The 72,089-nt window shown below is 40.3% G+C and overlaps 1 protein-coding gene and 3 pseudogenes across 1 annotated transcript; all 4 read right to left on the bottom strand.

Annotated features, from left to right (window-relative positions):
• Positions 1-5,908, bottom strand: part of LOC148012393 (CDPK-related kinase 3 pseudogene) — an 8,737-nt pseudogene extending 2,829 nt beyond the window's left edge.
• A 19,287-nt stretch (positions 5,909-25,195) lies between these two features.
• LOC148012392 (CDPK-related kinase 3 pseudogene) lies at positions 25,196-26,169 on the bottom strand (annotated as a pseudogene).
• A 9,293-nt stretch (positions 26,170-35,462) lies between these two features.
• LOC148012391 (uncharacterized) lies at positions 35,463-46,570 on the bottom strand (annotated as a pseudogene).
• A 321-nt stretch (positions 46,571-46,891) lies between these two features.
• On the bottom strand, positions 46,892-47,758 carry LOC148012390 (5-epiaristolochene 1,3-dihydroxylase-like). The gene has a single exon (XM_087669151.1). It carries the CDS (start codon positions 47,756-47,758, stop codon positions 46,892-46,894), a length of 867 nt encoding a protein of 288 aa, XP_087525277.1.
• Between the last annotated feature and the right edge of the window lie 24,331 nt (positions 47,759-72,089).

Genomic DNA, 72,089 nt, shown 5'->3' with positions numbered 1-72,089 from the left:
TGGTTCCGAAATCAATGTTATGGCACACAGCTTGTATGAGAATGGAGGTTGACCGATTGATGTAGATCCGGGATGGCACATGCGAGCAACAAACAATTCATCAGGGGATCTTTATGTAACTTTTCCGAATGTATATGTGACTATTGGAGATGTTAGGGATGAATATCATTTTTTTGTGTAGGATTCATATAGTTATGTGGTGATTTTGGGACAATCCTATATTTTGGAATCAAGGCTAGAAACAAAAGCCTTGGATGATGGTTCTTCATATGCTCGGGTTTGAAGTAAAGATAATATAAAGGTGGTATAGTTTCTCAGTGCAGACGATATCGATGTGGATGTGGAAGGCAAGGAGATGCGATGGTATAGCAAGCTGGTGTGCGTTTTGCAGTAGGGCACAGAGGAGGCCTCACGTTGCACGGGCCAGTCGCGGTTGATGTAATATTTCCGCACACTCCGTACCGTAAATATTAACTGTCCGCACGCGGTGTAAACCCTGTGCAAAGGTATTCCCTACTTCGCAAGTTATTAGTAACTTAAACCATACCATTCACGAGGTCTCCACGTCGATAATTAAAAGCCGGGGTTGAAGACCGTATAACCGCAAGGAAACGACCGCTTGGGAAGGGCAATAGGATAAATTAAGGCAAATTTTTTTACTATTATCCCTTCCCCCAGCCGATGCATGGCTGGAGGAGAGGGAGTGTGGAGGGGGGATGGCCAAGTGAGGGACTGCATGAGGGGAGTCCTCCACATGTGTGGAGGCCCTCTTCCCCACCCCCATGCCTTTATAAACACCCCCATCAAGGGGGTGTGCTAGAGGGAGAGAGAGGGAGAAGCTGTGGGAGGGACAGAGCTAGAGGAGGAAGAAGTCGCCGTGCCGACGTGAAGGGAGGAAGGGCCGCCATCGTTCAGGAGCCGCCGCGCTGCCGCCAGCTGCCATAGCCACCGCCAGTCCAGTCCGCCAGTCGCTGCCTCCCTGTCCGCCGGCCAGCTCAGGCTGCCCCGCCACGTGGATCACGACCCCCCCCCACGTGTTTCTGTTGAAGCTACAGAAGCTTCTTAGAAGCTTCTTTAGAAGCTTCTAAGGAGGGGGTCTCCTTAAGGTCCCTTCCCACCACATTACTAAGAAGACCTCTTTATACCCTTCCGGGGACTTTGAAGAGGGGACGGTGAAGCCATAAAGACCCCCGCAAGACCCATCGAAAAGGCTATCGCAAGAAGATTTTAAAGCCGCAAGCCGTCCGAGATTAAATTCCGTGCCAATTCGAGTTTTCTTGAAAAGACTCCTAAAGCCTTTGCCGCAAGCACCATCCCGAAAAGGAAATCTCCCGCATACAAGGATAAAGGCAGAGGTCGGAAGGCCGCATTCTGAGGGCCGTCACTCCGTAGACCACAAAGGCAAATCGGAAGTCGAATTTGCAACTACGATGGCCCCAAAAAGATCACAAGGTGCGACCGCGGGAGGCTCATCTCCGAATATACAAGTGGACATCTCCCCGAGCCCTCAAGTCCAGGTTCTTTCGATTTGTTTTCGCATAAAGAAATGATTAGGCGCGCTTAGCTCATAAAAGGAATTGCATTTTTACGCTTAATTTTAATGCATACGGAAATTGGAAAGAAATACATGTGATAAAGCATCTCTTGAAACATTAGGCAAGGTTGAATTATGTCATGAATTTGAACGAGTAGAAGGCTAGTTGCATGTAGTTTTGGTACAATATCAAAGTAATGAGTCTAATCCTAGGCAAGGAAATGGGATTTATAAGTGCATTATCTTTCGTCCTACACATGGTAGAAATAAGCGTGTGCCGCATGTTAGGCAACATCCTTCTCGTAATGACTTCATGAGGCAAGGTTAATCCCATAAGGTATTATCCGAAAAGGAATAATAGAGTACGAAGATGGTCTTATAAACTTGCAAATAGCATGTAAGATGGAATAAGTTAACACTAGCTTTGTATAAGTTTCATTAACTACTTCGTAGCTAGGAGAATGTTGCATATTGCATAGTCATCATGCAATAACGTCATTCATTAGAAACCGCATTTAGGAAAGATTGCATGGTTCGTCAAAGCATAGGATTCGAAAGTATAGACTACAAAGTAGTAGGCATGATTAATTGGTAAATCCTAGCAGGACCTAGGAAAGTTAGCATACAGATTGGCAAGCATTTTACCTTACCAAGGAAAGATAAAGTTATCATGAACCATGTGATACGTAGAGGCAATCAATCGCATGTTTACGCGTATTGGTGGAATTGTATCTATTGCTCTCCGTTAGATTTAGTTTATTACCTTTAGAAGGATCATCCTCGTCGCAAGATAGGTATAATTGAAGTGACTAAGTAACCTAAACCACAAGGGACTCATATGGGTATGGCTCCGTCGGTATGATAGGTATTCCAAGTGCTAACTAGGATTTAGTGCAATAATAATTCGACCTAGCTTTAGACAAAAACCGTGAATCTAAAGATCCTACACGCGTTCACAAAATGTCGAAGCAATTGGATGTTCATGTATGAAATGATCTAAGGTTTTATCCTAAGGATCATGATGAAACTCCGACGGAGTTGCATATTTCTAGAACCATGGGTCAACCTAATTAGGAATGATTTGGAGGATACCCTAAACCCTGTTACTCGGCTGGGGTAAATTCCGTGAACGGAAAACACTAAGCAATGGAATGATCCCGTGGAATTAGATGCAATACATGTGCAAAAAGCTGCAACATTGTATAGACTTGAGATTTGTCCACAAGAGAGTTTTGTCATCTCTCGAAATGAGGTTGGCAAGTTAATTTACAAGAGGATGAGTAATCATCCTGTTACTCACTTTTCTTGGGGAATAATTGCCAAGGAAAAGGAAAGTTAGGTATTTGCGAATGACCCGACAATAAACCAAAGCGACATGGTCGCTGGATCCTGCCACAACAGAACCTTAAGCATTGGTAGGGTATGACCCTAACCCAAGAATTATAGGAATCTTTCCAAGTTGCAATTGATTCCGGATCGAATGCGGGTTGCATTCGGAGGAAAGGAGTCACTCCTTAACAGTTTGCCAGCCAAACGACCATTGGAAATTGATTGTGCTTGTAACAGTTTAGAAAGCACTGTTTGCATTGTTTGCTCAATGAACTAAAGGAGGAAAACATATCTAAATACTTCAAGTTGAAGCCTGAAGGGAGAGGCAGCTTCAGTTACCCCCGACTGCCTGCCTAACCCTAACCAAGGGGGTTGTTAACCGCGCCGGGAACGTGGACCGAACCCGCCGTGAGAGGTCTCTCCGTTGAGTTCTGCTTGGAGCAGGAGGACGCTTGGGTGCCAGGGGGGCTCTGGCTGTAAATCCCTCGCCTTCCAGGTCCTGCACAAGAGACTAACGTGACTCGGGATTGGATCTCGAGGCCCGCATACTAGTCTACGGGCGGAAACTTGGATTAGTGATCCCTGGTGGATTACTGGATAGCCTTCGGGCGGATTATGAATACGCCTACGGGCGGGAAACTCCTTGTATTGCAAAGATAAAAGGATAAAATGATAATAAAGAAGTTGTTTGGCATTGTTTTTTTTATGTCCTGTGATAAGATTACGTGAAGGAACCAGTGCTTAACAGGGTTAATCAAGGAAGCTGTTTGTTATATGTCAAACTAATGTGGTAGGTAATTACATAACTAAAACAAGTCGAGGAAAGTGCGGAGGATGGACCATGGGTCCGTCCTACGGAGGGGTGGTCCCGGTTAGCTGGGAACTTTTCTCAAGGCATTCGACGAACAGAAGGACGATCAACATCACCGAAACGAGTAATGAGAACGATGACTCGGAATTACCGATTACCCAATTCAAGCTGTTTTAGGGGAACGGAATGGGACTATGCCTTTTGGCAGAGAGGTCAAGCCTTGCATCCCTCTCGTTTCCCATTCTCCTTGAACCAAGTGCAGCATGAATCCGCTTCAGACCTGGCGTTTCTGCGTAAAGTAGTTCGATCAGGTCTGACGCTAGTCGCTGTTAGTAAAATGACCAAACAATTCCAGTCGATCCTAGTGGGAACGGCCAGGACGCTTCTGTTATGTGGCAGACGCGGAAAGTCCTAGATTGCAAAACCCGCAACATTCCGTGGGAGTGCCGGGTGGAGTTTTCTAGACAACCTTTCCGATGGACTGCTAAGACGTGTCCTAGAGGATTCTAGTGGTCACGTTACAGTTGGTATCAGAGCCGACTTATAATGGAATTGTTTTCATAAGATTTCATTAGAAGTGAAGTAAAGAATTTGTTCCTGTCCAAACATTTTCTCATCTTCAATACTGTCTTGCAGAATTACGAGGCGTGGAATAAGTTTTTGGTGTTCCGGATCATGTTCATGACTGCGATGCATTCTCCGCATTATAGGCAGAGAATTGAAATGATGAACATCTTGGAGCAGATTTATAACCCATCACCTCTATATATAGAGCGAAGATGGACTGGGTCTTCAGGAATCTATTACATAGCTGCCCACCGGTTCGCTTATCTACAGACCAACCTGAAAAGGATCAAGTGGTTGGAAGACTTGAAAGTCGTGAAGCTGTTCATTTTTGTGGAAGCTCACATGAATTCAACTTTGCATATTCGGGGTCGGAGGGTTGAATTAAACTCATATGTTTATGAGGAAGTAACCCGTGTAATTCCAGCTGATAGAATTAAGGTATTGGGCCGCCATGGGAAGTATGGATTCCAGCGGAAAGGATATCCCGAACTTCCGATGAATTATCGATTCCTAAAGATACATGACCCAAAACCCTACTATTACACATTTCCTGTAGACAAATCCAATACTATGTTGTTCTCCCCAAACTAAATGTAATGATTGGACTATCCTCACTCGAGATGTTGTATGGGGCTACGCTATATAAATATAAATAAGGACTTCTTTTATCACTACCCGATTGTGCATCAAGGTTGTTGCAAAAAAGTTAAATAGCTTCATGAGTTACGAAATAGTTGAACTAAGGATAAGCTAATGTCAATTATCATATAATAACGTTAAGAACTTTCTACCCAGGCACAACCCCAGGTACAGGTTCCAACTTCGCCCCCTACAGCAAGTACGACTGTGATCCAGGAGAAGAAGTTCCTCCTCAAACAGATTAAGCCACCCGAGTTTGACGGGAGAGGCAGATTCGTCCAGTCAGACGCTGAGATTTGGATTGAATCTATGGAGGACTACTTCGAATCCGTTGGCATTGCACCTACCAATCAGGCCATGCTCGCCAAATTAAAGCTCACCGGTGAAGCCAGACTATGGTGGAAACAATGGTGCAGGGATCAAGGGATTTCAGAGGGATCCGTTACCTGGGAGAAGTTAAAGCAAGCCGTGCAAGGGAGATATTTGCCACCCGCATATCGTACTCAAAAAATGAATGAGTTCTATGAGCTAAAACAGTTAGGACTCACGCTTGACGCATACTACTCTAAGTTTGTCTCACTCTTGAAGTATGCGCCACAAATGGACACGACACAGCAGGTGTCCAAATTTTGCGCAGGCTTAAATCCACCTGTAAATACCCGTCTCGAATCTATGAGACCATCAGATCTTCAGGATGCACTCATTCGAGCAGCACCTATAATTCAGGAAGTGCAAGCTAAACCAAGGAGTATTAAGAACTGGACTTATAGCAACCCAAGCAGAGGAGCATTCAGACCTCAGGTTAAGAGAGTTCAAGGCCACAATCAGGGACAAAGGAAGAAAGCAAGGACAAATAACGTCAACAACTTTGTTCCTACTCACGGTAATGGCCGAAACATCCGATGTTTCCACTGCAATGAACTCGGTCACTTCAGAAGGGAATGTCCCAAGCTTAGCGAGGGACACCGTCAAGGTGCTGGCCGCGGGCAGGGAGCCGCCACCCGTGGTAGAGGAAGAGCTTCCTGCATTACCACTAGGCAAAGATGTAATGCGGAAGAAGAGGAAGACCCGACTATGGAAGCGGAATTCGAAAGAGCAACAATCCATGCCGCTTTACACAAGGGCCCGAATCGCCAGTTCTCGGTAATTCAAACGCCGTCGGACTATCAAGGTAAAAGTTTCAAAACCTTGATTGATTGTGGCAGTACGCATTCCTTTATCTCACCAGCGTGTGCTAAGAGATTAGGAATAGCCACAGTAGAAGCACCTATCCTACTTGTGGAATTGGCAAACGGTCGTGAGGTAACTTGTGCTAGGCAAACTGCTAAGGAGGAGTTCTATCTGGGAGGGAAGAAAACCTCAGTCAAATTCAGAGTCATGAACTTAGGCATCCATGAGTGTCTACTCGGGATGGATTGGCTTAAGCCCAATGACGCTCACATCCACTGTGAAAAGGGTCAAGTTTCCTTTCGAAACTCTGACAGAGAGTTTGTTACGACTCAAGGTGAGGCAGGAGTGCCGAGAATCCAATTAGCCAAGGTATCGCGGATCATAAAAGGGGTTAGGAGAGGATTACCCGTTTATTTGATCAAACTCAACAAGTTGGATCAAAAGCAAGAGGCTCATGAGGGACCCTCTTGGCTAAAAGAATACGCTGACGTGTTCCTTGAGGAATTAACTGAACTTCCACCTCCAAGAGAAGTTGATCATGAAATAAGGCTAATACCTGGAGCTGCGCCAATTGCAAAGAGACCTTATAGAATGTCTATTCCGGAAGCTATTGAGTTGAAGGAACAACTCAAGCAACTGTTAGATCAGGGCTACATCCGGCCTAGCAATTCACCATGGGGAGCTCCAGTCCTATTCCAGAAAAAGAAAGATGGGACACTTCGACTATGTATTGATTACCGTGGGTTGAATCAATCAACAGTCAAGAACAAGTACCCTATTCCTAGAATAGATGAGCTTCTTGATCGCCTTCAAGGTGCAAAGATCTTCTCCAAAATTGATCTCAGGTCAGGTTACTATCAAATCAGGATCAAGGATGAGGATATTCCAAAAACGGCCTTCAATACAAGATATGGGCACTTTGAATTCTTGGTTATGTCATTCGGACTTACAAATGCACCTGCCACTTTCAATAGATTAATGTAGGATATTTTTAGGCCATATCTTGATAATTTCGTGCTTGTCTTCTTCGACGACATTTTAGTCTATTCTAAACAGGAAGAAGATCATGAACCTCAACTACGGATTGTTTTGGAGACAATGAGGTCTCATAAGCTGTATGCAAAAATGAAGAAGTGTGCATTCTTCAAACGTCAGATTCAATATCTAGGATTCATAGTATCATCAGAAGGAATATCAGTAGATCCAGCCAAAGTCAGAGATGTGCTTGAATGGCCAATACCATTATCTGTCAAAGAGATACGCAGTTTTCTTGGCTTGACAGGATGGTATAGGGTCTTTATCAAAAACTATGCTTTGATTACAGCACCTCTTACCGACTTACTAAAGAAGCAGACTTCTATTACATGGTCAACTCCCGAGCAAAATAGCTTCGATCAATTCAAGCAATGTTTGGTATCAGCACCTATTCTGAGACTTCCTGATCTCAATAAGGAGTTCGAGGTAGTAACTGATGCTAGCATTCTTGCATTGGGGTGTGTTCTTATGCAGGAAGGTCATCCAGTAGCATATTCTTCAAGGAAATTGAAGAGTCACGAAAAGAATTATGCCACTCATGATCTGGAGTTATTAGCTGTCATCCATGCTCTAAAGCTTTGGAGACACTACCTGTTGGGAAATAAGTTCACTCTAGTAACCGATCATAAGAGTCTCAAATGGATTTTTACCCAGAACGAGCTCAACATGAGGCAACGTCGATGGATTGAAGTATTGGAGGAATATGATTTTGAAATCAAGTATCGGCCAGGAAAGGAGAATGTGGTTGCCGATGCACTCAGTCGCAAGGCATTCCTAAACTCCCTAATCTTGCAGAATCCATCAACGGCCAGATCTCTGGCTACAAAGGTATCTATGCCAAGCAACCCTATACTCGAATTAGCTAGAGAGGAAGCATGCCATGACTTAGCTTACCAAGCAATGATAAAAGAAATATCTGCCAAGGACTAGAATCCGAAGTTACAGGCCAAGTATCATGAATTTGCTGTTGACAACGGACTTATTTACTATAGAACAAGGCTATGTATACCAGCAAGCCAGTCACTTAAGCAGAAGATATTGTGGGAAGCTCATGACTCCCCTTTCGCAGGACATCCTGGCTATGCAAAAACTCTTAATGCAGTTAGGAAAAGCTACCATTGGGAGAGGCTCAAAGGTGACGTCCTCAAATATGTCACTGAATGTTTGTCTTGCCAACGCATCAAGGCTGAACATGTCATGATGCCAGGAAAATTACAACCACTTGACATTCCCCAAATGAAATGGGAATTCATCAGTATGGATTTTGTGGTGGGCTTACCCCAAGTCCAAGGAGGATACAACTCCATTATGGTTGTAGTTGACATGCTTACTAAGGTTGCACACCTGATTCCCGTAAAGACAAACTATAAAGCTTTCGATATTGCAAGAGTGTTTATCAAAGAAATATTCAAGCTACATGGGTTACCTAGAAGGATCATTAGCGATCGAGATTCTCTTTTCACTTCTCACTTCTGGAGAGCTATCTTTGAAGCCATTGGAACCCAACTCTGTTTTAGCACTGCCTACCATCCCCAAACAGATGGACAAACAGAGCGAGTAAATCAAATCATTGAGGATATTCTTAGGGCTTACTGCTGTCGAGAGCCAAAGAGATGGATTCAATATTTGCCGTTAGTAGAATTTGCTTACAATGCTTCTTACCAGCAGAGCATTCAAATGAATCCCTTTCAGGCATTGTATGGTCATGATTGCCGAAGTCCTCTAAATTTTTCAGATCCTACCCTAAGAGTGGAAGCTTCAAGACAAATGTTGGAGGACATGGATGACCAAATAAGGTCAATAAGACAAGACATACAAGTAGCCAAAGATAAACAAAAAGCATATGCGGATTTGAAGCGCCAAGAGAGGATCTTCGGAGAAGGAGACATGGTCTTCATTCGTGTACGGCCGAAAAAGAGTTCTTTATCTCTAGGTAAATGCAAGAAGCTAAGTCCAAGGTATTGTGGACCATATAAAATCCTCAAATGCCTAGGACCCAATGCTTATAAATTGCAACTTCCTGATAACCTAAAAGTTCACAATGTATTCCATATTAGTCTCTTGAAAAAGTATGTACCCAACCCAAATCATGTACTTGATGACCAACAAGTTGTAATGCCTAGTCAAGGAATCCTTGAACTACGGCCGGAAAAGATTTTAGATGTCAGGGAGAGACAGTTGAGATCTAGAACCTTGAGAGAATGCCTCGTCCAGTGGAAAGATTATCTCGAAGAGGATGCTACCTGGATGGATGAAAGCTCTCTCAATCTTCAATATCCCCAGTTTATCTCGAGATGAGGACATCTCAATTCTTCTAAGGGGGAGAGAATGTAATATTTCCGCACACTCCGTACCGTAAATATTAACTATCCGCACGCGGTGTAAACCCTGTGCAAAGGTATTCCCTACTTCGCAAGTTATTAGTAACTTAAACCATACCATTCACGAGGTCTCCACGTCGATAATTAAAAGCCGGGGTTGAAGACCGTATAACCGCAAGGGAACGACCGCTTGGGAAGGGCAATAGGATAAATTAAGGCAAATTTTTTTACTATTATCCCTTCCCCCAGCCGATGCATGGCTGGAGGAGAGGGAGTGTGGAGGGGGGATGGCCAAGTGAGGGACTGCATGAGGGGAGTCCTCCACGTGTGTGGAGGCCCTCTTCCCCACCCCCATGCCTATATAAACACCCCCATCAAGGGGGTGTGCTAGAGGGAGAGAGAGGGAGAAGCTGTGGGAGGGAGAGAGCTAGAGGAGGAAGAAGTCGCAGTGCCGACGTGAAGGGAGGAAGGGCCGCCATCGTTCAGGAGCCGCCGCGCTGCCGCCAGCTGCCATAGCCACCGCTAGTCCAGTCCACCAGTCGCTACCGCCCTGTCCGCCGGCCAGCTCAGGCTGCCCCGCCACGTGGATCATGACCCCCCCCCCCCACCTGTTTCTGTTGAAGCTACAGAAGCTTCTTAGAAGCTTCTTTAGAAGCTTCTAAGGAGGGGGTCTCCTTAAGGTCCCTTCCCACCACATTACTAAGAAGACCTCTTTATACCCTTCCCGGGACTTTGAAGAGGGGACGGTGAAGCCATAAAGACCCCCGCAAGACCCATCGAAAAGGCTATCGCAAGAAGATTTTAAAGCCGCAAGCCGTCCGAGATTAAATTCCGTGCCGATTCGAGTTTTCTTGAAAAGACTCCTAAAGCCTTTGCCGCAAGCACCATCCCGAAAAGGAAATCTCCCGCATACAAGGATAAAGGCAGAGGTCGGAAGGCCGCATTCCGAGGGCCGTCACTCCGTAGACCACAAAGGCAAATCGGAAGTCGAATTTACGACTACGATGGCCCCAAAAAGATCACAAGGTGCGACCGCGGGAGGCTCATCTCCGAATATACAAGTGGACATCTCCCCGAGCCCTCAAGTCCAGATTCTTTCGATTTGTTTTCGCATAAAGAAATGATTAGGCGCGCTTAGCTCATAAAAGGAATTGCATTTTTACGCTTAATTTTAATGCATACGGAAATTGGAAAGAAATACATGTGATAAAGCATCTCTTGAAACATTAGGCAAGGTTGAATTATGTCATGAATTTGAACGAGTAGAAGGCTAGTTGCATGTAGTTTTGGTACAATATCAAAGTAATGAGTCTAATCCTAGGCAAGGAAATGGGATTTATAAGTGCATTATCTTTCGTCCTAGACATGGTAGAAATAAGCGTGTGCCGCATGTTAGGCAACATCCTTCTCGTAATGACTTCATGAGGCAAGGTTAACCCCATAAGGTATTATCCGAAAAGGAATAATAGAGTACGAAGATGGTCTTATAAACTTGCAAATAGCATGTAAGATGGAATAAGTTAACACTAGCTTTGTATAAGTTTCATTAACTACTTCGTAGCTAGGAGAATGTTGCATATTGCATAGTCATCATGCGATAACGTCATTCATTAGAAACCGCATTTAGGAAAGATTGCATGGTTCGTCAAAGCATAGGATTCGAAAGTATAGACTACAAAGTAGTAGGCATGATTAATTGGTAAATCCTAGCAGGACCTAGGAAAGTTAGCGTACAGATTGGCAAGCATTTTACCTTACCAAGGAAAGATAAAGTTATCATGAACCATGTGATACGTAGAGGCAATCAATCGCATGTTTACGCGTATTGGTGGAATTTTATCTATTGCTCTCCGTTAGATTTAGTTTATTACCTTTAGAAGGATCATCCTTGTCGCAAGATAGGTATAATTGAAGTGACTAAGTAACCTAAACCACAAGGGACTCATATGGGTATGGCTCCGTCGGTATGATAGGTATTCCAAGTGCTAACTAGGATTTAGTGCAATAATAATTCGACCTAGCTTTAGACAAAAACCGTGAATCTAAAGATCCTACACACGTTCACAAAATGTCGAAGCAATTGGATGTTCATGTATGAAATGATCTAAGGTTTTATCCTAAGGATCATGATGAAACTCCGACGGAGTTGCATATTTCTAGAACCATCGGTCAACCTAATTAGGAATGATTTGGAGGATACCCTAAACCCTGTTACTCGGCTGGGGTAAATTCCGTGAACGGAAAACACTAAGCAATGGAATGATCCCGTGGAATTAGATGCAATACATGTGCAAAAAGCTGCAACATTGTATAGACTTGAGATTTGTCCACAAGAGAGTTTTGTCATCTCTCGAAATGAGGTTGGCAAGTTAATTTACAAGAGGATGAGTAATCATCCTGTTACTCACTTTTCTTGGGGAATAATTGCCAAGGAAAAGGAAAGTTAGGTATTTGCGAATGACCCGACAATAAACCAAAGCGACATGGTCGCTGGATCCTGCCACAACAGAACCTTAAGCATTGGTAGGGTATGACCCTAACCCAAGAATGATAGGAATCTTGCCAAGTTGCAATTGATTCCGGATCGAATGCGGGTTGCATTCGGAGGAAATGAGTCACTCCTTAACAGTTTGCCAGCCAAACGACCATTGGAAATTGATTGTGCTTGTAACAGTTTAGAAAGCACTGTTTGCATTGTTTGCTCAATGAACTAAAGGAGGAAAACATATCTAAATACTTCAGGTTGAAGCCTGAAGGGAGAGGCAGCTTCAGTTACCCCCGACTGCCTGCCTAACCCTAACCAAGGGGGTTGTTAACCGCGCCGGGAACGTGGACCGAACCCGCCGTGAGAGGTCTCTCCGTTGAGTTCTGCTTGGAGCAGGAGGACGCTTGGGTGCCAGGGGGGCTCTGGCTGTAAATCCCTCGCCTTCCGGGTCCTGCACAAGAGACTAACGTGACTCGGGATTGGATCTCGAGGCCCGCATACTAGTCTACGGGCGGAAACTTGGATTAGTGATCCCTGGTGGATTACTGGATAGCCTTCGGGCGGATTATGAATACGCCTACGGGCGGGAAACTCCTTGTATTGCAAAGATAAAAGGATAAAATGATAATAAAGAAGTTGTTTGGCATTGTTTTTTTTATGTCCTGTGATAAGATTACGTGAAGGAACCAGTGCTTAACAGGGTTAATCAAGGAAGCTGTTTGTTATATGTCAAACTAATGTGGTAGGTAATTACATAACTAAAACAAGTCGAGGAAAGTGCGGAGGATGGACCATGGGTCCGTCCTACGGAGGGGTGGTCCCGATTAGCCGGGAACTTTTCTCAAGGCATTCGACGAACAGAAGGACGATCGACATCACCGAAACAAGTAATGAGAACGATGACTCGGAATTACCGATTACCCGATTCAAGCTATTTTAGGGGAACTGAATGGGACTATGCCTTTTGGCAGAGAGGTCGAGCCTTGCATCCCTCTCGTTTCCCATTCTCCTTGAACCAAGTGCAGCATGAATCTGCTTCAGACCTGGCGTTTCTGCGTAAAGTAGTTCGATCAGGTCTGACGCTAGTCGCTGTTAGTAAAATGACCAAACAATTCCAGTCGATCCTAGTGGGAACGGCCAGGACGCTTCCGTTACGTGGCAGACGCGGAAAGTCCTAGATTGCAAAACCCGCAACATTCCGTGGGAGTGCCGGGTGGAGTTTTCTAGACAACCTTTCCGATGGACTGCTAAGACGTGTCCTAGAGGGTTCTAGTGGTCACGTTACAGTTGATGTCGTGCACAGATATGGATGTCGTGCAGGGGCCATACCCTCTCTTGCTCTATTTGCCTATTATATTTAACATCTTATCTCTTTTTCTCTCTCCTCTCATTCTCTCATTTTTTCTCTCTCCTCTCCCTCTCTCATTTCCTTTGTCTCTCTTCCTCTCCTTCTTTCATTTCTTCTCCCTCCCTCTCCCTGTCTCATTTTCCTATTATATTTTCGTCTCTCCCCTCTCTCCCTCTCCCTCTCTCATTTTCTCTCTCTTCCTCCCCCTCCCTCTCCCTCTCTTTAATTTCCCTCTCTTTCTCCCTCTCCCTCTCCCTCATTTCTTCTCCCTCTCTCATCGCATACAAATTATACAAAAAATAAATAAAAGAGAGAGAGAATACACTCTCCCTCTCTCTCTTTCTCTCGTTCTCTCATTTCCTCCCTCTCCCTCTCCCTCTCTTTAATTTCACTCTCTTTCTCCCTCTCCCTCTCCCTCATTTCTTCTCCCTCTCACATTATATACAAATTATACAAAATTTAAATAAATAAGAGAGGGAATACACTCTCCCTCTCTCTCGTTCTCTCATTTCATCCCCGTCCCTCTTCCATTTCCTCCCTCTCACTCTCCCTTCCTCCCCCTCTCCCTCCCTTCCCCATTTCCTCCCTCTCCCTCTCTTTCTCTCTCATTTCCTCTCCCTCTCTCAATATATATACACAAATTATAAAAGCAAAAGGGAGAGGGAGAGAGAGAATGCACTCTCCCTCCCTCTCCCTCTCTCATTTCCTCCCTCTCCCTCTCTTTCTCTTTCTCTCCCTCTCTCGCTTCCTCCCCGCTCCCTCTCCCTCTCTTTCTCTTTCTCTTTCTCTCATTCCCTCTCCCTCTCCCTCTCCCTCTCTCATTTACTCTCTCTTCCTCCCCCTCCCTCTCTCATTTCTTCTCCCCCTCCCTCTCCCTCTCTTTAATTTCCCTCTCTTTCTCCCTCTCCCTCTCCCTCATTTCTTCTCCCTCTCTCATCACATAAAAATTATACAAAAAATAAATAAAAGAGAGAGAGAATACACTCTCCCTCTCTCTCTCTCTCATTTCCTCTCTCTTTTTCTCTCGTTCTCTCTCATTTCCTCCCTCTCCGTTACCCATTTCCTCCCTCTCCCTCTCTTTAATTTCACTCTCTTTCTCCCTCTCCCTCTCCCTCATTTCTTTTCCCTCTCACATTATATACAAATTATACAAAAATTAAATAAATAAGAGAGAGAATACACTCTCCCTCTCTCTCGTTCTCTCATTTCATCCCCCTCCCTCTTCCATTTCCTCCCTCTCACTCTCCCTTCCTCCCCCATTTCCTCCCTCTCCCTCTCTTTCTCTCTCATTTCCTCTCCCTCTCTCAATATATATACACAAATTATAAAAGCAAAAGGGAGAGGGAGAGAGAGAATGCACTCTCCCTCCCTCTCCCTCTCCCTCTCCCTCTCCCTCTCTTTCTCTTTCTCTTTCTCTCCCTCTCTCATTTCCTCCCCCTCCCTCTCCCTCTCTTTCTCTTTCTCTTTCTCTTTCTCTTTCTCTTTGTCTTTCTCTCCCTCTCTCTTTCTCTTTCTCTTTCTCTCCCTCCCTATCCCTCTCCCTCTCTTTCTCTCTCATTTCCTCTCCTAAACAAGCAAAAGAGAAAGAGAATTAAACCCTAAACAAGAAAAACAAGGAGAGAATGGACTCACCGATGAGATATGGCGAGGGTTTGGCGGCTCCTCTTCGCGATGAAGGTTTCTCCTCTCCTTTGCGATTGACAGCGGTGGCGGCGGCAGTGGCGGCAAGCCTTCTTCCTCTCCCTCTCTCACAATGGTCACTCTCTCTCTCGCTCTCCCTCTCAAAATGATCGACAAAAATGCGTGAAATGAACCGCGCTCGGTTTCAGCCTGTTTTTTTTCCCTATGGGGCGTCGCTATTTGCGTTGCTACCTGCCATCGCTATAGGTTTAAATCCTTGTAGTGACGCAAATAGCAACGCTGCTACTTGCGTCGCTACCCACCGTCACTATAGGTTTAAATCCTTGTAGTGAATCTCTAGGTCTTAGATCTCCTGGAGCTTCTTCATAGGACAAAACATGCATCAAAGTTACAGCTCCCTCTTTGCTACTCGAAACCCAAATCTGATGGCTCCGTTGGCTCCGAAAGGGGAGTAAAACCCCAGGATACCTAATCACAAATCTCCCAGATCACTCCTTCTTCTTTCAGTTCAATCTGCAGTTTTCAACCTATTTACAACGATCGCGATTCGCGTGATTTTGTCCATCTATCCCTCTTGTAAAAATCCCATAATTGGCTAAAAAAGCAACTATCTTTTTGCATGCCATCCTAATCTAGAAGCTTTTTCTAAATTTTTCGGATGTTTACAATAAATAATATAAAAAATAGGCTAAAATTATCCAAAAATCTAGTATTTTTAGATAATCCATGCAACTCACACTAGCACTAATGGCTCAGATCACATTGACTCTCTAGATTAATAAAGAAGTCGGATGATGATGCATTCCATACTTTTTTACACTATGTCCTCATAACATCACAACAGCGCTTTGTGAGATGGGAGCAAAGAATGATGAAGAGTACTGAACACAAGATAAATACCCGAAAGAAGAAGTTTAGATACAAGGCCAATCTGAAAACATACTCATTGATTAAAGGTATGGTCAAAATACATGTTCAAAAAAATTATTGGTCAAGGGGAGTTAAAGGATGTGATGAAAAGACATATGAAGAGCTCGAGATGAATTTTGTGATGACAAATTGTTCATTGATATGATGCCACTCACTGGAATGATTTCATCCTCTTCCCTATGATTTCACTCTCAACTTTTTTTGTTAGCAAGAAATGGGTAGCAAAGCTGATGAGGCCGTTGTAGAGAAATTCACCATGTCTCTTTGAAGCAAGCAAAGGATCGTTGGCCAATCAGAAGTCAAGGTCATAATCTCGATCTCGGAGAGAAGAGAAGAAGGTGGAATGTGATTGATGGAGAGATCTTCGAGGAGGGCGAGGAGCTCAAAGCTCGAACTCAAAAGCCACTCTCATAGAATTTGATGACGATTTTCGAGGAGGGCGAGAAGCTCAAAGCTCAAACTCAAGAGCCACTCTCATAGAATTTGATGACGATTTTTTAGGAGAGCCAGGAGCTCAAAGCTCCAACTCTATAGCCTCTCCCATAGGACTTGATGGAGAGGCAAGGCTTCTAGAACCTCCCCTTTATAGATTTTCTCACACATTTGTGCTTTTACTTTCCCAAGAAAAAGCAAGCCTAAGGCTTTTTAAAAGTTTGGCTTTAAAAATGTTAAGTTTAAGCTTTTAAAGCTTAAGCTTTGCTTCATATGCAATCCTTTTTTCTTACATCATCAAAGTGGCCATCTTATTTGTCATCTTTATCATCATCTTTTATGTCAACTCCGCATCATTCACTACATTTCTGTACGTTAACCCCTTCTTTCGATTCCTTTTGCAAAATCCAAACTCTCGTGTCTTTTCTTCAATGCACAAGACACTTTTGCTGCAGCTGCATCCTTCCCTTATCACTGTCTCTAGTGCCAATTGCAACCTCGACAAGGAACTTTCCATCTTTGCACATTGAAGGAGTGCCCAAAGGTGGGTAATCATGCTTCTGTAGCAAATCTATTCTTCACAACAGCTCCACAGCATGGCCATTATCTGAAATAATGGGAAACTTGCTCTTTTTACTTTGTAACAATGCTTGAGATGCCTCTCTGATGCTACATCCTGCCCGTGTGCACTCACAAGATTAGTCGTCATGGCATCTTGAAGCTCTATATGCCTATTGATAACAAAGTCAATATTATTTATATCTCATGTGAACCTTGGATGGTAAAACCTTTAGATTTGTAACTTTTATCTAGATAAGAGAATTAGTGAATAATAACTCACTTTATGATAATTATTTATTACATGGTTGTTCGTGTATTAAATATCATTGAATATTGAATCTCATAACTCATTTGGACAACTTTTAGTAGTAAGTGATGCGATTCTTTTAATAATCTTTAAGCTATATAGCACTTAACATGTAAGTTCTTACTTCTCTTTTAGAAATGATATGAATCATATAAGAGGTAAAATAAATAAACGGTATACATGAGAGTATGTTAAATTCAGTAGAGTTATATTCATTTTTTGGTTCTTAGCAATGAGATATTGTTTATAAATGCTAGATATTACGATCAAATGCTTTGAGTAAGTTGATTGCTTCATGAGCTTTATATTATAATTAGATAGTATCAAATCTATATTATAAGGTGGTGTATTTAGTTATAAATGTTAAAATATTATTATTATTTATTTATTGTTTTTTTAAAAGAAATAATTATTATATATATAGTGGAAATTAGAATCATCTTATTGATAAATAATGGGGTTGTTGAGTATGGACTAAATAAGAGAATATATATGTAACTATGATAGGGAGAGATAGAGGGAGGAAAACTCAGTTTCATTTTGAGTTTTTAGATGATGTATTTTATAAATATTTCTATTTTTACTACAGAATATCAAAGATATTTCATTCTATAGATGCAAACATAATACATATTGTGATGGAGATATGTAAAACATTGGTATTTTGGATATCTTGATTCATATTCTATGATATCCTCTTGTAACATGCATTATGATGGATACTATGGAAACATAGGGATGACAATCTTCATCCTATGATATGGGATATACTTTTAATATTATATTATCGATAATGATTGAATTTTTTTTTTGAGAGATCTTAAGATGATTAAGCCTCTTCTAAGGGGAGATCATATAAGTGTCTTGCAAAATATGCAACTCTAAATGAGAATCTGAAATGAGAAAAACCACGAGATCCCCAGGAAAGAGAATCAAGTTCTTTGTTGCACAATTTTATGGAAATTTGAATTGCGGGTCGTGGGTAATAGATATGTAAAGAAGGCTACTTTTAGCCGGCCCTTGTAAATAGCTTGAACTATCTCTCTTCAACTACTTAAGCACCATGCAACAGAAAGAAGATCCATGGATGGGACCCCATGACCCTATCCCGTAGGAACTATGAGCTCACCCCAAGGGATGCCAGAATCATCCAAGGGTCACAACCATGGTTATTTCTAACAAGATATGCTTAGATACAATCTCCAAGTGAGAGTGAGATTAGCTTAAACCAATTATGATTATTATTTTAAACAAATACTTTTAAATATTTTGATAATCACTTTATGAAGAGTAAATGTGAAGGACCTTGAAGAAGATGTCTAGCTTTTTAGAAGACTCTTTATGAGACTTTATGAAGATGATACAAGTTGTTGAGAAGACTCTTTCTAGATATTTTATGTCCTTACTTCTTTTCTTTTGAGTTATGTATGATTATTCCTCTTGTCATTATTGTGCTTGATTATAAACATCAAGATTAAAAGTAGGATTAAGAGTTATTTATACATATCTAATTTGGTATGACACACATTCAAACATGTTTTTTCTTGAGGAGAATATATTGTTCAAGAAGACTTGTACGGTTGATACTATGGTTCTCAAGCAATTCACAAATTCATATAGAAGATAGCTAAGTGAGGCAATTCTTCTTCTTCTAGAAATTCAAGATTATGATTGCGTTTGAGATTGTGAATGAGATTGAGCGTGAGATTGGGATCCCTTATCATGTACATGACATAAGCTCCGGGGTGGGGAGGTTCAAGATCCATGTTGGAGTGCATGTCGTGATGTTTCATTGCTTCTACTCCATAAACTTGATTTAATATTATGTAGATTTATCTTCTTCTCTATTTTCTCCACATGCATCTTTATTCAGTTTGATTATCTATATGCTTTGCCGTGATTATGAGGGAGACATGATATATATAATCTCTTATCGCATGCTTTTTCTATCGTGAGAATGAACTAGAACCTTTGTAGTTTTCCCTTTAGAGCCTACTCTATCATTACAACATGAGATCAACCTCGCTTGTGGATTTACATAATGAATTAATGCAATTCTTGCAACCTTTTGATAAATCAAAGTTGCAAGTGCTTCATGCACATTATGTTGTGGCTAACGATCTAAAGAATAATCCAAAAAAATAGACTCCTTCCTTGTGCTTGCTTTCTGCACATTGCACATTGCTTACGTTTTACGGTTAACAATTCTTTTGGAAGACTTATGTTTTAGTTATGATAAATTCCACTTAGCAATTGAAAGTAGGGATCCTACTACCATGATGAGACCATTAGGATGACATGGATGCTGAAGATTTATTGTTGATCATGTTACTGATTGTGAAAAGATCTTGGCTAGACTTGAAGAGATGAATCTTACTCTTTTAGGTCCGAAGTAATTCTTTGAAGTGAATGAGGTTTTGATTGTAGAATGCATGTGTGGTCCATACAAAAGAAGGTCATCACCAATAAAAGTGGATGTGATTGATAGGATGAAAGAGACTTCCTCTTCACTATTAGAGGTGAGGAGATTTTTGGAAACTCGTGTACTTTGTCTTATCTAGATACCTCATTTCATGCATATTGTTGATGCTCTCTATCACTTACTTCAAAAGGTACAAAAATTCTAGTGGGATAGGATGCACACAAAGACTAAATAGGAGTTGAAGGAATTATTGAAGAATAGACCTTTAAATTTGGAAAAAGCGGATTATATGAGAAAAGTTGAAGAAATTGTTGTAATCATGGTGGATAGGAGTCCTCTACATATTCGTTGGCCTATTGGTCACAATGATGATGTGAGAAATAGGTATATAGTTAGATTTGGGACAAAACTATTGAATGAGAGATAGAGAAGATATCCATAGATAAAAAGAGAACTGTGGAGAGTTGTTATACCTCTAAAGTTTGACAATGAATACTTTGTTGAAGCACCTGTAATTGCATATACTAATTGTTTACCTCTTCTTGGGATGATTACGAGATGTTCTGCTCTTAAAATTGCCATGTTATGGTGGATTGCATGCAAAAACTATATGAATCCTAAATTTTGACACATTATAGGGAAAGATAACCAAGTGGCAGACATTTGGTCTCGAGCTCGGTATGGACTCGATTCTAGGTTTACATCTTGCGTATCCTCTTTCAATACATTATAGATGGATTATAGATCTAGTGATCATACTAATGGGATTGTGTAGTTTAGGTATATTATTATTGCATATGAGGACCTTAAAGATTTGTTTGAAAGCTAGGATTTGAGGACTAAATCCACAAGTGCTATTTGTAGGTTTTTGTTAGAAGATGTGTTCGGCTATATAGATGTGTGGGCAAAGTCATTGTTATACAAAGAGGAGAGCTTAATGCTGATGAGGCTAGAGCTCACACGGGATGCACTTATAAAAAATCGTCTATAAAATGTGCATTCAAAGGATATTCAAAAATACCCTTTCTTTACATGCTATAAGGCCATAAAATGACCCATTTTACTTTACTAAACTTATAGATCTCTTCACATTGTAATTAAAAAATCACTTTTATAAATATAATCCTGTGAATTCTACTAAATCAAATATCCTTTCTTTTGAACTCATGTGGTAACTTACATATTCTATAAGGTGTGCCCCTAGGGGCTAGAGACTTCTTCTTTACATTGGGAATCAATCTTGTACTTATATCTACATATAATCGAGAGGGGAATGGAAAGAGTAAAAGAGGGAATCCTCCAATTGTCAAGGCATTAGCAAAGGCATGTAGGGGTAAAATTCGAGAGTGGGCACGATTGCTTCCATATGCATTATGGGTTGATTGCACTACTCATAGTCTTGTGAGAGGGTACATACGAGTAGATCTCATGTATGGATAGAAGCTAATCACACCAACAAAAGAAGTGGCTACCCCATGGAATATCTTGCCATGGGAAGAAGTATGAGTAGGGAAGAATTGCTAATTCTTAGGATCCATTAGTTGGGAAGAAAGCTAGTAGATGTAGAGCTTGTAGTAGTGAAGATGTTGAAAGAAGACATATTGTGAAACAAAGACATGTTTGATAAAAGGCATATACTTAGATTAAGTGACTATAAAAGAAGGAGATTAGGTACCTTTTTATGACACCAACTTGGATAATCAACATATTACTATCTGAAAAGTCTCCTAAATATGGTTTGGTCTATATATTGTGTTGCATGCATATTATAATATCTCATACTATCTTTCTAAGTAGAATAGAACAAAGCTAAAAATAGCCATAATAGGAAAATGGATCAATTTATTCAAGAGACGAGAGTTTGGCACTTACAAAGAGAAAGAGCATAGTACTAGAACTACACAAGATAACATAAAAGAAGATGACGAGCATTACATTGTGGATGAAGAAGAAGATCTCAAACATGTTGAAGGGTAAGATATGTGGCACATGCCAAAGGATGTGTAGTTTAAGAGGATGTGGGTGTCACATGGTTCCATGCCTATAGACTGAAAACTTATCAAACCTTTGATAGTGACTCGATTTTATCTATGTGTCTATGGGACCTAAGTGTCATTTTTCATTGTAAATTTTATCTTGTCTCTATCTATTGATTAGTATCATGGAATTAGGATCACACTACACTTATACATCAAGTGACTTAAAAACTTAAGGGGTAGCTCATTGATAAGTATTTGAGCCATGTGACAAAGTTTGGTGGGCATGAGAATAAGTGGAAAAGCAAAGCAAGACAACACTTGCAATTTGTGATGCAAATTTTAGGCTATTTCAAGTACCCTACTACTATGTGTAATGTGGCTGAGATTTGATGCTTTTTGTCTATAACAAACAATAGGAAAACATGGGCATAAATGGAGGATACAAGAAGAAGGGTGTTTATGATGTAAGAATGCATGTGTACATAATAAATTGGGTATTCTAGGATTGTTCTAGATTGATTTGTGTAGATATTATAAGGTGTTCATTACTTTGAAAGGGATTTCTACCTTGATTCAGATTCTCGTGAGGTTTTTTATGTGTTACATTGAGAACACATAGCCAATAGTGACCTCCCCTTTCAAGGGAATAATCTCTTCTCAAAAGGCCGTAAAAAATGAATCAATTGTAGTTATGGTTCTAGCCTCTAGGTTGTGATACCATATTGTAGCTCGTCCTTTCAGAGTCATATTAAAGGACATCATCAAGTGTCCTTCATCTTGGACTCGATAGTTAAACATTAACTTTTGGAATTCATTAATATGAAGTTCTGTATCTTCTTTTGCCAAACCATTAAATATGGGTAGAGAAAATCCTAAGGCTAGTAAGTTTGGCATTCCTATTGGGATTGCAATAGGTTACACCATTACGACTGCATTCACTAGAGTTTGAATGATAGGAGCTATTGCTCCACTCAAGCTGGGCTCATTAGCTGGGAGAGGGGAAGTATAAGAACTTCCTCCTCCTAATGGACTATCCATGGGGCTAGGGCTACTAAGACCCCTCCCTTGTAGGGATATCAAACCACTGATCCTTTGTGGAGAATATATCCTAATAATTTCGGCCCGCCGTCTAGCTCTTTCGGCTCTTTCTTGCTTTTGAAGCTGGGCTTGATGGTCTTTTGGATCTATTTCATTACCTTTTGGCATACACTAATAAACTAGTCCCTATTAACGAAGATTTAGAGACCACCACTTATTAGCAGCTTCCGGCAAATGCACCACTTGACAAGACCTAAAATGGGTATGACATTGACTCTTTGGCACTAGTCGGGCCTCTACTGTGCACCCAAATTACCCCTCAGCCTCGTAGCTATAGGAGCGTCTAAGGGGTATACTACCCTAACCTCTAATGTAGAACTTCACATTTGCATGGATTGTAATCTAATGAATAACCCTTCCCACACTTATGAAAGGGAGTCCCTACACATATTGATGTAATACACCATGTAAGCACAAATCAAGGGAGTTCTCCTCGGGTAAGTTTTTCATAAATATATGTGTGTATCATGTGGGTTCAAAATAAAGTATTTTTAAAATATCATTTTTATAGATTGTTTACATACAAAATAGTATAATATAAAGGGGTTATTTACAGATTGAAAATAATAGGATTACGTTTTATTCAAGAAAAATTCACAGATAAGGATATTTATAAATAGGCCTTTAATGCACATGATGTAGAGGATATACATATAGTAACTTTCTTGAGAGTGCCCCTCTGGTTTTCACAGCCTCACTATGGCTCTCCTACATCTCGGGGATTAGTCCTGAGATGCACCGCTCATAAATAGAACACATTCAATACATGCTTATCTCTTTTAATTAGTTGTTTTAGGAGATATAACATATTCATTACTGAATACTCCCGAAGGAAACGAATTGCTAACCCTACAACATAGGGTACCTTACCTCCCCAATGTAGATTAACGTTTAAGAAAACAATTGTTGTGCATGTAGGATGATACCATGTGTTGTATGCAATGCAATTGTGTATGATGTATGGTGCTCAAACATTTCTTTCATAAAAAACTAGTGTTGTGAAGGTGTAAAAACATTTATTTCATGCCTTTACTCTAAACGTAGTTGTTACATTGCATAGTGCCAACACTGAGCATGCTTGTACTACTAGACCCTCTTAGTTTTCAAAATGACATTATTGGAGGGGTTTTAGTCAAAAGGTCATATCCATCGGAAATGAGAGAGAGAAGGAAGTAGTGAATATGAGATAGAGGAGAAGAAAAATAATACACAAGAGGTACACAAGATAAAGGCAAAGCTTAAAAAATCAAAGCACTACGTATTGATAGAACCTGAGAAGATAAGCCAAATTCTTATTCGGGACTACTTGGATGCAATCTCCAAGCATTAGATCTCATTGTTGCACGAGATTCGCACGGGGTTTGTAGAAGTCGCTTGCCATAGGGATGCTTTGAGATGGCAGAATTCAACATAATTTTTTTAAATGAGCAAGCAACAATATGGGCAATTTACTCATTCAGAAACTTGGATGTAGGCGAGGATATAATGCTCCATCTCAAGCCTAGGTGAGGGGCTTAAAGCTCGACCTCAAGCCTTCTCTCTGAAATTCGATGGCGGTATTCGAAGAAGGCGAGGGATAAAAGCCTCACCACAAGCCTTCACTCTTGGATTTGACGGAAAGCTTGAAAGAAGGCAATATCTTCAATAAGGCGAGTGACACTTATCTAGATACAAGAAACTTTACAAGGAGTAGGGCAAGATAAGTATGGCTTGAGTAGGTCATGGAAGGCAATTCACCAACTATTAATGCATACAACTCCTTAAAGATTCGAGTCCAATTAAGATGTCAACATGTCATGTGGTTAGAAAAACTTTGACAATGGCGCTTTGAAGAGCTACAAAAAGGTTTGAAGAGCTACAAAAAGGTTTGAAGAGTGGAGAACTAGAGATGTGCATGTGGATAGGGGTGCTTTATGTAGAAAAGATTAAATTCATACAATCAGAATTCAAGCTTGAGAAATTCGCATCTTTCCTTGAGGAAAAGAAATCGCTCGGTCCCTATCTTCTATTCTGTCTGTAATACAGAGACACATAACCATTATCGCTTCCTAATTATCAATCTTTTCACACTGAAATCGATGATATGTAGTTTTACCACCTCCAGAGGATGGCAACCTCCTATGCTCCTTCAATATTATTTCTATTTTTGTGCTGCAGAAGAGGCCTCAACATGGCTTGAATGATGCGCTTATTCTCCAGCATGTATCTTCTCATGGTCGAAGAGGAGTAGGCGGTTGAATATTAAAGATTGAGATGTTATAGACTTTGAAGAAGACGGCCATAACACCTCGTCCGCAGGCAGACAGCTAGGAAGAAGGTTTCATCCTCGTCGTCACTCCACCATCCAATTAATGCAGGACATCAGGTCGGAGAAGCCTTCAAGTTCGAGACTCGTTTGATGCTACCCCTCCATCGCAACTCCCCCCACAAATCGTGATCGAAGTCTTTCCTTTATATAGTTTCTTTTGTTATTACGAGCTTGTGACATCAAGGATTACGTCGTCCTTGTGCTGCCATCTTTCAGGATGCACCCTTGAAAGACGTTGCCATTAATATTATCATCTAGGAGTGCTACAGGTAGAGACATCATTGTGATGAAAAAGACCACCTGGCTGAACACGTCGATGACCAGCTGAATAGTGGATGAATATCGCCCATGCTTGCTTGTTTCAAAGGTGATGATCGGAGATAAGCTTTCACTAACTTGTAAACCAATATATCCAAAGGAATCGAATTATCTCCATGAAGCCAGGGGTGTGTTAAAGCCTACGTAGCTATCATTCTCTTTCGCAAATATTTGTATAATAGTCATTTGAAAAAATCCTTAGCTTGTGCAAAGATAGTTGGCCAAGGCATCTTATCAAAACTAGGATTAGCACACGGATCACTGCCTAAAATATCCCCAACTTGGTGCAAGCCCAGAAAAAAACGACTCCCACAAAGAAGAATATAAGTAATAACTCCAATGGTTCAAACATCAGCCTCTGCACTATATGATCAATGAAGAACTTGAGGTGCAATATAGTAGGCACTTTCCACGATGTCATTAATTCTCTCCTCTGGCTTGATAAAATCCAACAGACTCAAATCGATAGCCTTTATTGGTGCAGCTTCATCCTTTGTTGTGAAAGGAAAATTCTCTGGCTTCTTATCGCGATGAACAACACCTTGCAAATGGTAGAAGGATACTTTGTGGTTATCCTCACAAGCATCATAAAACTGTACTAAGTTGTCATGCCCTTATATTTTCACTTCCCTTTTTACATCCTCGATGGCAATGGTTGTTGTCATCTTGGCTTTGGCTATCACTCTGACAGCTACACCCGACATTGCATTTCACCCTTCTTCACTCTTGCAAAGCAAGTATGGTTAAAGTGCCCACTGCCAACCTCATCCCCAAGCTAATATTTGCTAGTGAAACTTCATGAATACCCAAAATTCTTCTCTAGGGGGATGTCTACTTCGACACCTTTAGGTATTGGTCCTTCCTTTGGTTTTGTTGCACCATATCTCTTGACCAAAGATGCTTGGATGTGTAAAGGTAGAGGAACAGTGGACATAGCATAGCAATTCTCCTCCTTCTCCACAAAGAATGCAAATGTCGGATGTTGCAATACTCCACTAAAGTGTCCATGATATGAGCAGATAACTTTTATCTTTCATAGACTGCTAAATGTTAAACTAATTTCGCTTTTAAAGAGACATATCATATGCACTGACAACATCAGAATTACGAGTCTCATGGGAAAAGTCCAAAGCGAAGGATCCATATTACAATCTTTTTCTTTAGTCCTTGAGTCTTCAAAATGGAAACCTTCATCTGAACCTATTTTTCCATGCATTGTGGCTTAACAAAAATATGCTTTTGAAAAAAGAATTTCGTGTCCAATCATTCATGCAATTTACAATTAAAAACCATGTAATGTAATCATTCAAATGATGCTTCCACACAAAAAATTATGAATGCATTGAAGAAATTGTGCCTAGCCTAACTACATGTGTTCGTGTATTATGAAAATGCAAACAAAAAGACACAATAGAAAATAATTCCTAATGATGTTGACTAATGTGTTCAAATTCTTGGTGAAAACTCTGCCCTCAGGTTTGCAATAGTGGACACGTGGCGTCACGACATCTGCCCCCTCCAAACTTGCACATCCTCCAACATGTGCCAACATATTTACCACTTGTAACATTGTTTCCACCATGATCATATGGGTAATCATCTGGGTAATATAACAAGTAGATAAGTTGACATAGATTATCACAGCATCCTCTTGGATCATATGGAAGAACAAAAGAAGATAAGTTTTGGTAGATCATCCCAGCATCCAATGGCTTGATCTTCTCTCCTACAAAAATCTTCTGCATAACATCTAGATCTTCTTTGGTTGGTTAAACTTTAGACAATTTCTTGACTTCAAACTCTCTTTCCTCCTTCAATGGAACATATCTGATTTGTGTCTTGTCCACATTGACGTTAATATCCATCTTCATAAATGGCATAAACATTAGCAAACCATCAACACTATCCAAAGGTAATCTGACCTTCTTATCAACTATCTTGTATTGTGTGTGTACTCTGGCTTCTTTGCTACAACCTGCAAATTTTAGATTTTGTTGTAAATACCCTGATAAACACAAATTTTGGTGTGTATAAATAGCATCCAACTCTTTTAACTGACAAAAATCAGCCATAGCTTTTTCAAACTGCATATAAAGAGCCCAATAGTGAGGCTCACAGCTTACTTCAACTGCAAATCCTAGTTACTACTATAAATTGGCATTTTGTAAATCTTTTTGCTGAAATATTTCAGCAAAGAATACTTTTTGCTTAGAATTCTTAGCACCTAAATTTTCTTGCAGCATGAAATTAGTAATTTCGCAATTCATCGTCGGAGAATTGACTTGTAAAACATATGACAGCTCTTGATTTTCAATTTTCAACAATGCTAAAAGATTCTCCATAGTGTTCGAGCATGATAGCCCATCATAGAGATAATCAGTAATCTTCTCCTCAAAAGTATTCTCCTCAATCTTCTTCAAGTTGGAAAGTAGCGTGAATCTTGGTTGCTTTTTTGGCTTCGAATCTTTTATCTTCATGGCTTTTTTATCTTATTGTACTTTCGACTTTTGAACATCGGCCATACTTTGCTCTAGTTCTGAAGAAGAAGGTTGGGAAACTGGATCACTCCTCCTAGTCACCCTCTTCGAACCTTCAGACTGATCATCATCTCTTTTCTGCTTCTCCTCAACAAGTGCTTCGACTCCCTGAGATTTCACCATCCTAGAAGAATTTCTAGGGGTAGATGAAGTTAGGGCTGAAATTGGAGCTGGCTGTTGCTCCCTTCTAGTCATCTTGTTTTGTAGGTCTTTTAAGTTTGTTAAAATCTTCTCCATCATATCTTCAACAGTTGGTTTTGCACTTGGGCTAACAATCATAGTAGGAATAGGCATAGATATAGGCATAGACATAGGATAATAGAAGTAATATATGGTGCAATAGAAGTAGGAGAGGTCATGGTAGGGGAATACATTTTTTATGGTGACTACATTTCATTCTACAAGCAAGCCTTCCATATCTGTCCCTTTGTCAATGTAGAGACCGTACCAACAATGTCCCGCCAATCCGTCTTCAATCCAATAGGCTGCGTACCATCTTCAAGAAGATCTCCCAACTCATCCTGAAGTACATGATCAGCCACCTATAAGAATAACTCCACCTTCTCCGAGTTTAGAGCTCTTTGCTCTAGTGCATCCAATTGGTTATATCGCTCTTCAAACTCCTGTAATGACTCAGAAGCAACAAGTCCTTTGTTGGGCTGATATACCCACTCTTTGAATGTCTTCCATGTAGCAACACCAAATCCTCTAGAAAATATTCGTCTTTGAGCGCTTTCTTGAAAACATTCTAGTAACTAGAGTCTTACACAAATAAATCTGTCACTCTAACTCGCAAAGCAGGCATGAGAAGCTGTAAGAAATAGTTGCTCCAGTTGGATGGAACTCCGAAGAAGCATATCTGGCTTTCAAAGGCTTTAAGCTAGGCTGCAACATTCCAGTCATTAAATAATTTTTACTTACTAACCACAGCCTCGATCGCTTTCGTCACACAATGTGTATGCTCTTGTTCTTGATGCAACATTCGTTGTTGATCCAATTGATGTTGCTATAACTACTGTTGTTGTTGCTTAGATAATTGCATCCACTAATTTTGCATTATAATGGCTAAAGAATGAGTTTGTAATAAAGTCTCATCTCATCAGTCGAAGCTTCTCAAAATTTGCTATCAAATACTCCCATATAGCTTGTGAGGTTAAAAGTGTACATACATCAAGCATAAGAGATTCTTGAAGAACAGAAAGAATATATTGACGAGCTACTTTGTCGTCACGCCGTCAAATCCACTCATTATAAGTAGTTTTCCATTCTTCAAAGATAATTCATTCAGTTACAAGGGTATTATTATGAGCATGATCAATTAGTTGAGGTGGACATTCATAATTACCAAGAATAATATCATGCAAGTCATTGCCTTCAAGAATTAGTAGTATCTTTAATTTCCATCCAAGGAATCCTTAGCCTTGAAAGTGAGGGACACAATGTTGTCTAGAAGAAAATCTATTGACGATTATAGAATTTGAGATATCTAGCCGAGAGAATACGTACAAGATGAGATCATAAAATTTGCACACCATATAGTAAACAACGATGAAAGTACATCACAAGAAGCCGTATATAGAAGCTATGTTGTAAAGAAAGATGTTTAGTTCAAAAATCATATGCCAAATTAAACTGGCCCAAGATAGACAAAACGTGTGTGAGAATAGATCAATGCAAGTAGGAATATGATTCTATCACTCAATTCCTCAAGGTAGGCACACACTGATTGATTTTCATTGTGGACAATTTCCACTATAATGTTCTTTAAATTTTTTAATAGCAAGTTCAGTTTCAACTAAGCTAGAGGCTTTGGCTAGATTGAGCTTAACTTTAGAGATATTGAATCACTTAGGCTTGTTGGTTTTCTGCTAATATGATCACTCTTTCTCAAAGCATTGGGAGTATGCTCCTTGGGGAGGGTGGGTTTAATTGTAACTAGTTGTGAATATTGTGTTTGTACATCTTGATGGGAAATAGAACATATGAAATCAGTGGGTTTGGATTTAGTAGTAGTTGAGGGCGATTGAAGTCATGGATCGTCGGTGTGTTTGGATGAGCTCTGGGGATCAAATAAGACTCATGTGTGTCTCTGGTCTCTTGTGGACATATCTTTGAGGATAGTGATTTGGCCCTTTTAGGGTCTCTTTTAGCGGTTTGTTTAGGAGGTATGGGTTCTTGGTCTAGATCTTCAAGATTATTGCTCTTTCTTTCTCTAGTATTGTGAAGAAAGGTCTTGGGTAAGTCACTCTACTTTGCATCCTTAGATGAAGGAATGGATTGCATTAGGGAAAAATCAGGAGATAGATTAGGATTTGTGTCACAAAAAAATGGAATAGACCACTTGAAAAAGATAGGGTTGTATTGAAGTGAAGCACAGCCATCCAAAAGTGTGGAGTCTTGGATAAGGTGAAATACATATGCACTGACATCAAGTACCATGCATACTACTCCTAGCTTGCTTGCCATGTGTAGATCTTCTTATACAAGGAGTTTATCATACAAGGGATGTTCTTGGATGGTGGTTGAAAGCTTGACATCATGGACAATTGATAATACTCATAGGGATGTAGGGGCAATGTATGTAGGATCATGCATGGAGATCCAAAGAGCTTTCCTTTGCTCAATTATTATCATTAGTTAATGGCCAGTTTTAGTTGCTAGATTGCAGTCCACATACCATTTATGCTCAAAGGCACCTTGTCCTTTCCCTTTCCATTCTATTGTTTCTAGTTTTTCCTTGTTTGTCTCACGAAGGGTGGTGCTAAAAGATAGAATGACACTCAACTCTCTAGCTATGGCTTCTGTTATACTTTTCATGAGTTCTTTGGCAATGATCCTACAATGAGAGAGAATTTGTTGTTGCTTGTCTCGTGATAATGGATTTCCTAAGAGCTATTTGTGCTTTTCCATTATTTTTTCAATGTCACTAACCGATATATACTCATGTGAATGATGTCAACTTTGTATCTAGTTGAACACTTCACGAAGGGCTTATTGGTTTATTATGATATGCTCTCACCCTCTGCTCAAGATTTTCCTTCCTATGCCTAGGCTTTAAGGTGCATTAGGGGTTCTAGAAGTGATGAGCAATTTTTTTGAAACATCACTTCAAAGAGTTGATTGACAAGGGTTTGTTCTTATGTGGATGTGTCCTCTCTCACACCAAAGGCTGTGACTATTGAGATCCCAATCGGGAAGTAATAGTAATTGAGTCAGAAGACTCACTACTTTTGTCAATTGAGGTTGATTGCTTCGTCAAATCATTATCCTCATCAGGTGTGGCAATGTCCTTGGCTCTTTGTGGGGTTATTTGCATCGGTTGAGTAGCTACACCAGGTTGCTACTATAAGGCTTCTTATTTCTGCTAAGATGAAGAGTTTTTAGGAGACTTGGGATTCCCATGCACACTAGTTGGTTCCTTTAGTGGCTATTGGTTACTTCTTGATGCTGCTACTTTTTCCTCATTTTAGCATTCATGTGCAACTAGAGCAATACTATGCGATGGATACATTGGTCCCTCTTTTGCAGTTGTTGTCCCATGAGTTATTACAAACTTTTCATTGGATTTGATGACTACATCAAGTGGCTATTCTTTAGTCAAGTTAGGTTGATTCTCCTTTTTCAGATAGGTGAAGTTTGGCTTCTTGGTTTCTATATTAGCTAGCTCAATCTCTCAAGTGGTTTTGTCCTAGACCATGGATCCATGTTTAGGATGTTTCCTTCATTTCCTTGCTTTGGGTGAATTCTAGGCTATAACTAACAGAGATGGTGATACAAATGGTTTGATAACTAAATCCATCAATTTTTTGTGTAATACCCTTGAGCATGTAGCAATGCTTTGGAAACCTATCATGGCATTGTGCTAAGTCTCTGTTGATATTTATGGTGGTATCTGCAAAATCTTCACCTTTTTTGTATGCTAATCTATTTTTGGCAGTATTAGGAATTGTAATGGAGCTATGATATGCTTGGATTTTCCTACTAGGACTAGGAAACTTCATACTGATGGGCACCTACTTTTGGTCTTCTACCTTTGAGTAGCTCTATAAGAACTTCATGATTCCCTTCACTTGGGATTTGTGCCGGTTCAAAGATGGGTCACTTACCCTTCCTTGAGCAATGGCCATGTTGCCTTTGCTAAAGTCTGTGATGATCTTGACACTAGGTAGGGTCAAGTGTATTTAGTGTGCCTTGTAATCTACATCACACTTAGTTGCGCATTTAAAAGCTCTGCCATGTAGGAATTCCTTCTCGATGTCCTCTCAATTAGGAAGCATGTAAAACATAGGTGGAAAGCTTTTAGTTTATAAGGCCATTAAGATTTTGCATTTACTTAGAAGAGAGTATGGTAATCCTCCATAAATATTGACTATAGCACCTATAAGCATTAGTTCGGGTTGTCCTATGTAAGTCCAAGCATTATAGTTGAGGATATTTTAATCAACTCCTTTATTAATGAGAGCTTCAGTGATGTGCTCTCTTTTTGTGATTAATTTGACCATAAGGTAGGGAGGTAGGATTAGCTCATCATCTTTGGGATCAATGGTAATAGTGTTTGTCATGCGAGGAGAAATATTAGGGCCTATAGGCATATGAGAATTGCTACTAGATATTACATGTTGTGGACATTCTTGAAACATGCATGTGAATCTAATGAGTTGAGAGTCATTAGCATCAATTCATTTCTTTGGGCAATAGTACACCACATGGCTTGATTCATGGCAATTTCAACAAGCTTTAGGCTTGTAAAGGTTGCATGATGGATGATCTATGGGGTGAGTCATGAGGTGATTGCATGGTGTTTGGATTTTGTTTGATTTGGGTACATATACTTAGAATTTTACTTTCTAGTTGGGTTATCATGTTGTGGAGTTGAAGAAGAAGTTGGCATTTCTAAGCATGTGATCTCTTTTCGGGTTTCAATCATCATAAGAATTAAGGATTGCTTGTTCTAGGTTGAGGGCGCCATGGGATTCAATTATGGCAATTGTGGGCCATTCAATCCTATCATGTCTTGTAGTGGCAGCTAGCCAATATGTACCTTGGTTATTCAACTCAATGGCTATCGTGATCATATTGAAGGGTACTAACTTTGTAGTGTATTGGAAAGGATACATGATTGCTATGAAGTTTATCCAAAACATTCAACTCATACTAGGGTTTCTACTTTTGATGAGGGCAAGAACTTGAGAAGAAAAGAATTGAATATTTTGGGTCTCTTTCTCATGGTTCAAGTATTCTTGGTTCATGGATTCATTCTTATCTCCACACTTTAACATTTCTTGACTATCAAAAGTAACGACTACACCTTTTTTTAATGTCAATTTTGTGCAAGTGCATGGTGCGCAAGTAAACTTTCTTTTCTTTTCAAACACTTGTAGCGCTTTAAAAAAGCTAATCATAATTTAACAATGATTCTAAGGATTGTGATACCTTTTGGTTTTGTTGACTCTTCAGCTTTCGGTCTTCTTGGCTCCTTATATTCTAGCTTTCTTTTGTTAGCTTCTTGTAGTTTGGTTCTTTGGGTTCTTTGGCTCTACATATTTCAAGTTTCAATTCAATTTTGATTCGCCAAGCTCATCTATAGAGCAATGTATATATATGTATATATATATCAACACATGTGCACACATATGCACTTTGGGTTCTTTGGCTCCACATATTAAATATGTATATATATATCAACACATGTGCACACATATGCACATATGTAGAGGGAGAGATGATGAGATATATATATACATATATATAACTCCACACATGTAGATGGAGATAGAAAGAGCACTTCACAAAAAAAAAAAACACACACACACACACACACACACACAAGAGGAGAGAAAAGAAGAAATAATATATATTCTATATATTACCTAGACTTTTCCAGTAGGGATCCTAGAGCAACCAAAAGGTTGTTGGTCCTATGTGACACAAGTGTGAGAGGTTTGGTATTCAAGAAATAAAGAGAGGTTTTTAAGGGTACTATAGTAATGAAAATGAAAAAGGTCGACCTTTGAAAATTTGCACGTGGCTCTCTCTCTCTCTCTCTCTCTCTCTCTCTCTCTCAAAAAGTGTAGTTTGGTACTCAATAAATAAAGTAAGAATAAGTGAGTCTTTAGAAATAGTTTACATATATATATGTGTACATTGTGTATATGTGTGGGCGTGTCTCCCCAAGAGATAGAGAGGAATGTTGTGTGCATGCAATGTGTACATGCTCTAAAAGCACTAAACAATGCATATATATTATAAGAGAAAATATTAATTTTCTCTTTGAGCTTAAAAGCCTTGTTCACATTGGTTTTTTTCAAGCAATCACTTGCAAGGGTTGATCACATAGATTGTTGTCCTGAACTATCCTAAATTAGGTAAATTGCATTCATATGAAACTAGTCCAACTCTTATTCATGCATATCTAACATTTTGGAAATCCTCTTTTGTAAGGAATTAAACACTATTTTGGGAAATAACTTGGTAAGACCTCTCCATTCAAAAATGTCAAAAATAGAAGCTATGGAAAAATTCAACAGCAATGATTTCCACACTTGGAATATCTACTATACAATATGTATTATTATAATACTATTACAATATTTACACATCACATACAATATACATTGTATGATTATATACATATTATAAAATACTAATTATTATATTAATACTATAAATTAATTTTTATATCATTAAAATTTTGTATTTTATGGATATTGTATCAATATTATATTACTACATATTTTGTATAAAGCATCATTTATTAAATTCATAATTTATAATATAATATTTTAATATATATTAGATAATTGATTATCATGTTATTATTGTAACATGCATTATTGATATGTATTATAAAGTAAAAATTATTGCGTTATAAATATATTATTATATATATTCCACATTTTTTAACTATGAGTTGTCTGTGGTGTTACCATAGGCTGTTGTAGGCTACACATACATAGAGAGAGAGAGAGAGAGAGAGCCCAATTAATTCACTATATGTATACCCTCTATATCACATGCGCTCAAGGCCTATTATAAATATCCTTATCTGCGAATTTTTTCTAAATAAAACATAACCCTTTTGTATTCAATTTGTAAGTAACCCTTTTAAACGAGGCCTTTCTATATGTAAAAAACATGAAAAATAATATTTTAAAAATCTCTTATGTTGAACCCACGTAATACATACATATATTTATGATTGGCCTCCGAGAGAGAGAGAGAGAGAGAGAGAGAGAGAGAGAGAGTGTGTGTGTGTGTGTGTGTGTGTATGTGTATGTGCGTTTATCGCATGACACATATCTTACAATATAAAGTGTCCCAATTGTCTATTGAAACCAACTTAAAACACCAATCATTCTCCTAATTCTAGGCACATAGAAGGGGGAGTGAGAAAATCAGCGCATACATTGAAAAAAGGAACAAATAAAAGATCAATTAAGTGTTAATAAATGTGTATTAAGCATATACATATGCACCTAAATGTGCATTTTATATAATGAGATTATTATAAGAGCATGGCACATATCATTTGTGTGATTTAAAGTGGAAGTCATAAAACAGATTTAGTGTGCAAGGCATTACACCAAAATATAATACTTAATGAGAGAACTCTCTTGTCGCATGCCTCCCAGACGTAGCGCCGGGAACGCCTAGGCACATAGCAACGAGCAGCTCTTTCTCAAATCCGTCGCTATATGGTCTGGGCATTCGAGAAAGGTGCGCTGACACGTAGACTCGGGGTTGCTAGGAGCGGCTGCTCGCGACCAACAGCTGCTGATATTGTTTCGGACATGTCCGCGCGGCTCTGACCCTGCGGAAGTCGCCACTCAAAACAGTGGACGAGGTTGGCGATGGTGAGCTCAAGCGTGGGAAGGGCAAGAGGGGCCCCCGGGCAGCTCCGCCTGCCCGAACCGAAGGGGATCCACGAGAACAATTGCTGCTGCTGCGGTCTAGCTGAGTGGTGGTCTTGCACCTCAGCTCTAAGGAATCCTCCTAAATCTGTGAGGAACCTCTCAGGCCTGAACCTCTCGGGTTCGTTCCACGTTGTGGGTGCCCTGCCAATCGCCCATGCATTCACAATCAGCGTTGTCCCCTTCGGAAGACTGTACCCCATTACCTTGCAGGCCTCTGTGGACATGTGCGGAAGCAAGAGACTTACAGGCGCATGCAGGCGCAAGCTCTCCTTCACAGTGGCGGCCAGATAAGGGAGGTTCACCAAGTCTGAATCTTCGACAATTTTCTCCCTTCCAATGACCTTCTCTATCTCAGCCTGAAGGGTGCGCAGAACCGAGGGGTTATTGATAAGCTCCGCCATTGTCCAATCGAGCGTCACAGACGTGGTGTCGATTGCGGCTGCAATCAGATCCTACAATTAACGAAAATTCAGGCTCAGGCAAGAGATATTGAGAAGAAAGCATAAGAAGGACATAATCTCTCTCTCCCTCGCTCCCCCTGTAGACAACTACTGTACTGAACAGAAAGAAAGGAGAGAGAGAGTACGCCACAGAGACACGAGACAGGTGCGAACAGTTGTAGCTTTTCTATTAGTACGTGTGTGTTCTTATACAAGAGTGGCTCGCAACCATCGTGACGGTTAGTATACCGATTCAGATTATTGTGATTCTTGATTTTTTTAATTATTACATAGTTAATGGATTGATGTATTTAGTTTATCGCCAACACCCCCCCATAAACAAATATATCAGCAATCTGGAAACTCCATTCCGATTATCTGTGCACACTTGAAATGTTGCACAGAGCTCAGGCTTTTTGTAAACACATCTGCAGCATTTTCTTTAGAAGGCTTGTAGAGTAGTGCTATCTTTCTGGCTTCAACCTGTTCTCGTACAAAATGGTTAGCAATATCAATATGCTTAAGTTTATCTGATTGTCTAGCCTTCCGTGACGACTCTATGGCAGACATAGAATCTGAATATATCACAATAGGAACATGCACATGAAACCCAAGTTCAGTTAGGAAATTATTAATCCATAAAGCTTCTTTTGTAGCTTCAGATGCTGCTTTATACTCTGACTCGGTACTTGAAAGAGAGATAGTAGCTTGACGTTTACTCTTCCAAGATATGGCGCCTCCTGAAAGAGTGAAGGCAAAACCACCAATTGAATGCCTTGATCTTCGATCTGTGGCCCAATCTGCATCTGTATAACCAATAACTGTCAAGATTGTGGGAGTGGGAGAGAAGGAAGGAGTCTCGCTCAAAGCTTTCTCGCTTGCACAATGGGGGAAGACACACAGAGATGGAGGCTGAAAACGTTTTTTTTTCTTCTTAGTTGTGTAAGCCAAAAGAACTCTAGTACAAAGAAATAGAAGAACCCTCTATATGGGTCTCAAACCAAACTCAACTAACTAAGGTGGCATACTAACTGAGCCACGAACTAGAGTAGATAAGGATAGCTATCATGTGGCTATTATTCATGGGCGGTGTACCAACCGCATCTGCAACTGACAAGTCGGTGACATAAATACACAATGGTCACCCTGGCGTATCACGAGTGGAGCTCGATATCTCAACACTCCCCCTCGAGCTCAATCCCAATTCCTGCACACCAAGCAGGTCTCTGAACTTGCGCAGCTTCTCTGCGCCCAATGCCTTCGTGAATATGTCAGCTACCTGATCCTCTGTGCTGACATAAACTAGATCAATAAGACCTAGTAAAACCCTCTCTCGCACATAGTGATAATGCACCTCAATGTGCTTTGTTCTAGCATGATAGACTGGGTTATTTGCCAAGTGTATACTACTCATGTTGTCACAATAAATGACAACTGGCCCATCTGTAGACTGATGCATATCATAAAGTAGCTTATGCAACCAAGCTACCTCACATGCAGCCATTGCTGCACCCCTGTACTCAGCCTCTGTGCTCGACAAGGCAACTGTAGGCTGTTTCTTGCTGCTCCAAGTGACTGCAGCACTCCCAAAAGAGAATACATATCCACTGGTAGATCGTCTATCAGAAATACTACCAGCCCAATCAGCATCAGTGTATCCATGCAACTGTATCTGAACCCCAGTCTCATAAAATAGTCCATACTGCAATGTGGACTTCACATACCTAAGTATGCGTCTAGCCGCATCCAAATGTGGTTTCCTTGGAGCCTGCATAAACTGACTTACCAATCCAACAGCATAGCTCAAATCTGGCCTGGTAATAGTCATATAAATCAAACTTCCTACTATGCGTCTGTACATAGTAGGGTCTTCTAGAAGCTCACCTGCATCTGTGCTCAGCTTCACATTTTGCTCCAAAGGAACTGAAATAGGCTTACAGCTTGTCATCCCATATTTGGACAGCATGTCCAATCCATACTGCCTCTGCAAGAGCTGTATCCCACTTGGTGATCTAATCACCTCAATGCCCAAGAAATAACGCAGCTCTCCCAAATCCTTCATCTCAAACTTCTGCTTCAATAGCATTTTCACATGAAGGATATCTTCATCACTGTCACCTGTCATAATCAAATCATCAACATAAATGACAAGTAGCATAATACCTTTCTCTGTTTTTCTCACATAAAGTGAGAAATCTGCCTTGGAAATCTGAAAGCCAATAGTGACAAGATACTGTCCTATCTTGTCAGACCATGCTCTAGGTGCTTGCTTCAAGCCATACAAGGCTTTCTTCAACCTGCAAACAAACTCAGGATGAACAGCATGCACATAACCTGGTGGCTGCTCCATATAGACCTCTTCTTGCAAATCACCATGCAAGAAGACATTCTTTACATCCATCTGATGTAAAGACCATCCCTTTGATGCAGCCATAGCAATGACTGCTCTTACGGTTGCCATCCTTGCAACCGGACTAAATGTTTCTTCATAGTCAATGCCATATGTTTGTGCATACCCCTTGACTACTAATCTTGCCTTGTATCTGTTCACAGAACCATCTGCATTGTGCTTCACCTTATAAACCCACTTAGAGCCAATTGCATTCTTACCTTTAGGCAAAGGTACTAACTCCCATGTAGCATTTGCTTCCAAGGCATCCATTTCTTCATCCATGGCTTTCTCCCATTTTTCTTTTCCCATGGCTTGCTCAAAAGAAGTGGGTTCTGGTTCCTGTATCACCTTCACCATATATGCATAGTGAGTGGCTGTAAATCCATCATATTTCAGCCTATCCACAGGATACCTAGTTCTCGTAGACCTGCGCAAAGTAGGTTCACTCCCAGGTGCTCTCAAAACATCCCTAGTCTTCCTTACTCCAGGTGTAACAATAGAAGGAATACCCAACTCATCATCAATGCTGTGTTCTGAGCCACTGGATTCACCATCCACATAAGAGTGACCTGCATTCACATCAAACATGGGCTGATCAACCTTCTCTTTTCCTTTTCGTGATACCTGCATACCACTATCTGCATTACTTTGAGAAGATTCTCTTGATCTCAATCTGCCTGTCCATGGCGAAGAATGTGAACCAATACTAGAGGACGCTCCAGGTCCACTAATATTTTGTGACTGCTGCTGTGAATTTTGTGCAGCATTACCATTTTGTGCATCTACATCATCAATCACATTTACTGGTTTATACCAGCTACTCATCTCATCAAAAACAACATCTCTGCTCACTGTAAACTTACGAGTAGAAGGGTTATAGCATCTATACCCTTTTTGCTGCAGAGAGTAACCAATAAAGATGCACTTCTCAGCTTTTGGATCCAACTTGGATCTCAACTCATCTGGCACATGTACATAGGCAATGCAACCAAAAATTTTCAAATGAGAAATATCTGGTTTCCTACCAGTATACCTCTCCTCTGGAGTCATCCCATGTATTGCTGCAGTGGGAGTCCTGTTCATTATATAGACTGCTGTAGCAACTGCTTCAGCCCAATAAAAATCTGGCAAGTCTTTTTCATTGAGCATGGCACGAGATACCTCTCCAATATGCCTGTTTTTCCTTTCTGCAATTCCATTTTGTTGTGGGGTATAACTGCATGAATATTGCTGCTTTATGCCATGCTCCTGCAAGAACTTTGCAAACTCATTTGAGAGGTACTCTCCCCCTCCATCTGACCTTAGGCATTTTATTTGCAGACCTGTTTCTTTTTCAGCCATAGCTTTAAGGGTTTTGAAATGCCCAAACACTTCACTTTTCTTTTTCATAAAATACACCCAAACTTTTCTGCTATAGTCATCAATAAACGTGACAAAATAATGACAGCCTCCAAGAGATGCAGCTTTCGTAGTCCACACATCAGAGTGGATTAATTCCAATGGCTTCTTACTCTCTTGAACATGTCTAGGAAATGGTTTCCTTGCCTGTTTTCCAAACTGACAGGCTTCACATACCTTATGCATTTCTGCAACCTTGAATTTTGGCAAACTTGAAACAATATTTTGGGCCTGCATTGATTTAAGTCGCTGTACATTAACATGACCAATGCGTTTATGCCAGATATCAATATCTGCAACTACACCGGTCCCATGTGCAAACATTGCTGCACTCAATTCAGACATGTCTGCATCCAATGTAAACATTCTGCCCTTCTTCTTTCCTTTTGCTATCAAGCGACCTTTATTTTTCATATCCTCAACAAAGCATCCATGAGGATTAAATCTCACCTGCAAGCCCTGCTCAACCATTTGACCGACAGAAACCAGATTCTTGGTGATATTCGGGACATGAAATACATCGGACAAGTATTTCTTTTTTCCATCCTGCATAGACAATGGAATTTTTCCAATCTGCACAATAGGATGTGCAGTATCATCACCAGTCTCCACAAATCCTGGTTTTTCCATTTCCCTTGCATCCTCCATCCATTCTGCATGACCTGTCATGTGGTTTGATGCACCTGAGTCAACATACCATACATCATTTCTTTCTTTTGCACTTGTCACAGAATTGTTCATGTGCTGCACCATGAACAAATGCTCATTTCTGTCATCACCCTGTCTGCTAGAAGATGCATAATTCCCTTGTTGCAGTTTTCCATTCATGATGTCATTCTGCTTTTTATAGCAGTCTTTAGCCATATGACCCATTTTACCACAATAGTAGCATTCAACATTACTGTTTGCATTTTGGCCTCTTTGCCATCCACCACGACCTCTTTGGCTCCCCCTGCCTCTAGAGTTACCACGTCCTCCTCCATAGGACTGGTTTTCTTGAGTTTGCTGCATACTCTGATTTCTACCACGGCCTCCAAATCGGCCTCCTCTACCTCTTCCAGCATTTGAGTAGAAGACAGCTTCTTTTGAAGTTCCTCCTGAAGAAGATGCACCACCATTTCTCTGCTCCTCAGAAATTAGAAGAGCAATCAACTCCTCAAAATCAGGAAATCTTTCACGAACTGAAATGGATGTCCGAAACTGTGCATAATCCTTTCCTAGACCATTCAAGGTCACGGAAACTAAATCATCATCTTCCACCGGCGACCCAATGGAAGCAAGTGCATCTGCAATCTTCTTCACCTTCATGTGGTAGTCGTTGATGCTCATACTTTCTCTCTGCACATTATGCAACTCTTGCTTGAGCTGCATTTTCCTGGCTTGCGTATTTGTGCTATACATTTTTGACAAAGTATCCCATGCCTCCTTTGGCGTACTTGCATCCTGAATATGCACAATCATAGAGTCCGAAATACTGATAGACAGCCAGTACATAACTTTCCTGGCTCTCTCATGCCATGCTTTGAATGCCTGCATTTGCTGTTGATTGGGAACATCAGGAAGAATTGGTTCTTCTTCATTTCCTGCAACAAATTCCCAATATCCTTTTCCCATAAGGAAATTCGTCATTCTAAACTTCCATGCTTGGAAGTTGTTCTTGTCAAGTTTTTCAGTGACAATCTGGGAAAGAGAATCAGATGCCATTACAGAAGACTGCAAAAAATTCTGTCACTGCAAAAACCACAGCTTCACCCTCACAAGGGAAAAACTGTAAAACTGGCGAAAGTGGTATTTGACCACACAGTCACTTCCTAGTGACGATTTTGCATAAACAGGAACCAAGGATGATTCTGTAACCCAATGTCTTTGCACACAAGCATACGATGCAATTTCTGTGGTAACTTTTCACCAACCTGTAGAACAGTGGTCGCACAGCATAAAACTGAGCCTTTTCTTGAGTGCGTGCAGAAAACTTCCGTCTGCAAAACAGGCCCCGAAATGGCCTCAAATCAAAAAAACAGGGTCGCCAAGGGCTAAAGCCCTTTTCCCGCAGTATATACTACCCTCTTGCTTCACCGCGAAGGGCGTCTCAACCTGAGACAATGCACTCCTGCAATTTCCGGTTGTGCTGCCTGCACAGATCTGCTCCCAAAACAGAAAATGAAAGCAACACTGCTCCTCTTACCAGAACACCGCGAGCTTGGCTTGCTTTCTTGAGCTCCTTACCACGAACAAGGCTCTGATACCATGTCAAGATTGTGGGAGTGGGAGAGAAGGAAGGAGTCTCGCTCAAAGCTTTCTCGCTTGCACAATGGGGGAAGACACACAGAGATGGAGGCTGAAAACGTTTTTTTTTCTTCTTAGTTGTGTAAGCCAAAAGAACTCTAGTACAAAGAAATAGAAGAACCCTCTATATGGGTCTCAAACCAAACTCAACTAACTAAGGTGGCATACTAACTGAGCCACGAACTAGAGTAGATAAGGATAGCTATCATGTGGCTATTATTCATGGGCGGTGTACCAACCGCATCTGCAACTGACAAGTCGGTGACATAAATACACAATGGTCACCCTGGCGTATCACGAGTGGAGCTCGATATCTCAACAATAACTTGAAGGCCACCAATTATATTTTCTCTTCGAAAGGTTATGCCATAATTACGTGTGGTATTTATATATTCAAGCAGACGGGTAGCTAGCACTAGATGCTCATGTCGTGGAGAATGCATATACCGTGAAAGCATACCAGAGGCAAAAGCTAGATCAGGACGAGTGCATGAAACTAAGTAGCGAACACTTCCAAGGATTGCTTATTCACATTAGTATTAAACTTCTTTACAACCCCTTCTGCGAATTTTGCTTGAGTGAGATGTAGAGTGTGTGTTGGGCGATGTCTAAAGACTTGCATGCCTAAAATATAACTAATTTCCCCCCCATCACTCATGCGAAATGTAGCAGTAAGTTCAGATTTTATTTGCTGTAGGAGTGAGGTAGACGTTGCCAGCAAGAAAATGTCATCCACATAGAGAGCCAAAATGACGAAATGGGGTCCACGACGACGAATGTAGACGGAAACATCACTTAGGAGCCGTCGAAAATGAATGGACTGCATAAAGGAGTGAAAGCGAGTGTTCCACTGTCGAGGAGATTGCTTGAGTCCATACAAGGACCGTAAGAGGAGGCCAACATAGTCAAGATGATCAGCATTGACAAAGTATGGAGGTTGAACCATATATATCTCTTCCTCAAGTTCACCATTAAGAAAGGCGGTTTCAACATCCATCTGGTGCATTTCCAAGTCATATTGGACTCCAACAGCCAACAATACTCGCAATGATGCAAGTCGAAGTGTGGGAGAGAAGGTCTCAAAGTAATCTATGCCAGGTTCTTGAGAGAAGCCCCAAGCAACAAGTCGCGCTTTATAACGCTCAATAGAACCATCAGGACGATATTTACGTCGAAGGAGCCATTTGCATGTGATGGGTTTGCGATGTGCGGGAAGAGGAACAAGAACCCAAGTGTTATTATGAGTCAGAGATGCCATTTCAGCCTCCATCGCAGCACGCCAGAGATGAGCATCAGATGATCCAAGGGCATCAGTAACACTAATAGCGCCATCAAGGAGGAAAGGATAATGGCCAGAGGATTGTGCCGTTGCAACATTTAAGTGGCCAATTATATCAGCGATACTTCGAGTCTTGGCTGGAGGAGACTCAGCTGAGGTAGAAGATGAGGTGGAGTTTGGGATTGCATGAGTTGCAGGAAGGGATAAATTCTTAGAAGAGGGACGAGATAGAGGGTTGGATGAGTGTTTTGTAGATGGATGACGAGAACCTTCGCGAGCCGGATTGGGTACTCGGGAGGAGCTGGGCTGATGTGAAGGTTGAAACACCGGGCTCTCATATTGAAGACGAGTAAAAGGATTACGAGGAACTCTCGTCATAGTGGTATGTGCGTCTCGGCTAGAGGTAGGAACCACAGAAGCAGTATGATTTGAATGTGACATTTGATGGGTAGGAGAGGTGAGTTGAGTAGGCGTTTGGAGACTTGCTTCAGGAGACAAGAGTACATGAGAAGTCACCTCTCTTGGAGTTGGTGTAGCAGGTGGAGGACCTAAGGGAAGAACTATGGGAGGAGGAGGAAGGGGAGGAGGTGGAGGTGGAGGGTAAACAAGTACATTGTGTCCAGGTGTGGAGGACATCTCAAGAACTCCTGATGAAGGGCTAGGTTCCTTAGCAAGATTAGGAATAGGAATGCTTGGTTCTAGAGGAGTATTGCAGTGTAAGGGCTCAAGAGAGGAGGGTGTCACGATCAGCAAATGCTCCTGAAAGAGTAGATCTCGGCTAAAGGAGAAGGTGTGAGTTGTAGGATGATAAATCCGGTACCCTTTAATCCCAAATCGATCACCATAACCAACGAAGATGCCTCGCTCAGCATGAGAAGAAAGCTTATGACGCTTGTCAGCTGGAATGAGAGTATAGCACGGTGAGCCAAAGATGCGTAGATGAGAGATATCTGGTTTCTCTCCAGCCCATAATTCAAAGGGAGTGATGTTTGGAAGAGTACGATTAGGAAGCCGATTTTGGACGTAGCAAGCTGTAGCAGCAGCTTCTTCCCAAAAGGATTGGGAGACACCAGCAGTTTGGAGCATAGCACGCACAACATTCAGCAAGGTGCGATTCTTTCTTTCAGCCACCCCGTTTTGTTGTGGGGAATAGGGAACTGTAAGCTGGTGGAAAATGCCCTCTTGAGCACAGTATGCTTTAAAAGCATTCGAGACATATTCACCGCCATTATCTGTGCGAAGACTTCGAAGGGGCTTGTTTAGTTGCCGCTCCATAAAGGTCTTGTAATGCTGGAAATGAGCAAGTACCTCAGATTTCTGCTTGATGAAGTACAACACCGTGTACTTGGACCAGTCATCAATAAAAGTGAGCATATAAGAGGAGCCAGTCAGAGAGGTGATAGGCATGGGTCCACATAGATCGGAGTGGACTAGTTCCAAGAGATCTTTAGTCTTACTCTTGGATTTGGGGAACTTGGACCTTGTCATCTTGCCAAAGATACATGCTTCGCATAAGGAAATGCGGCTCAAATGAGGTGTAAACCCTGTAACCATCCTATGAGTTTGGATAGTACGCATCGCTTGGACATGGGGATGTCCCAAGCGGTAATGCCATAGTAAGGTCTCATCATCATGAGAACCATGAGTAGCATAAAGATCCATGCTTGGATGTATGACCTCAAGTCCCAGAGGATATAACTTGCCTTGTTTGGGGCAGATTAGGTGTGTAGGAACACCAGAACTAGAAGGTGTTTTTATGACACAATAATTATATTGGAATTCCACACTAGTGCCATGGCTAGTTAGCTCATTAACTGAAAGAAGATTTTTTGTTAAGCCGGGAACATAATGGACATCGGGAATCACAGTAGTGGTGCCTGTAGGTAGCCGCAAGTGTAGGGAGCCGATTCCAGCAGCGCTATAGAGAGCATCATCACCAAGGTGGACTTCAAATGAAGAGGACACGGGCTGATAATCATGCAACCATGAGTGGGTTCCCGTCATATGATGTGTAGCACCAGTGTCAAGATACCAAACATCAGCAGTAGGGGCAGAGGTAGCAATAGCAGCATACAAGTGCATTGTAGTCACATCATCACTCAAGTCATCAATAGCATAAGCTAGGTTTGCATTCATACGGTTGGAAGGATTTCGAAGTTGGCGCCTCTTAGTGCGGCATTGACGCTCTGTGTGACCTCTACGATGACAAAAGGTACATGTGGGAACAGTGGGAGTAGAGGGTTGAAGCCTCATATTGTTCCGAAAGCGAGGAGTGTAAGGGGTTTGCATGAAGGGTGGTCGGGATTGTCTAGAGAAGGTTTGTCTTGGATTCAAACCAGGCTGGGAAAGCAATTGGGATTGGCGGGATGGCAATTGTCTAGGGCGGAAACGAGAGTATGGACGAGAACCTCCGGCAAGCATAGCTAGGGGAGTGGTGGAAGAGGTGCTGGAAGGTGTTGAGAGTGTATTGGTACGCCGATTTCGAATTTGATCTTCTTGTCTTATATTAGCCAGCAGAGTTGTTAGCTTCAAATTAGGTGTATTAGAATGTTGAGAAACGAAAGACTGCCATGAATCAGGTAGAGCATTTAGCAGCACATTTACTTGAACCTCCTCGGGGAGGGTGAGACCCGCAATCAAAAGATTATCATTCGCAGCTTGCCATGCTTCCAGGAATGCCTCGGTTGTTGCATATGACGCCATTTGAATCTCATTCAGTTGCTTATGAAGGAGGACACGAGAGACAACATTAGTTTGCTGGTACTGTGTCTTCAAGAATGTCCACATCGCTTCAGCGGTTTCAAGCGTCCGAACTAATTGGAGTTGGCGGTCTCCAAGATGTAGAATAATTTCTGTTCGGGCTTCGAGGTCTTTCTTCTTCCAGGCTGCAATTTCATCCGCAGTAGGTGGTGCGGCACCAGCAGCAACAGGTTGTTGTGCAGGGTCAGGTTCAGCACCATTTGTCACGCCCCATTTTCCAGCCTTTTCCAGGACCATCTTTATTATCAGGCTCCAGGGAAGATAATTCGAGCCCTGAAGCTTTTCGATCTGATAGAATTTGGACACGGCAGACGAAGTCGCTGCAGCCATCGGTTCTTGATAAGTCCGGATCAAACCAAGAATCAGAGCCTGCAGGGAGAAGCGTGAGAGCGCTAGGAAGCCAAAGGGTTAGTAGTCGTCAGCGATTGATACCATGTAGACAACTACTGTATTGAACAGAAAGAAAGGAGAGAGAGAGTACGCCACAGAGACACGAGACAGGTGCGAACAGTTGTAGCTTTTCTATTAGTACGTGTGTGTTCTTATACAAGAGTGGCTCGCAACCATCGTGACGGTTAGTATACCGATTCAGATTATTGTGATTCTTGATTTTTTTAATTATTACATAGTTAATGAATTGATGTATTTAGTTTATCGCCAACACCCCCCAAAATGCGCAGATGACCACCGCACCAGCAGAATCCCCTTGACCCCAAGCCGGCTGAGGAAGGTGTCCAAAAGAAGCACGTCCAGAATATCTTCCGGATGATTCTCCCTCCCCAGCAGTATATTGAGCTTGTGCTGCTTCTCGCGCTCCGCAATCAAGTACTCCCACAGGACGTCGATATCGGCGTGCAGCTTGTCCATGGTTGTCTTGGAACCGCGGTCCAGAAAACCTAGCCACGGGATGTAGTCGCCCACTACGGGCAGCCGGAACACCAGGGCCAGCCTCTGCATGAGCTTCTCCAAACTAGGCGTGGTGCCGCCGCCGGCAGCCACGTCTGACATGCGGCAGCGGAAGGTCATGCGGCAGACGAGGTCCCCCACCATGCTGGACATGGCGCGGGTCAGATCAACACTGGCCGCCACGTCTGCGATGGGCAGCAGGCCTTGCAGCAGACGGACCACCTCCTCTCTTTGCAGGCGCTGCATCTCCTGGATCCTCCTGGCGCTGAACAGTTGCAAGGTGGCCACCTTCCTGGCGTGGCGCCAGTGGGACCCGTACTGCGCCATGCCGAAAGCATTGGCCTGCCCGAACTCGGCGCGCTCCATGAACAGCAAGGCCGGCCGGGAGGCGAAGACCCTGTCGTGCGTCTGCAGGAACTCCCTGGCCGTGTCGGCACTGGAGGCCACCACCACTAGCCTGGAGCCCATGCGTAAGCCCACGAGCGGTCCGTACTTCTCCGCCAAGCGTGCCAGCCGCACATGCGGCAGACCGCCCATGAGATGCAGCAAGTTCCCGACCACAGGCAAGGGCAGGGGACCCGGAGGGAGTTCCTGACGCCTCCTCCAACCCATCGCAATTGAGTGGCTGACCCATATAAGAAATGCGATCAGCAGCGCGCATATGGCATTGCTACCTGCACTAGCAGTGCTCCAGGCGCTGCTCCACCCTTGCAGGACTAGCATTGTTGTGCTCTGCCCTACGACGTAATTCGACTTGGGATCATACCATCTTACCTGGCCGAATAGAGACTGAACCCAAGCCTGCTTTACATCTTCCCAATCATAACGTCAATCCCTTCCTGCTGACCACGACGTGCACTTAGGTCCGTTCCAAACTCGTCAAGATGGACGAGCCCAACTCTCTCATACGTGGGCGGAGACCTTTCACAACTGGGCAGACAGCTATAATATTTATTAAGTTAATGTTCTTTAATATGAACTTCCTGATTCGTGGGCTGGTATTTGACGTAGATGAATTCATTGTTGGCAAGGGTTCAAACTTTGAAAAGTGAGCTTGAAATATTTATTAGAGCCTTGCCACACATTTAGTCAGTGCTTGGAGTTGAAAATAAAGGTTAGGCTTTGAAAAGTGAGCTTAAAACCAGCTATAATATTTATTAGAGTCTTGCCACACAATTAGTCACTACTCGGAGTTGAAAATAAAGGTTATTATGAATTTAGTAAGTAGGAGAGGAAAAGGCCATGCCACACAATGGAAACTTGACTCGTTTGACATTTGAAATGTCTCGCAGGTCTATACATGGCTGCACTCTTACCTAGCCATATATAGACTGAACCCATGCCTACTTTACATCTATACTATTAGTTAAGGAAAGGTGGGAGGCTGGTGCCACGTGGAAGCCCCCCACCTCCCCCACAAAAAACAAAGAGAACGCGGGGGCGGGTGCCACGCGTCCAGCACCCACCTCCCCCAAAAATCGCGCCTGCCCCGGCGCGAAGCGCTAGGGCAACCCTAGGCGCGGAGCGCCTAGTCTTCCCTATCATAAAATCGATCCCTCCCTAGATCATGATGTGCAATAAGGGCCGTTTCAAACTCGACCAGAAGGATGAGTCCAGCTCTCTCGTACCTGGGTGGAGAGTCGAAGAGACCTTTCACAATTCATGTTCTTTAATATGATATTCATAATTGGTGGGTCGATGTTTGACTTAGAGGAATTCGTCATTGGCAAGGGTTGAAGCCTTCAAAAGTGAACTTGAAGCCTTCAAAAGGGTTGCTAGCGGACAAAATTCTTCAAGGGCGGATAACTTTTGCAGCTCTCTACACTGGACACATCAAGGCCGGACCCTACAATTGAAGCGCATGTCAATGTGTATGTATCTCCCCTAAGAAGTCCCCTTGAGATTAAGTTTCTAGCATAAGCCACAGACGTCACAGTAGCTTGAAAAGCACATTTAATAAAAAGCATTAGGATTTGATGTGCAACCCTACATTTCATGGAGCATGGGCCTTTCTTTTGGACCTTGCCATTTCCACTGGCATAGAAAATTAGAACCTTGTCAATCCATTGACAATTGTCATAAATTTATGATTTTCATGCTATTATGATTATAGACACAAATATGTAACCAAAGAATGTAAACCGCAATTACAATTGAAAGTAGTAAGCATATATGTCTTATATTGATGTTTGGACTACTTTATAACATATGATATGAAGCAAATAACATGACAAAAATATCCTATACAACTATAAGTAATATACCATTTTTTGTTATATGATATTATATGTTCTAAATTGCTTCATGTAAAAATTTCCATATTATTTTGCCATTTGTAGGGCGCTCTAAAGACCCTTGGGTAGGTGGACACCCATCAAACCCTAATGCATAAATTTTCAAAGATTCTAGAATAAGCGAGACTTCATGATAGCTTGAAAGACACATATAAATCATGTAAATCAAGCTCTAAGATTACTATTAAGGATGATTCTAAATTAGTAGTGCACACACCTTGTTATGAAATTAAGTCTTCCAATAGATGAATTAAGATTTTCAAAGATTCTAGCATATGTCAAACTTCACTCTAGCTTGAAAAGCACATCTAGATTACTTAAATCAAGTTCTAGGATTACTATTGATTATAAATTAGTTGCGCATACATGACACTACTACCTATTGAGATATCGAGCTATATGTGAGTTGGTATACACTACACAACTTGGTGATGTGGTTGAATATTATTCATTGGTATGTTAGGTGACTGACATGAGGATACACTAGTGATTTTACAACTAGATTGCATCCACATAGTCCATCCCTGATTATGGCACATTCATTATACCACCTCTTCTTTCCTTAGCGTATTCACACTTAGTAATCGAATGTATATACATTCGGGTACTTTCATATTACTCTTTTATCATGTTGTAGACTTGGTTTTTTTATGTGAAAGAAGAAGAAAGAAGGAAAAACATATTTTAGCCCTATCTCTCTGTGTGCTCAAGTCTCCATTGCTTTGTCTGTGTGCTCTTGGTTTTTTCACCTCTCTTACCTCTTATCTATTTTCATGGCATGAGAGCTGTCCTACGGCTGTGTGGAGCTTAATTGAAGGTGGAGGTGAAAGCATTGGAGCACGAAGTAAAAAAAATAAGCAACGAATAAGAAGCTATTCCACCTTGCTTGATTTGCCTTGGATTATAGTCAGAAGAGGCTCTTGAGGTTGACACGACTACAGTCTCTGATTATAGTGAAACTTAGTAAGCAAGAAGAACAGTGTGGATATTGCAAATAGACTCGTTAGGGAACTTTTCAATATCGTGTTTAGCATCTAAGATCATTTTAGCATCCATTTTCGACTTGCAAGTGGTTCCAATAGTAGCTTTTGGGTATATTGTGGTTTCGGCTATATTTACCATTTACAGGTGAGAGAACAGATTTCAAAACTGTAAGTTTCAGGTGTTTACTAGGTTGTAGACATAGAAGGCATCTACATATAGATTGAGGATTGCGATTATTATTATGCAATCAGTGAAAAACGATTGCATGTTTAGTTATGTTGAACAACAACAACCATGTAAAAATGCAAATGAAAGAAGGTTTGAACGTGGTGGAAAGGGATGCTTGTAGCGGAGGGGATCATAGAGAGAAGGAGAAGAGAAATAGAAAGAGATGCTGGAGCCAATTGTTGATGGTTTGTCTTGAAGTAAAAGATCATGAGAGGATGGACTTCTAGGTGCTCTATCCCAACTACTTGAAAAATGTTGAAATATATTTTGTAATTCAAAAAAATAATAAAGTCACTAAAACAATAATAAAATGTTGTATTTTCAAAAAGACACAAGTCATAACTAAAGTGACATATTTGCATACAACTACACAATAAAATAAGCCAATTACGGCCAATCAATTAATTCTATGTTTTCAACAATTCTATAAAAAGCATGGCTATGTACATTTCCTTCATTCTTCTACATGGTACCACACCTGATGCCAACATGCCAAGAAATCTAACGTGCCAACTTATCTAAAGCAAGGCACCTTATTTAAGGTAGGCAACCTCCTTCTTGTCAATTTGGTTTCTAAATTAACTAAGTGAATGATGTGGCCAATGAGATCTAGAGCCCTAAAAGAAACACCAAGGAAATAGATTTTTTACTGCAAGAAAATCTATCTTGTAAAATCAACAACCATCTCTTTCATATTTTATGTAATCACAACAAAGAAAAAAACACCATGAACAAAAAATCTTCACCCAGCTTCATAGAAACAATTCTCCCACGGCTTTATCTTTAACAAAATTTATCATTCTCTTTATGTTGTTCATATTATTCTTTGATAGACATAGAAAACACAAAATAATACTCCACTTTGAATGGAAAAATATCACATATGATTCATCTTCAAAGATTCCACAACTTTCTCTCACAATCTCTCACATGTAGATACATTGTTTTTGCATAGAATTGGCTATCTTTGACTCTCGCTCTCTCTCTCTCTCTCTCTCTCAATCAATAGTACATCATCTCCTCACTACAATACTCACTAATCACTCATAATAATTCTTCTTTGGTCATGGATGCCCTTTCCAAAAGGTGTGCCACTACATTGACTCTTCATAGCTCATCACTGTCACTTCACTCCAGTCTTCTCTTGAGTCTTCAGCAGTTGTTTCCTCCACTTCCTTGAGATGTTTTGAACTCATATTCACCTCTTTCCAAGGCTATAAAACTTTCCCAAAGTCACACATACATTCCACATAATACTTACAAAAGCATATAGAACAGAACATAATAGGAATAGAGGCTCTACAAAAGCTCAACAAAGGGTTACAGGAGGTCAACAAAAAACATTAGAACCACATAACTCATACTAAAACCATTCCAAAATATCAAAAACCATTCAATCAACTTTCAAACATTCTCAATTTCTATCAATCATTAGTCCATGCTTCATACAGAAGAAAATCTAAACAAAATAGAAGCTAAACAGAAGTAATCAGAGCCTCAACATAACATATCAAAACATCATAGAGCCTCATATATCTATTGTAAATCATCATGAGCTTCCAAATTATAATCAACCTTATCCAAATCACTCTCAAACACTTCCAAAACAATCAATCATCATGTAAAATCAACCATTCAGCTCACGAAAATAACAAAAATTAGCTTAAAAATCAAGTTACTTTAACACTCAACATATCCCCACACTTAATAAGGGAGCGTCCTCACAATCTAAGAAAAAGGGAAATAATTTTATTAAAGAGCTTAACTCGATCTTCTTTAGGATCTCCAATAAACCACCCAACTACGACTCCAACTTATAACCTGTATCTAAGAAATAAAAGGAAAACCCTTTATTCATTAACAGATCTTATAAACGACAAAAAATCATAACAAATTCGTAAAGATTGTCGAAGGTTATTCACCTTTGCATCTTGAGCTGTCTATCCATCATTACCATCATTGCAAATAGTTGAAAAGTGAGCTCTCGAACAAATCCAATATTCAACCACTACGAACTCATCACATAGAAAAATTAACACAGCACAAACACAAAACAACCATCTGAATGGCACGTCCAAAAAAGAGATATAACATTAAGAAGCATAAAATGTACATCCAAAGGTATCAGTGAAGATGATCCCTCTTGAAGGCTTGATGATTACAAAAACAATCCATGGATAAGGATTTATCTACAAAAGTTTTTGGAGGATTCTAGAAGAATTGAAGGCAGCACATCCATTCTAACAAAACAAGGTATCTGCTAGTTGGTAGGTAAAGGGTATGGAAATACAGTACATTTAGTTGTTGGGAATAAATATTCACATTGAAATTCATACATAACTTTGGAATGGCCTTTTGATCATTATGTGAATGCCTATTATTATACGCTAGGTACCAAGTAAACTAGGCTATCAATCTCACTGAAGGATCTGGAGATTGTGAATATTGTTGGGCAAAATGGAGATAATTTTGATAATCTTGACTCGTAGTCATCCACTCCCCTAGAATTAATGGCCAATTAATGTGTAGTCTAGTAAGAGAATCAAGTGGATTCCATCCTTTTCTTCTTGGAATCTTCTAATCAAACCCTTCACACACACTAACAAGTGAGGGGGTTGAGAAATAGAAGTGATAGGAGATGGAATAGGAACTGGTACAAGAGGATGAAAAGATGGGTACGAAAAATCATAAAATGAGGAATAAGCTAAAGAAGAATTAGTTGAGAATTTAGGAGAATTGATTAAGAAAGGTGTTAAGTGATAGGCAGGAAAAGTGGAAGGAATATGTATAGATAGGGAAGGACAATACGAAGAAGGGGAAAACACGTGATCTTCAATAAAAGAACAATAGGTAAATATCAAAATTTGAGGGGCACCCTGAGGTTGGAAAAGGAGAGGTAAAATGACTGTTGAGTTTGACTTATAAAGGGAGAAATAAGCATTATACCGATGGGCCTTTTGTTGATAATAGGATAGGCTAGGAACGGATGGACCTAAAGCAGATCATCGATGGTAAGCATCGAAGAAAGATGAATCAAATGGATGTTGTTTGGAAAGATAGGCTAAAAGATCCACCCTCAGTTGGTTAATGTTCTACGTATGAGTAGAGACTTTCTTCTATCTTTGGTTCAAGACTATATAATCAATCATTGGATGCCATAAAGTGTCAGGGCAAGCAACCAATTTGGAAGAATAACATTGGAACGTTTCATCTATCAGCAACTCTAAATGTTTGACGTAAAAGGTAGCTTGTAAGACCACATCCCCAACATACCAAGCTAGATCTTCATTGTCTGGAATCAACAGATCACCTCTTAAATACGTATAAGATATCAGCATTGTATTTGAAGTTAGAGAGTCTTCAAAGATCATTCGGACTACTTCAATCAATAAATCAGAAGACTAGGCTCCACTCCATGCATCGTCTAGAAGAGTAGATCCATCATTGAGAGCTTAATATACAAGGCTAACTTTTGTAGCTGATAGTGTACAAAAAATGAGTGATCTGGAGGAACATGCTCCTAGAACTGCTCAAACGAAGACCGTAATAAGTCCATCAGCCTTTCCAATTTAGCCTGGAACAAAGGGCATAACCTGGCTTGTCATTGGAGAATAGCCAAGTCCGCAAGGGACAAATAAGGAACTGGATATATAGTAGGGCTCTGTGAAGAAGAACGTAATTGAACCAATTGATCGTTAAGTTGCTGAATTTGGATGTTTCTCTATTCTAGGATGGTATTTGCTATTTTAAGCTCCTCTGTCTGGGCAGCGAGAAAAGGCTGAAGCTTTTGAGATTCCCTCAACAATCTATCCCTCTCCTTAATCACCGTACCCACTTCGATTTTAGTGTCAACCAACTAGGTGTGCAAACTAGAAATTTCCATTTTCTAAGCATCAATAATCTTAGTCTGTTGTTCCATTTGGATACAAAGATCAGAAAAGCAGTCATGAGCAGAAGCTATCTCATCATTTACCTTTGTCGACTCTTGGACTTCATCATAGCAAGAGGAATAGAGCTGTTGGTAGATACATGCAGTCATCGTTGAGAGCTCAATGGAACGCTAACCATCTTGACATAGGAAGGGAATTTCATCTCCAGCTACCAAGCATTGTACTGAAGGGATGGAAATCTCTAGAGTACCATCACGATGTACTCTAAAAAGACTGAGCATTTTGAGGAAAGAGGATAGTTGAATGCTAGATTGAACATGAATGGAGACTAGAGGAGAAGTTGGGGCTGATTCAGCCACTTGTTTTAAGCGTTTCCTCTGAAATGCCACAGGAGGGATAGGATCAAGATCCTCAGTGACAATATCATAGTGTTTAGTAGGAGAAGAAGCTTCGGGTGGATCAACTATCAAGGTAGGAACTTCTTTCAAAGGGGCGGCATATGTCAAGAAGATAGAAAGGTAGAAACCAAATATAACATTAGTTACATTATCAATAGTTATGTCTTTCAACACTATTCTAGAAGTTGTAAACAACTCCTTTGAAAGGTAATTTGAGGGTGTCTTGGAAAGTATAAACCTGTCCTGAAGAAATTGGCATAGTTGTTTCCACACAGGATTAGAGATCATGGAGACACTGATGCCAGAAGTAGTAAGAACCTTCTTGGGATCCAACACATCTTGTATCTACTTCTGCAACAATTTAAGAATATCCTCTTTGGGAAATAATTGTCTAGCAGTAGGGAAAGAATCTCCCAGATAGGGTAAAGATAGAGCCTTGCCTAAACTTTTAGGTGTCAGTTGGACAACTGTTCCTCTAACAGGGCCAGGCCGCTTACTATAAGAGGCTAGAAACTTATCACAAGTATTTCTATCCTCCGGAATAAGTGGAAATGAGAGTGCAACGAACTTGGATAAGCCTACTTTGCTATTAAGTTCAGACTCCAGTAATAAATAATAGTTGTGAGACACTATTGAAACGTACTGAACTGGAGGAGGAGTACCCTGGGTAGTTCGCTATATGTATACCCTCTATATCACATGCGTTCAAGGCCTATTTATAAATATTCTTATCTGTGAATTTTTTCTTAATAAAACATAATCCTTTTCTATTCAATCTATAAGTAATCCCTTCATATGGGACCCTTCTGTATGTAAAAAATGTGTAAAAATGATATTTTAAAAATTCCTTATGTTTAACTCACATGATACATACATATATTTATGACTGATCTCCCTGGGAGGAGTACGAGGTGCTATTCACATGGATGACACACATACCACACACACAGGCAATTACAACAAATGCCTACAAAACAACAGGATAGAAAGAGGATATCAATCTGAATGAATTAACACAGACTCAATCGACTAACTAACCATCCCAAGTAATCCACATCCTAGAAAAAAAAAGTTTGGCATGACCTTTGCACACATGCGACCGAAAGCTTCATGTGATGCAATACAATCAGACACCCTAGATCCTTGTATCAGGCATAAAAGAAAACTATAGACCATCCCCTGAATCGTGTCCTTAAAACCAAATCATAATACAACGACAACCCATACATGACATGACCAAAACTTCTATAATTAGGTTTGATAATAGAAACAACTTCAAGGACTGCGTGTGCCCTCCCCATGAAGCACATTTATTAAAAAGAGAAAAAAGTGCAATGAATGGAATTAGTTTAATAAATGGTTTGTTTTAAGAAATTATTAAAAAATAGATGAAATTTTATTAAGTGTTAAACCTTAAAAAGAAAACGACAGTTCATTTTTATCCTTTAGTTAAAATTTATTAAGTGTGAAATGGTGATTCATTATTGTAACCCTTGACTTTGAACCTTGACTTTGATCTCTAAATGCAAATTCGTTGATTAAAAATTAAGTGTGTGTTTAATGCATGTACTTGTGACGGCAAGTTCATTTTTAAATAAACTCAAATGTGTCTGTGGTGCACAAAGCGCATGCTAAGTGAAGTGCGGATTTATTTTTTAATTATTAGAAAAATGTATATTTAGCGTGAGTGCATGTGGAAAAGTGTGTGATTAAAGTTTCTTTCAACAATTAATCGTGGTTTTGGGATAACCCAAAATAAAAGAAATGCATGGCAAGTGTGTGTATACAATAGAACTGAATGCACACATATCAATCCCAAGATGCAAGTAAGTTCAAAAGACAAAGGCCACTAACTAGAAAAGATGTGACATAGTAAGCATACCAAAAACAAAAAATAACACTCTTTTTTAGTTTTTCTTTTAAATATCATGCCAAGGTTAGTGAAGGTGTATTTGGTTTATTTGCTTATTGTTGTTGATTGTTTATATATATATATATATATATATATATAATTTATTATTGTTTTGTGATTATGGTTAAGTGAGGATATTTTAGCTGAAAACATATTCTTGAAAAATTCTAGTGTGAATCCAACATAAGAAAAAAATTTGGGTGTGGATTGATTATTATTATTTTATTTATTTTTTATTTTGATAAAATTGGTCACATGAATAAATGTCAAATTTTATTGGTGAGGCTTCAACAATCATCCTTACATGAAAATTGAACCATCAAGTTTCAAAAATATTTTTGAATTTATCCAATATTTTTCAACTTATTTTTTAAATTTAAAATGATTTTTTCATGAAGTTAGGTGTTTAATTATCATTTTTACCTTAAAATAATAGTTTGACCATTTGGCAAAGCATTTTCAATTTTTAGAATATTTCAAAAATATTCAAATGAGTTGGTGGTATTTAAAAAGAAAAATTAGAATTATTTCAAATTTGTATTGATTTTTTGAATGAAGTTTATTTAATTTTCAATGGATTTTAAAGGATTTTGAATATTTATAATTCTTTGTAACTAATTTTTGCATTACAACCAATAAAATAATTCAAAAAAAAATCAATTTGTCAAAGAGTTTTTCAAATATTTTTTGGTTTTTTAATTGAAAATTTTAGGGTTTTTAGGTGTTTCCTCAAGTTTTTTATTCGATTTTGAAATAAAAAATAGCTACCCGGGGTTGCGTGTGAATAGCTACGTGGAAACAGCTGAGCATGTACCACCACACAAACAAGGTTGAACGCACGTCCTCACGTGTGACCGTTTGCGGACAACTTTCAGACATGGCACGAGCACACCCTCTATGCGCGTGAATAAATACAATCACCAAAACACATAAAAATTTGCGGCAAAGAGGGCGGCCTGCATGTGAACAAGGGCCAACGAGGAGGCCTGATGTGAGGGTTGGACCACAAGCAATAGTGGGGGCCGGTGAGGGGTGGGTGTTGGGGTTTTGTTTTCTTTTTCACAGGTTGGGGGGAATTCGTGTGGGAAAGGGGGTTTAGGAGGGGTAAGGGTGGTGGGAACGCGGTCTATGGGGAGGTGTTGGTGGGAGTTTCTGCGAGTGGGGGTCTCCCTGCGAGTGGGGGTGGTGGGAAATGGGGCTAGGAGAGGGGTGGTGGGGTGGGAGGAATGGGGGCTATGGGGGGGTGGTGGGCATGGGGGCTATGGGGGGGAAGGTGAGGTGAGTGGTAGGATTGGTGGGCATGGGGGCTATGGGGGGGTGGTGAGGTGAGTGGTGGGATTGGTGGGCATGGGGGCTATGTGCAAGATGGCAGCGAAGGACAGTAGGGGCATTGGCAAGGCATGAGGGGCCGCCTGGGCGGTAGGCACATCCAATGGTGGCGGCCGTTGCAGACGAGGGCGACAGGTAGTGCAAACGGGCGGCGAAGCTTTGTCTAGGCGGCGGATACGGTACCAGGGCAGGGGGACAGACGCCCATGATGGCAGCGGACGGCGAGCAGCGCTGGCAAGGGTAGTGTGGATGGTGAGCGTGGCGAGTAGCATTGGTGGCCAAGAAGAAGAAGAAGAAGAAGAAGAAGAAGAAGCAAGGAGGGGTCGAGGAAGAAGAAGAAAGAGAGAGAGAGAGAGAGGGAGAAGAAAAAAAAGAGAGAGGAGAGAGAGGAGGGAAAAAGGGGATGGGGGGATGCGAGTGGTTATGGGGGGTGGATATTTTTTATTTAAAAAAATGGTTGTTTCATGTAAAGAATAAAAAGTTTGTTTGTTTTTTAAAAAAAATTAGTTGTGTGTTTTTTTTGGTATATTATGATGTTTTTTTTTAAAACCAAAGAAGAAAAGCGTGCGGGGGAGGGGGGGGGATTTGTGTTGCCAGGAACGGAAGAGGGTGCGGGCACACATAGGGATGGAGGATGGTAGAACGAATGTTGCATGTGCATGGGAAAATGAAAAAGGGGGCGTTCGCATGCAAACCCGTGTGACATTAGGGCACAATATTAAACAAAAATTAATTCTGGAAAATCTGTCCGCCTCGTAACAAAGTGAAAAAAAAAAGGAAAATTGTGCAGGACGACGTGTCGAACTAGCCTATTGCTTGAGTATGCTTTGCTAGTCCATCAAACAACAACTAGATTTGGACCACCATATCATGAAGCTAGCTCATCAAGCACAGCATCCATGTTAACCAATGTCTCAAGGGTAGTCGCATGTAGCATTTATAGGATTTTATATCATTTGCATAGCCAATAAAGACACACTTAGCAACCTTTCGATCCAACTTCTTCCTCTTCTTATCTAGCATATATACATAATCAATACATTCAATGACTTTAATATGGATGATATTTGGTTTGTGCCCATACAATGTCTCATACAATGTAAGATAATGAATACTAGATGATGTAGGAGTTCTATCTAAGACATATACTACAAATATACATTTGCTTCATTCCAATAATAGTTTGGTAAATGCTTCTTATTTAGCATGGCTTTTGTAGGTTCCATAAGCAACTTGTTTTTTCTATCTACCACACCATTCTATTGCGATGTGTAACTACACATAAGCTACCTTTTAACGCCATACTCAGCAAAGTGCTTGTCAAATTCACAAGAGATAGATCTCAAGCATGAGATATAACATCCAACATGTGTTTTAATATCCTTGAAAACATCTAGCACTTCATCCTTGTGCTTAAGAATATAGAGCTAAGTATGACTGTGGAAATTATCAATAAATAAGACGTAATATCTTACCCCATTAAAGGATGCATTATGCACCAAACCCCAAACATTTGAATACACCAATTACAGTGGTCAAATACTATTTCTAACATATCTAACAAATGAAAGTCTTCTTTGCTTCCCAAACTGGCAAGTGGAGCATCCATTCCTAACTCCAGATACTTGGATTTTGGCAAACCAAGTACATTCTCCTTCTACTGCATGGTTTTTAGGCATTGTATGTTTACATGTCCAATCTACTTATGCCAAATTTTCACATCTCTAACTACTCTAGTGTCATGAGAAAACATGGCTTCCTTTAACTCAGGAATAGTAGCATCCAAGATAAACATCTTGCATCCCTTTTGCCTTTGGCAATTAGCTTGTAGCAATTTCTATACTTTTCAATAAAACATTCATCTCTATTTAATTTAACTTGTAGATTCTACTCTGTCATCTGTCCAACATACAATAAATTTTTAGTGATAGATAGTACATGCAACACATCATATAGACTCTTTTTCTTCCCATTGACATGCATAACTAGTGGTACAACACATGTATGCTTGATGTCATACTACGTATCATCACCAGTACATACATAGCAATGAGAGGCTACTATCATCTCATCAAACTATTCTCCATGCACGATCATATGATTTCATGCACCTGAGTCAATGTACCACTTTTTAGAAACTTTTTATTCATCTTGTCTTGCTCAAGAATATCCTTCGATACATGTGTCATAGAAAATAGCCTATCTGAGTGATCATTAGTAGCACATGTTGTTTACCTTTTACTTTCATGTCAGTCTACTTTTTATGATAGTCTTTTGTTGTATGTGCATACATTCCATAGTAATGATATTCTTTGTCTTTATTCAATTGATCCTGAGATTGCCAAGGGCCACCTTTGCCTCTAGGTGATCTCCACATGGTCTTGAAAGGATCCTAATCGTGTTTGATCTGGTGCATTTTAATTCTGCCAAGCATTTTGTTATTTCTATCAATAAGCATTTTGAGTGTCACCACGACCTCAAGAGGCTCCATGAACCCTACCACCTCTAGCTCTCTAACTAGAGTAAAAGACAATATCTCTGCTCTAAGAGGGGCTCAAACCTATATTGAAACTAAATTTGACTTCTTCATATAGCAGCAATGCAAGTAACTCATCCCAATCAAGGGGTTTTCATCATACAAAAATCGATGTGTCAAAGGTTTTGTATACATTAGTCAAGGCATTCAAAGCCACTGCAATCATATCATCATCCTTGATCTTCAACCCAATAGAAGCAAGTTGAACTGCAATGGTTTTAATTTCTATAGTATAAGCTTGTATCCTTCTCTCATTTAATGACATATTATTTAACTATTACTTCATATTGAATTTTCCATACATAAGTAACACTACCATAGTTGTTCATAAAAATCTCCCATGCATCCTTTAGAGTCCAATAATTAGTGATTACATGGCCATAGCATGTGATATACATAAGGAGAACCAATGTAGAACTTTACTAGCTCTTTTCATCCACTACTTATGAGCTCTCTACTGCTTAGGAGTAGGATTTCTATTGAGCACAATGTTGGTTTGACCTAATCTATAGTACATAAAATCCACTAACCTCTTCCAATCAGGAAGTTTCTCATTTTACATTTCCTTAGAGCAAAGTTTTTATTGTCAAGCTTCTTCCCCATAATTTGAATGATATTATATTTGTCAGAGAGAGAACTAGGGAGAGAGAAAGAGGAGAGAGAAGATTGCAGAAGAGAGAGAAAGATTGTAGGAAGAGAGAGAAGAGGAGTGACGAGGATAGAGAAAGACTAGATTTAGAAAGAGAAAGACAGGAAAGAAGGGGAAGCCATAGAAGCTGTGAGCAAGATGAGAAAGAAAGACTGTAATTGTATTAATCTGTCAAAAAGATGTGAAAATTTACATCTCCCCCCTTTTATACCAATGTCAGTGTGACATGGCATAATATCAATGTTATTTACACTAATATTTTATTCCCAGCTTCTTACAATCCATCCCTTCCCAAAAGTTTTTTGTCCTAAAAAACAAACCTGAAAACAATTAGAAAAATATGGATAGAATAGAGTACTACTCTGTTTTTACAGCTTTACAAATGGGAAATGAATGAAGTATGACTAACTACATGAGCTGAAATTGAAGAACGGAAGTAAGCCCTAGCTATATACATGATTTGGAATACTTCAGAAGCATATGGAGCCATAAAGTCTTCAACAAATAATTTGAAAACAAAGTAGATAGCTTGCTGAGTAAATAGACCCTGTTGGACCAAATCTGCCATAACTTCTAGTAGAAGTGTCCAAATGGGACGTACCATATATCAAAACAAAGCTCTTGAAGAGTACTTTAAGCTCATGTAGATAGCTTAATTCTAAAAATTAGAAATGATAAAAACTGTTCTAAAACAGCGTGCTGTCTTGAACCAGTCTGCATCATTGCTAGCTCCATAAGCAATAGGCTTTCCACCAATGTATCCCTCAAGTAAGGATACTCATCCAATATAGAATCAAGTCTCCAAGAAGCTTCTTCAGGTGGTAAACCTCTCCATTTGATCAAATATTCCACAATAGAACATGATCGAAGCTTCTTTTCATGTTGACCTATAACAGCTTCTAGGATGTACTAAATAAGACCGTCTTCATCAATAGGTGGCAGCTCATCAACTATATCCACTGGATCAACATAATAAGGATTAAGCTGACTAACATGGAAGACATTATGAATCTTTGTAGAAGAGGGAAGCTCTAGTCTATATGCCAAATCTCCAATTCGCTTAAGGATTCGGTAAGCGCCATAAAACCTGTGGGCAAGCTTATTACTAGATCCATCTTTTAACATAGAGTACTTGGATTTGGGCACCTTCAACAAAACCAGCTCTCCTTCTTGGAACTCTAAGGGCCTCCTCTTCTCATCAGCATACATCTTCATTTGATCTTGAGCATTCCTTAAATTCACCTTACATTGCTGAAGAAGGGTCTGCATTCTTTCCAACTCTTCCTTCCCATGAGGATTGATCTTTTCATTAAAGATGACTGTGGGTAAGGGCACCTTGTAACCATACAAAGCCTCAAAGGGTGAAACTCCTATGCTCGCATGAGTAGAATTGTTATAAGCAAAGTCAGCCAAGTGTAACCAAGAATCCCATGAGGTTTGGACATCATTGCAAAAATGGCGAAGATAAGTCTCCAACCATTTATTAACTCTCTCTGTCTGTCCATTAGTTTGAGGATGATAAGCCGTAGATGGAGCCAATTTAGTGCCCATAGATGTAAATACCGCCTGCCAAAAGTTACTCATAAACTTTGAGTCTCTATCATGGACAATCACCTACGGTAATCTCCATAAACTGGTTGGCCACTTGAGAAGCAGTAAACTGAATCTTGGTTAGAATAAAATGGGCTGCCTTGGTGAGTCTGTCTACCACCACATAAATACTATTCCATCCCTTCTTGGCAGTAAGTAAGCCAGTAATGAGATCCATAGTAATATGAGTCCATTTACCCGTAGGAATAGGCAATGGCTGTAACAAGCCTCCTGGCTTATGGGTGATGTCCTTATTTTGCTGACAAGGCATACACTTCATAACAAAGTCCTTGACATCTTTCCATAGTCCTTTCCAATAAAAGCTTTTACTAATCCTGTCATAGGTCTTGAAAACTCCTAAATGTCCAGCTAGAGGCGAAGAATGTAACTCCTCCATAATTTTCTGCTTAAAAGAAGAAGTAGAGGGAATAACAATCTTGCCTTTCAACCAAATAAGACAAGTTTTAAGCTGGTAATTGAGTTTTCTTCCATAAGACCTTGCTGTAATTTTTGAAAGATTTGGCTGAATTCCTCATCTAGAAGATAGGCCTCCTATAATTCTTCAATCCAGTCATTATGTAATTCTGTCATAGCTGAAACTTTGCAGGCCCACATACGAGAAAGAGAATCAGCCACTATGTTATCTTTGCCCCTTGTATGAGTGATGTCAAAATCATAATTCTGTAATGTAGCTACCCAACGACATTGCTTTGGAGTAAGATTCGACTGAGTAAAGAAATACTTAAGTACCCTGTGATCACTATGTACTCTGAATCGGCTGCCATATAAGTAATGGTGTCACTTCTTGATTGCATGCAAGATAGCCAACATCTCCTGGTCATAAACATTCATGGCCATTTCTTTATCTGTAAGCTTACGGCTCTCAAATGCAATTACTCCATGCTCCTGAAGCAAAACAGCCCCAATGCCACGGCCACTAGCATCACATTGTATAGTAAATTCTTTGGAGAAGTCCGGGCATACTAAGATAGGAGCAGAGGTAAGGAGTTCCTTTAACTGGTTGAAGCTACTATCTGCAAGAGCATCCCAAAAGAAAGCCTCCTTCTTCTACCTGTTAGTCAAAGGAGCTGCAATTGCCGCATAATGCTTAATAAATCGGCGATAGAATGAAGATAAACCAAGGAATCCTCTAAGAGAGGTAGTAGTAGTAGGCGTTGGCCAATCTCTTATGCGTTGCACCTTCTTGGGATTAGCATGTATTCCTTTTTCACTAACAATATGTCCCAAGTATTCCACTTCAGTCTGCATGAAAGAACACTTCTTCTCCTTAGCAAAAAGACTATGATGTCTCAATACATCAAAAACCTTCCTCATATGTGCCAAGTGATCTTGTAAAGTCTCAATACTTCATTACCCTCTCGCATGCAAATTTGATGATACCCTGACCTCAAATCAATCTTCGTAAAAAATCGAGCCCCCTTAAGCTCATCAAGAAAATCATCAATCTTGGATATAGGATACCTGTTCTTCACTGTGATCTTATTGAGATCCATGTAGTCAATGCATATTCTGAAAGATCTATCTTTCTTTTTGACTAACAGGACTGGGGATGCATAAGGTGAAGAACTTGGCTCAATGAATCCCATTTCAAGAAGTTTCTTGATTTTCTTGGCTACTTCCTCTCATTCACACTTTGATAATCTTTAAGGTGGCTTATTGATTGTCTTTGAGTTGGGCTCCAAATCAATGGGGTGATCCACTGCTCTCTTAGGAGGCAATGAAGTAGGTACTTCAAACAGATCTCTATACTCCTCAAGAAGAGCTGTCAAGGCTGGATGGTTTGCTGAATTATTGGGCTGATCCTATGTTTCTTTATTCAAATGCAAAACAAATATTTGTGAGCGCTTCTTGTACTCTCTTTTGAGTTGTTGAATGGTGATAAGCTGAAAATCTGATCTACTAGGAAATCCTTGTAAATGGATAGGCTCTCCATTGGAGATAAACTCCATATACAATTGTGAGAAATCCATAGTGATCCTACCTAGTGTCATCAACCAATCACAACCGAGTACAATATCTATAGGTCCCATTTCCAGAGTGATCAGGTTTACCTTGGCTTCAAAATTTTTAGCCAACTGTAAAGAAACTTGAGGGCAAATCTCTGCACTGATTTCCTCTTCACCATTAGCCACTTGAACTCTAATGGACTGCTGTAAATCTGTGGGAACACAATTTAGCTTGTCCATAATGGACTTATTTACAAAACTATGAGTACTACCACTGTCTATCAGGATGAACACTAGCTTTTCACATATGCTTCCCTTCATACGAAGTGTATTAGGGCTCTTTGCAGATTGTCGTGTCAAGAAGGCAGATGAAAAGAATGGTACCCTTAAAAGTAAAGGGAAAGAGATAGCCAATATGGCTGAAGCAGAGTTGGAATTATTCATGGCGACCATTGAGGAAGTGTGCTCCTCGGCGCAAGAAGAATCTACCACTTACTCATGGGTGTTGAATAGTGGGGCCTCCCGTCACATGACCAACAAGAAAGGTCTATACATTTCTATGCAGCCTCTACAAGAATCCATCACTGTGACGGTTGGAAATGATGCTAAATGCCCTGATGCGGGCACAGGTACTATTTCTTTTGTTGGTGCAAATGGTGAAGTAAAAAAGCTTTCAAATGTGTTGTATGTTCCTGAAATCAAGAGAAATCTCTTATCAGCTGCCATAACTGATCTTGGTCATGAAGTGAGGTTCAAGAAGACAGGTGCAGAAATTCTTGATAATGCTGGCACAATTGTTGGAAAAGGAGAAAGAAGGAACAACCTGTATGAGCTAAGTACTCTTACAGCCACCGCTGGAGTGGGCACAAGTAAGCTTTGGCATGAAAGGTTTGGACACATCGGATTTGCAGTGTTGAAGGAGATGTAAAAGCAAGGTATGGTTGCTCACCTACCTACAATAACTGAATTGAAGGAACCATGTGAAGCTTGTATGATGGGCAAGCAACAGAGAAAGGCATTTCCACAAGAAAGCAAGAATAGAGCACATGCTCCTCTAGAGTTGGTGCATGCTAACTTGTGTGGTAAGATGCCTACACAGGCCTTGGGGGGATCTTCTTATTTTATTTTGATTGTCGACGACTACAGTAGGAAGATGTGGGTGTACTTCCTTCGTGATAAGGCTCAAGCTTTTGGTAAGTTTAAAGAATGGCTAAAACTTGTTGAGAATGAAACAGGGAAAAGTGTGAAGAAATTTAGAACAAATGGTGGTGGTGAGTTCAACTCAAAGGAGTTTGAAGGCTTTTGCAAGAGCAAAGGGATCAAGCGTTGACGCCTCACACACCTCAACAGAATGGTGTTGTGGAACGCAGGAATCGCACCATTGTGGAGATGGTAAGATGCATGCTAAAGGGCAAGGGATTGCCTAACCATTTTTGGGTTGAAGCTGTTAATACTGCAGTCTACATTCTAAATCGGAGCTACACAAAGGCTCTCAAGGGAAAAACACCCCATGAGGCTTACACTGGTAAGAAACCATCTGTCTCACATTTCAGAATTTTTGGATGTGAATGTTATGCACATGTTCCAGATGAGAAGAGAAACAAGTTACAACCAAAAAGCAGAAAATGTATCTTCTTGGGTTATAGTGATGAGCAGAAGGCTTACAAATTATATGACCAAGAGGCAAAGAAGATCATCGCGAGCCGTGATGTGGTGTTCAAGGAGGAGCCACATACAGTGGAGGAGGAGAAGGCAAGTTATTCCATTTTATCATCAAGTGAAGAAGTAGTCCACTATGAACCTGTCCCGAGAGCTGTCTCTATCCTTAAGGAGGAGGAAGCATCATCTTTAGATGATGAGGAAAAATTTCACCAACAATGACATCACCCCATCGAAAAAGCCATTGCCGCGCTGGGTGAAGTAGCTCTATGACCACAATAATCGTATGCCTACATCTGTTGAGGAGAGGGCAGATGGACCAAGGAGGTCTCAGAGAATAGAGGAGCAAAGGAGGGCTTCTACTCACATAGTCAATATGGCCTTGATGGTTGAGATTATGAGAGAAGTAAAGGAGCTAACTGACTTAGAAGAAGCACTTGCAGATCCATCATGGAAGGCTACTATGCAGGCAGAGTATGACAGCATAATGAAGAATGACACTTGGGAGCTAGTGGATCGACCAGCAAAGCGGAAGGTTATTGGCACCAAGTGGATCTAGAAGGTAAAGTACAAGGCTGATGGTACCTTAGAAAAGTACAAAGCTAGACTAGTTGCCCAAGGATTTTCACAAGTTGAAGGGTTTGATTTTCAAGAGTCATTTGCCCCAACTGCTAGAATGACCACTATTCACATGGTACTTGCAATGGCTGCCCACAAGAAGTGGCCAGTGTACCAAATGGATGTTAAGTCAGTGTTCTTAAATGGTGACCTCAAGGAGGAGGTATATGTGGCTCAGCCACCAGGATTTGAGGCCCCCCATTCTGAGAACAAAGTGTGTAAGCTGAAGAAGGCATTATATGGGCTGAAACAAGCCCCCAGAGCATGGTACCGGCGGATAGATAAGTTCTTTTTAAACCTAAACTTCAAAAGATGTGTCTCAGATGCTAACTTGTATGTTTACAGGGATGGTAAAAAGTCTGTAGTGATTGTCCTATATGTGGACGACCTTCTTATTACAGGTGACTATGAAGATATGATCAACCAAACTGGAAAGGCTTTGAGTTCTAAGTTTGAAATGACAAACTTGGGCTTGCTGCACTATTGTTTGGGGATTGAATTCTGGCAAGAGCCAGGAAAAATCTTCATCTCTCAAAAGAAGTATGCATGGGAGATCTTGAAGGCATTTGGCATGATCGAGTGCAAGGAGATAGCTACACCTATGGAGGTGAATGCAAAGTTATCCGTCGAGGATACATCAGCACTAGCAGACATTGGGAGGTATAGGAGGTTGGTCGGCAGTCTGATCTACTTGTGTAACACTAGACCAGATATCAGTTTTGCTGTTGGTGTTTTGAGCAGGTTCTCAAACAAACCTCATGAGAGTCATTGGAAGGCTGGGATGCGGGTGCTTAGATACTTGAAGGAAACTCTTGACTATGGTATCACATACAGTTTCAGAACTTCTCTTGTGGGGAACTGTGACTCAGATTGGGCAGGAGATATTGATTCTAGAAAGTCAGTTTCTAGTTATTGTTTCTCTTTGGGTTCAGGAATTTTCTCTTGGATTAGTAAGAAGCAGCCAACAGTGGCATTGTCTTCTACCAAAGCAGAGTACAAGGCATCTTGTTTTGCTACATGTGAAGCCATATGGTTGAGAAGGATTCTATGGCATATGGGAGTGCAGGATGAAGAACCAACTGTGCTGAGATGTGACAATCAGAGTTGCATCGCCATTGCCAAAAATCCAGTGTTTCATGCATGCACCAAACATATAGAGATCCAGTATCACTATGTGCGTGATTTGATGGAGGATGGGATAGTGGAACTAGTCTACTGTCCAACAGAGGGCAATGGAGCAGATATCTTCACCAAAGCACTTACGAAAGATCTGCTTCAAGTTCATCTTCAGAGACTCGGCATTGGGCCGAGGAGATAGTTCACCTATGGGTGGGCATTGAGGGGGGGTGTTGGATATGATCAATGCCCCACCCTCATTAGGTGCTACCAATGATCCATGGTGCTCAAAGTTGTAAGGCCCCCATTATGAGGAGAAGCCAAATGTGAGCCCAGATATTGGTTGAGTCCTGACTTGTATATCAGATGAGGTCTATGTGACCGGATGGAAAAAAGGTGATCGTTGTGGGTCTAATCTTTGGGTTAGACGGAGTGGTTAAGCTGGTAGCAACTCGAGGTGCATTGCATCGAGTTGCGGTGTAAGGGAGTTAAAAAGGGCCCCTATTGTGGGGTCCGAGGAATATTCCTGATGGTAAAGGGAATATTCCCTAGCCGACTAGTGGAGGCTTATATGGTAGGTCGGTTAGGCCAACCTCACGGCCTTCGTAGGCTATAAAAGTTAAACCCCTTCACAGCCATCAATCACTCATCTTTCACCCAGTCAAAGTTGTTATTCCAGATAGCCTTAAGCTCTTCACCTATCTTTTGTCTAGATCGCCATCTAAGCTTCACACAGTGGAAGCGCACGGGTGGACAGAGCCATCTTTGTATCAGTTGTTTGGAGTTAAAGAATTTACTGATTCTCCTCTTATCTGTTGTGTACTCTCTATCTCTTTCTCAGATTCTGTTCGCTGCGCCGTGTAATATTTTACAGATGAATGTCCTCACTCTTCAACTTTGACATCCAGCTTCTCTACCTTGGATCTAATTTCTATAAGATCTAGATTAAGGTCACACATGCTTTTAATGAGTTCATCCATGACATCTTTTTTAGAAGGAACAAAAGAAGAAAGAGTTGGCTGATTATTAAAGAAATAAGGGATTTTGAAGGTGGAACAAGCTCCATCAATGGAGTTGTTGAAGTAGAAGTAGAACCCACCAATCTTAGTTGCATCCACTCTCTTCGAGCAATCATGTTAACTGCAATAGTAACATCTGCCCATGCAATCTTGACTCTTGATTCGGAGGTAGCATCTTCTAGGCGACTAACAAGCTTCTCTTATAGAATGGGATCTGCAGCCTTAAGGAATAATTCAATCTTCTGACCTTCCATACTTTGTTGGTCTTCAGCATCAAGTTGTCCAAATTTACTTTTAAACTCATGGTATAAAGCTGTTGCAACTAAATCTTTGTTGGGTTTCTCAACCCAATCAGTGAAACTTTTCTTTGTCATTAGGCTAGAGTCTTCTAAGAAGAATTCTTTGCATAGGGCTTTTTTGAATGTAGCCCAATCCACATCTTGCTGAAAAAGACAATGGATTCTCTCTTGAAGACCATGCTTGGCCAGTCTAGCAAAATAATGACTCCATGCATGTTGTGGTACACCAAAGAAGTTTGAGCATTTTTTCAACGTACAAGCGAATTTTAAAAAAAATTGACCATTAAATTATTTTAATTCACTCCCAACTTCCTCTAGGGCCTTGAGAGCTATGGAATCAATCTTCCCTTCATCTTGCCTTTGTTGTTGTTGTTGTTGTTGTAACATTTGGATTTGTTGTTGGTGAGTCTGTTGCAGTATGTACACCAATTGTTGTAGAGTATCTCTCTCCTGAAGAATCCCCCATCTTGGAGTTCTCTTACATCGACCTTCACGTCAGGTTCACCAATGTCACAGTGCGTAGGGTTCAAGATCACCATAGGGGTTTGACAAGAGAAGAATGTATGGGGGTTCAAGAGCTTAGACTCTGAAGATGGTAGAGATAAGTGAAGGATTGAAGGTTTCAAGCCAATTTCTTGAAGATAAGAGACAACAAGGTGAAGGTAGATTTAGGGAGAGGAGTAGAAGGAAGAGATGGGGTTTAAAGAAATTGAAGACATAGAAGAATACTCAAAAAAGGAGTTAGAAAATGTAGAATAATACTAATAGAGATGAAGCCTGTCAGTATCTTTCAGCATTACGAGAAGATATAACTCTAATAGGAAAAAACATGTATCAAATAATACCTTCCTCTATGTTGCTCAGATATCAAAAATTGGCTAAAAACTTGTCCAAAAAAATCTAATATTTTGAACCATGGACACTAACACTAATGCCTAAAGTGACATTGGCTCTCTAAATCTAGAAGAAAGCCACACTCTAGATTTTTTTACACTGTGTGTGCGTAGCGGCACGACATTGCAGTGGCGTGGGCCCAGAGATCCACCACTACTTCAACATTTAGAAGATATGCATTGTTTTTTGTGATAGTTGTGATCTCTACATAGTTGTATTGTCATGTGATCATGATGTTAAAACTACCACCATGTATGGTGTTGGAGCACAAGAAGCTTTTGAACAATTCCTACATAGAAAAACCCTTGGAATCTAGGAAATTCTCTAGTATTTCCTAGGTATCTACATATGTGTTCCCTACATATAACTCGCGAATTACATTTCCCACACATCACAATAGGGAATCATGAATATACATATATGAATTCCCCACATATAACTAGGGAATTCCATTCCCACATCTTGAACTAGGGATTTATAGGCTCTTTATAGGTCACATAACTAGGGAATCTAGTTTTCCATATATCATAGTAGGAAATTATGGCCCACACAACTAGGAATTCCATTCTCTATAGCCCATAATAGGAAATTAAAATAGCCTAATCTTATGTCGAAAACTTGGCTCCTTTTTGTGGAAAATGGTTACCAAACAAATTAGGATTAAACTAATAGTATCTCAATCCCACGCTAGTCATTGAATCTTTAAAAATTCCATGTTAATTTTCACATGGATTGGTGATTGGTTAGAAACTCGTTTTATAATGTTTTCTTGTTTACACGAATAATGTTCTTGCATGAGTAATCACATGTACAAATGGTCATCCAACTAGCATGCAAAAAGGAAAATGCATTGCTGAAAAATGAACCAAGACGTGGCATGGCTATCATCATGAAAATGGAACTTGAATCTTCATTTTGTACATTGGAAGTATTAGCTTTAAACCATGGTAGAAATAATTTTAACAATCTCAAGCGATCACATAACTAACAACAATGTGTTTCTAAAAATAAAATCAACCTGCCATTTGTAGTGAATTAAAAATAATTTTAATTTCTACATATTTTATTATTTTTTCATATAAGTTCTCCAAGATTTTGTCGTATCTTACATAATGAATATCAATTTGTTAGAATGTACATGTTTTTAAGTAGCTTTATTAAACGATTGTCACAATATAATTTACTTCCATAATCTATGTTATTTTCGCTAACTCTATGCATATTTATGGTCAAAAGGTTGTACGATCTTATATTGTATTACATTTATATGGCTAGATTATTGGAATATGACTAATCTTATGTTTTTTATAAGATTTTGGCATGACTAATAGTTACACACTAAAGTTAAGATTCTTAGTTACACAATAACTAATAGTTACACATTAAAGTTAATATTCTTAATCACACAATCACTAATAGTTACACATTAAAGTTAAATTTCTTAGTTAATTTTCTTAGTTACTGTATATGATAAAGTCTTGAGCCCTTAAACTAACTACTCTAGTAGGAGACACATTTCACCCATTTGTAAGGGCTACAAGTTATCTTTCACATAAACCCA

Source organism: Lygodium microphyllum, chromosome 27 (assembly GCF_053477565.2).
Source record: "Lygodium microphyllum isolate KBCC chromosome 27, Lygodium_microphyllum_v1.1.10, whole genome shotgun sequence".
Lineage (NCBI taxonomy): Eukaryota > Viridiplantae > Streptophyta > Polypodiopsida > Schizaeales > Lygodiaceae > Lygodium > Lygodium microphyllum.
The sequence above is the reverse complement of the archived record's forward strand: the minus strand, read 5'-3'. Positions and strand labels throughout refer to the sequence as shown.

Coding starts and splice junctions, on each gene's coding strand:
- LOC148012390 (XM_087669151.1), bottom strand. CDS start 47,758: ATGGGTTGGAGGAGGCGTCAGGAACTCCCTCCGGGTCCCCTGCCCTTG.